Here is a 72,089-nt window from a genome sequence, read left to right as displayed (position 1 = left end):
TGATGTCTCACAGGGAACAAAAGGCATGGATGGGAAAACCCATGCCAAGGAATAGGTGGCAACACAAAATTAACTCAATGGGTACTTATTAATGTTTCTGTTTTTTATTTCCTATTCTAGAAAATTTATTTATTCACCTGTTCATTTATTTCACATGTCTGTATTTTTTGTAAATTGAGAGAAAGAGAAAGGTGTGTTTTGGATGGCTAGGAAGTCGGTTAAAATCTAGAAGGAGTGGCTATATAAAACCATGATAAGAATATAGTGCATGACAAAAATCTATTTTCAACAAATACAAATTTAGAAAATGAAATCATGATATCTTCCTTGAAGTGTTGGTGCTCACCATTATCAGATTTTTCATAATTTATCTTAGTAATTATTTACTTAGATATCATGGTTCCCAAGTTTATCTTTACTTCTCATTATGGATAATGTATCTTTGTTACATGATACATTGTAGTCAAAGTTTTTCCACTCTCTTCTTCTTGTTGTTCATCCTGGGAATTTTAGTTATTGAACTACCAATAAATCAAGCATAAACAAGAATCATCAATCAATGGTCATTGATATCCCTCTATGTCACCTGCCTCAACTTGCCTATAAAAAGACACAGACTAGCAGAATGGATATGAAGACAGAAACCATCCTTCTGCTGCATACAAGAAACACATCTCAACATCAAAGACAGACTCAGAGTAAATGGTTGGGAAAAGATTTTCCAATCAAACGGACCCAAGAAACAAGCGGGTGTAGCAATCCTAATATCTAACAAACTAGAATTCAAATTAAAATCAATCAAAAGAGATGAAGAAGGACATTTCATATTAATCAAAGAAAAAGTCCATCAAGATGAAGTCTCAGTTTTAAACATCTACGCCCCAAATACAAAGGCACCTACATTTGTGAAAGAAACATTACTAAAGCTCAAAATGCACATAAAATGTCACACACTAATAGTAGGAGACTTCAACACTCCACTCTCACCGCTAGACAGGACCTCCAAACAGAAACTTAGCAAAGAAACAAAAGAACTAATAGAAGTTATGACCCAACTGGGTTTAACAGGCATCTATAGAACATTCCACCCAAACACAAAGGGATATACCTTCTTCTCGGCGCCACATGGAACCTTCTCTAAAATTGACCACATAATAGGAAACATAGCAAATCTCCATAGATATAAAAAATTGGAATAACCCCCTGCATCTTATCAGACTACCATGCATTAAAATTAGAATTCAATAATAACATAAATCACAAAAACTCTACAAACTCATGGAAATTGAACAATGCACAATTGCACCATCCCTGGGTAAAGGAAGAAATAAAAAAAGAAATCAAAGACGTCCTGGAATTCAATGAGAATGAAGACACAACATACGCAAACCTATGGGACACTTTGAAAGCAGTGCTGAGAGGAAAGTTCATAGCACTAAGTGCCCACATGAAAAAACTGGAGAACAGTCATACTGGAGAAAATAGAACAGCTGAACGTTCTAGAACAAACAGAAGCAAACTCTCCCAGGAGGAGTAGGTTCCAGGAAATAATCAAATTGAGGGCTGAAATCAATCAAGTAGAAACCAGGACAACATTGAGAAGAATTAATGAAACAAAGAGTTGGCTCTTTGAGAAAAATCAACAAAATAGACAAATCTCTGTCCAAATTAACCAAAAGACAGAGAGAGAGAGCATGCTAATTAATAAAATTAGCAATGAAAAAGGGGACATAACAACGGACTCTGAGGAAATCCAGAGAATCATCAGGGCATACTTTGAAAATCTGTACTCCACAAAATTTGAAAATTTAAAGGAAATGGACAATTTCCTGGATAGATATCACTTGCCAAAACTAAATCAAGAGCAGATAAACAATCTAAACAGACCTATAACCCTTAATGAAATAGAAGCAGTCATCAAAAGTCTCCCAAACAAAAAGCCCAGGCCCAGATGGCTTCAGTGCAGAATTCTACCAGAAGAGTTAATTCCAATACTCCTCAAAGTATTCCACACAATAGGAGCAGGTGGCTCACTGCCAAACTGTTCTTTCGAGGCTACAATTATCTTGCTACCCAAGTCACACAAAGACACAACTAAGAAAGAGAACTATAGACCAATTTCCCTCATGAACATCGATGCAAAAGTACTCAATTAAATACTAGCAGACCTGATTCAAGTATACATCAGAAAAATCATCCACCATGGTCAAGTAGGCGTCATCCCAGGAATGCAGGGATGGTTTAACATTAGAAAATCTATCAATGTAATCCACCATATAAACAAACTGAGGAAGAAAAATCACATGATCATCTCACTAGATGCTGAGAAAGCCTTTGACAAAATCCAGCACCCCTTCATGATAAAGGTCCTAGAGAGATCAGGGATAACAGGAACATACCTGACTATAATTAAAGCAATGTATATTAAACCAACAATTAACATCAAACTAAATGGAGAGAAACTCAAAGCAATTCCACTAAAATCAGTAACACGACAAGGCTGTCCACTATATACATATCTCTTCAATATTGTACTTGAAGTTCTAGCTACAGCAATAAGACAAGAAAAGGAGATCAAGGGGATACAAATAGGAAAAGAAGAAGTCAAGCTTTCACTACTTGCAGATGATATGATATTTTTATGTGACCCAAAAAACTCCGCAAGGGAACTCCTAGAGCTGATAAACACCTTCAGCAAAGTGGCAGGATACAAGGTAAACTCAAAAAAATCAGTGGCCCTATTATATACAATGAAGTGATTGAGAAAGAAATCAGAGAAACATCACCCTTTACAATAGCCAACAACAGCATCAAATATCTGGGGATAATGTTAACCAAGGAAATGAAAGACCTGCATATCAAGAACTTTGAGTCTTTAATGAAAGAAATCAAAGAGGATACCACAAAATGGAAAGATCTCCCATGCTCTTGGTTTGGCAGGATCAACATAATAAAAATGGCAATCTTGCCAAAAGCAGTCTACAGATTCAATACAATCCCTATCAACATTCTGGCACCATCCTTCACAGACCTGGAAAGAACATTAATCAACTTTATATGGAAAAACAAAAGGCCCAGGATAGCCAAAATAACCTTATACAATGAAGGAACTTCAGGAGGCATCACCATACCTGACTTCAAGCTCTATTATAGAGCTATTGTCATGAAAACAGCTTGGTATTGGCACAAAAATAGGCAGGTAGACCAGTGGAACCTAATTGAAAACCCTTATTTTAACCCACACACCTATGAACACTTGATTTTTGACAAAGAAGCTAAAACTCTACAATGGAAAAAAGAAAGCATCTTCAACAAATGGTGCTGGCATAACTGGGTACTGGTATGCAGAAGACTGCAGATAGATTCATGTTTATCGCCTTGTACAAGACTTAAGTCCAAATGGATCAAAGATCTCAACATAAATCAAGCCACACTGAAACTTTTAGAAGAGAAAGTGGGAGATACTCTTCAATGAGTTGGTATAGGAGACCACTTCCTGAACATAACACCAGTGGCACAGACACTGAGATCGACAATTAACAAATAGGACCTCATGAAACTAAAAAGCTTCTGTAAGGCAAAGGACACAGTCAACAAGACAAAAAGGAAGTCAACAGAATGGGAAAAAAATATTCACTAACCCCACATCTGACAGAGGGCTAATCTCCAAAATTTACAAAGAACTCAAGAAGCAAGTCTCCAAGACACCAAAGGATCCAATTAAAATGTGGGGTACAGAACTAAATAGAGAATTCTCAATACAGGAGTTCAAAATGGCCAAGAGACACTTAAGAAAGTGCTCAATATCCTTAGCCATCAGGGGAATGCAAATCAAAACAACTCTGAGATACCATCTTACACCTGTCAGAATGGCTAAAATCAAAAATACCGAAGACAATTTATGCTGGAGTGGATGTGGAGAGAGGGGAACACTCCTCCACTGCTGGTGGGAGTGCCAACTTGTACAGCCACTTTGGAAAGCAGTATGGAGATTCCTCCGGACAATGGGAATAAACCTACCATAAGACCCAGCAACTCCACTTTTAGGCATATATCCAAATGAGGCAAATTCATACAACAAGGGCATCTGCTCTACTATGTTCATAGCTGCATTATTTGTAATAGGCAGAACCTGGAAGCAACCTAGATGCCCCTCAACTGAACAGTGGATAGAGAAAATGTGGTACATTTTACACATTGGAGTATTACTCAGCAGAAAAACGCAATGGAATCCTGAGATTTGCAGGCAAATGGATGACACTAGAAGAAACCATCCTGAGTGAGGTAACCCAGTCACAAAATGACAAACATGGTATGTACTCACTCATATATGGATTGTAGACATGGATCAGGAGAGTGCCAGTCTGCACTTCCACTGACAGAGAGTCTGGGAAACAGGAAAGAACCTAAAAGCTATGAATGGTACCCAAGAGAAGAGAAATGAAGCAAGATCCTCTGAACAGATGGGGAACACAGCGAGGCGTGGGGGGAGGGGGAAATAGAGAGGGGGAGAAGAGGAAGAGAGAGTACGTTGTGGGGGAACAGGAAGTTTGACTGGGGGGTTAGGATAGGAGGAAGAGGGAATCATAGGTTACAAGACAGATCAGGCACCATTGTGACCTCTAGTGATCTAAAGGGATGACACCAATTGGCAAGCTAAGCAATAGTGTAGAGACCACCTCAAATGCCCATTCCTGATAATAACTTGATGTCTGTAACCATCCTGGAGCCTTCATCCAGTGACTGATGGAAGCAGAGGCAAACATCCACAGTTAAACACTGAACAGAACCCAAGGAACCCAGCGACAGAGAGAGAGGTGCAATGAGCAAATTGGCAAAGAATGGGCTAGCAAAACCAGCAGAGACAGCTGATCTGAACAGAGGAGAGCTTTTGGACCCCAGACCGACAGCTGGGAAGCCAGCATGGGACCGATCCAGACCCCCTGAATGTGAGAGTCAGTGCGGAGGCCTGGGCTACCTATGGGGTCCTGAGCAGTGGATCAGTGTTTATCCCTTGAATACTAACAGACATCGTGTGTCCATAACACAAAGAGGGTTGCTCTCTCTGCCTGGTCTCTTAGGGGAGTGCCTGGACCCTACCGTGAGTGAAATGACAGACTCTAGATATCCCCTATGCAGAAGGAATTGGCAATAGGGTGGGAGGATGGGGTGGATGGGGGGGTGTGGGAGGAGGGAGGGAGAGGGAACTGGGATTGACATGTAAAACAAGCTATTTAAAATTAAAATCGTAAAAAATATTTAAAAAAAAGAATTTAGAAAATCCTCCCAGAAGGAAAGTTCTGCCTGCTGCTCTGATTGCACTCATTGTCCAGACATTGAGATTTCTAATCAGAGAGGTAAGTGTCACACACATTGGCGAATTTCACACTTCTCAACAATATTCAGCAGTGTCTAAGTAGATGAAAAAGTTCTGTGAAGGGACAGTGGAGATAAGTCCTGTTGTCTTTTCAGTTATAAGTAAAAATGTTTTGGTTCATGTTATCACCATTTAATTGAAGCTGGCCATTGATGCTCATATTTGATTTATGTTGTTTATCCTCACCAGCCATTGTTCCTATCATAGAATGATTTTACATCTTACAGAATACTCTGAATTATTTCACCATGGCATGTAATACACACACACACACACAAACACACACACACACAGAGAGAGAGAGAAAGAGAGAGAGAGAGAGAGAGAGAGGCACATACAGCACACATTATAAATTACTGACTTCTTGTATTTCAATGAATATTTATTTCATAATCATTATACAATTAAGGGTTAGTTCCTTACAACACTTAGTTGCATAATTTTAGTCATGGTTCTAGATTCATCAGTGTTATCAGAATGGTTTCATTTTATTTGCACATGGAAATATTTTATTTTATATTTTGTATTTTTTTCTGTATTTGCCTGCCTGCACATATTTACCCTTTACTTACTTGTTGCATATCAAAGTTAGAAGAAGGCATCAGATCTCCTAGAAGACAAGCCGCAGATAGGCACCCCATGTCTTTGCTCAAAACTGAACCCATGTAATCCTTAAAGGTAAGAGTTTCACTGAACCACAGGAACATTTGTCTACCTTCATCTTTTTGATGTCCAGCAGTAATAACATTCAACATTACCTTAGTGAGTGTGTTTCCTTCGTTATTTTCCTCCACATTTACATGAGTACCAGAAACATCAAAGCTATGGAACTTCCAAGAAGAGGGATACCCTTAAATCACATAGGTTTGAAAGATCAAAAACATCAAAACATTATTTTTAATCTTACAGTGAACACAAATACTTTTTGTAAATCAATAGTTGCTATAGATCATGAATTTGAATCTAGATTTGTATCTCTTCTGATGTAATTTGATTAACTTAAGCCAAATAATGTGATAAATGCATGTTAACTCATTATATACAACTGAATATTTTCTATTACAAATTGATGGAAACATTATTAATCATAGAAGAGTTAAATTATGGAATAGTCTCCTGTTACAACTAGGTGAAATGGCACATAACCAGTACTATTAGAGATAGTGTCAATACTCCAGGCACATATGCACACCTTGTTCTCAGAACAAGGCAGGATACTGGAATGGGATCCTCTTCAGACAAAGGTAGGCACAGGAACATTATGTAGTTGGTTGATTTCTACTCTTTGCCTCTTTGCGTACCCACAACAAAGTTTCCAAATAATTATTGGGAGGCTTATTCCTACTCAAAAATGCCTAGCCTTAGCTTGGCTTGTTTCTAGTCAGTTTCTCTTACCTTATATAATCTCATGTCTACCTTATGCCTCTGGGCTTTATATTTCTCCATTCTATATATCTTTCTTTACTTCTTATTCCATGTCTTGCTGTGTAGGTTCATGGCTGGCCAGTGACTTCCTCTTCTCCTTCTCCTTCATTTGCTTCTCAATTCTCTTCTCCAAGATTACTCCTCCTACTTATACTCTCTACCTGCCTGTCCCACCTATCCCTTCTCCTAAATATTTATTAGACATTAAGCTCTTTATTAGATGAATACGTGTTTTAGACAAGCAAAGAAACATAGTATCACAGTTAAACAAATGCAACATAAAAGAATGCTACCCATATCTGCATCATGAAACAAACTTTCCACAGCAAAACAAATGTAACACACCATCACCTAATATTCCAGAACAAACTTATGTAAAATATTCCAAGGAACAGGAACTAGGCATTAGTCAATAGGAAAGAGTGAATGGGAGAAGAACACACAGACACATTGTTGAATGTAGAGAGAAAATCAAAGAGGATTCCTCAGTCTTAATATTAATAGCTAAAGATATTCATATATTAATTTTAATTTTAATAACATAATGGTTTTTCTGAACACTCCTATGATTTAACAGTATTCCATTAGGAACTAAACCTTTCAATTTACTAATTCAAAACATTCACATTGAGACTGACTATACAGATGATCAAAGATTTAAAGTATATAGAAGCTTTGGGTACATTGCATCCATGTTAAGTTCATGTTAAAATATATTCATTGGGGGAAACTAGAATCATTAATATCAAACCCTGCATGGGAGCAGTTTAAGAAGACATTTCAAAATATGTTTAGTAAGCAATAAGAAACTGAAACATAAATGATATCAAGACTCTAATGCCATACTTCAAAACCTGTAATGAGGTGTAAATATCTATGAAAAAATCATTTAAATGTCTAAACATATTAGCAATTTCTAATGTGCTCTGGGTTTTTACTAATGAAGATAAAGGGTTGTGCTTATGGACCATTCATTCTCAGTTAGAACCCAATAGAAATAAACACACAGGGTATGGGAAAGACAGTGTCTTGAGGTTGTGAGGGTAGCATGAAGGCACAGGTGGAAAAAATAGCAAATAAAATGGAGTAAAAGATAAAGTAGGCAATAACAAAACTGGTGAATTCAATAGATTTTTTAATACAAATTTTCAACAAAAAACAAATTAAAACATCCACTTGGCTTTGCCAGCCCATTCTTTGCCAATTTGCTCATCACTCCTCTCTCTCTGTCACTGGGTTCCTTGGGTTCAGTTCTGTGGAGAGCTGTGCCACACCGCACCTTAAAGATGGTGCCGGCTTCCGCATTCCACCATCCCGATGGTGAGTGTGCTCGGTAATAAACAACTCCTTATTTGGCCTGCTCCCATCCCGCCGGGGTCACGCCATCATCATCAGATTGCTTATGCATTCTGGTGAGCCCATGGCTTGCGCACACGTGGCTGTTCAGGGTTGACTGGCCTCGACTATTTAGGGAGTAGGAGGGGTTTCTCCCGCGGCTGCCTTTTCGACTGTTCATCAAGGTCCTGAATAAACTGTCTGCAAGAAGGGTTCCTGAGTCGCGTCTTCCTTGCTGGTCGAGGTGGTCATGACAGCTGGTGGCCCATACGGGGACGCTCGTACAGAACTCAGAACTTGCAGCGGTCAGGGGGTTCACCGGTAAGTCCCCAGGTAAGACGGGGACCCGCGTTAAGAGCGGGATTTTATTGTTCTCGCCTATAGATAGGGGAAGAACGGACAGTAGAGCCGCGTCAAAGCGGATGGGACAAAAAGGAAAGTAGTAGAGACGCGTCACAGTGGGCGGGATAAAAAGGAAAGTAGTAGAGCCGCATCAAAGGGACGGAGTAAAAGTGAAACAGAGGGTATTATTTTTTCTTGGCCCTTTGGGTGGTATTCAATTTTATTTTTTGGGTTTTCTTTTTCACTGTTTGTTGCAAGGATTGTACTAGGGCAGGTCAGTCCGGGAATCGACCTTGCTAAAAATATGGGTAATTCAACATCCCACCCAATTTTTTTGGCGCTCAATTAGTTGTTGCATTCAAAAAACGTTGAACTTAAGAAAAGTACTTTGGAAAGATTCCTGACGGAGTGTGACGCTGTGGCACCCTGGTTTGCCATATCTGGCAGCTTGACACTCTCGTCATGGAAGAAATTAGGCAAAGATTTAGATGTTGCTGCGGAGCATGGTGTCCTTGCTCCCAGGGTTCGGCCCATTTGGACGTTAGTTCGCGGGTGCCTTACTGATCAAAAATGCATTAAAGCCATAAGGAACGGTCAGGTGGCCCTAGAACTTTTACAGGAGGAGAGGTCAGAGTCGGCTGCCTCAGTTGAGGCTGCCTCTCCCATAGGTCATACCCCGGATCTAAAAATAAAACTAAAACAGAAGAAAGAAGGGAATAGATTATACCCTGGCCTGTCAGACATGGAGGATATTAATAGTTCTGCCGCCCCTACCTCCACCAAAGAGCCTGAGTCGGAAGAGGAGCGGGAGGCCCCCCATAAAGCACCTTTACAGTCCACCCGAAGATTGCTTGCTAAATTACAGCTAGGAAGAAAGTTAGCTGACTTTACCCAAGGACTGACATAGTCCCTTCGGCTCCCCCTCCCTATCAGGAGGCTGCAGCTAATTCAGGAGGAGCTTGCTTCAACTTAGAAGTTTGGAGACAGGTTAGAACAGAGATGCCTCTGGCCTATCCGATCTTCCAGGACCCACAAGGGAACAAGTTTCATGAAATGCTGGATTTTAAAATCGTAAAATCCTTGGCCGAGTCCGTCAGAACCTACGGGGTCACAGCATCCTTTACAGTTGCTCAGTTAGAGACCCTACATAGATTTGCCATGACACCGGCTGATTGGTGGAATCTTGCAAAGGCATGCTTGTCACCCGGTCAATATCTAGATTGGAAGGCCTATCTCAATGAATTTGCAATTACTCAGAGCATGGCTAATGCCGCGGCCGGAGGGCCCCAGGCTGTTTGGGATGCGGAAATGCTCCTAGGCATGGGTCAATACGCCACTCAACAAAATGCTTATCCACCATTGGTGTATGGCCAGATCAATCAGATCGCCATTAGGGCATGGAAGGCTCTCCCCAATAAAGGGGAAATGGCTGGCAATTTGACAAAAATCTTACAAGGGCTATCTGAACCTTTTTCTGATTTTGTGGCCAGGTTGGTGGAGGCGGCAGAAAAAATCTTCGGCGATACTGATATTGCCATGCCGCTAATAAAGCAACTTGTGTTTGAGCAATGTACCAAAGAATGCAGGGTGGCTATCACTCCACTTAGGCATAGGAGACTTGAGGAATGGATGAGGGCCTGCAGGGAAATAGGCGGCCCCCTGACTTATGAGGGGCTTGCGGCCGCCGTCATCAAATTAAGCAGGGGAGGCGGCCACCCCAGAACTTGCTTCCATTGTGGTAAAGCGGGGCATATGAAGCATAATTGCCCACAGAGAAACCAGCCAAGGAATAAGGATGCTTTAAACTTTAAAGGTGCTCAACGCACCATGCCAGGAATATGCCCAAAATGTAAAAAAGGGAGGCACTGGGCGAATGAATGCAGGTCTGTTAGGGACATTAATGGTCATGTCATCCCATATATTTCAATGCCAAAAAACAGGAGACTGGGCCCCAAGTCTCAGGGCCCACAAATATATGGGGCCATGGAGAACTCAACAACAGACAATCCCAATCTGAGGGAGACGAGCCTAGAACAGTGGCCAACCTTCCGGCACCCCAAAAAACGTGCAGGGCCACTGCAGGTGTGGCAGAACTGGACCTCTGTTCTGCCTCCGGACTCGTACTGACCCCTCAAATGGGGGTACAATTAATAGAATCAGACCTCCAAGGACCCTTTAACCCAGGCACGGTGGGTCTCCTCCTGGGAAGATCATCCACTATTTTAAAGGGTCTTAAGGTACATCCTGGGGTAATCGACCCTGACTATAATGGTACAATAAAGATAATGGTAGAGTCACCTAGAGGGGTAGTAGCTATCTCCCCGGGAGACAGGATTGCCCAGCTTCTGCTTCTGTCCAGCCAACATGAGCTGTTTCCAGCACGGTCTAATGAAAGAGGAAAGGAATGTTGTGGCTCTACAGGAACAGATCTGACCTTTTTGTCCTTGGAATTAAATCAAAGACCAGTCCTAACACTTAATGTGGATGGAAAAAGGATTCTTGGCCTGCTAGACATGGGGACAGACAAAAGCATTATAGCAAAAAAGGACTGGCCATCGGGTTGGCCTATACAGGCCTCCTCTCAAACCTTATGGGGGCTAGGGTATGCTAAGGCTCCGGATGTGAGTGCTAGACACCTACAGTGGAAAGATGAGGAGGGTCATTCCGGAACTATGCAGCCCTATGTCCTGGATCTTCCTGTCTCCTTGTGGGGGAGGGACTTGCTCAATGATATGGGCTTTAAGCTAAGCAATACATTTTCAGCCGCCTCTCAACAAATGATGAGAGACATGGGATGCCATCCAAGTTTCAGGCTAGGAAAACATTTACAAGGAAATAGGGGGCCAGTTCAAGCACACCAGAGACACCTGAGGCAAGGATTGGGTTTTTCCTAGGGGCCGCTGAGGGAGGTATTCCCATTACATGGAAGACGGAGGAGCCTATATGGGTTCCTCAGTGGCCACTTTCCTCTGAGAAATTGAGTGCAGCAAAAACCCTAGTCGCTGAACAGCTTGCCTTGGGACACATAAGGCCATCCCTGTCACCATGGAATACGCCCATCTTTGTCATTAAAAAAATCAGGAAAATGGCGCCTCTTACAGGACTTGCGAGCCATAAATAGCCAAATGCAAGCAATGGGCCCTGTACAGTGAGGGCTGCCGTTACTTTCTGCCTTACTGGTGTCTTGGCATGTTATTGCAATAGATATAAAAGATTGTTTTTTCTCTATCCCTCTCCATACGGAGGATTGTAAATGGTTTGCCTTTACTGTCCCATCTTTAAATCATGAAGAGCCCGATCAGAGATCTGAATGGGTTGTGTTGCCCCAGGGAATGGCCAATAGCCCCACTATGTGTCAGCTCTATGTAGGACAGACCATTGAGCCATTAAGAAGGGAATTCCCCATCCTAAGATGTTTTCATTATATGGATGATGTGCTGTTAGCTGCCAAGGAAGAAAAATTTTTAGAAAAGGCATTTATTAGATTAATGTTTTTATTGGAGAATAAGGGATTGTTTGTGGCTCCCGAAAAGATTCAAAAAGGAAAAATGGTGAATTATTTGGGCACAAAGATTATCGGAGATCATATTATTCCACAAAAATTAGAGTTAAGAAAAGATAATTTAAAAACCTTAAATGATTTTCAAAAGTTGCTAGGAGAAATAAAATGGATTAGGTGTTTTATTACATTCCCTAATTATGATTTAAAGCCCTTGAATGATCTCTTAAATGGAGATCCAGCCTTGGATTCCCCCAGACAGTTAACCCCTGAAGCAAGGCTCGCCCTACGTAGGGTGGAAGAGAGACTACAAGATGCCTTCCTACAAAGATGCAAGGAGGGACAACCCACCTTTGTATGTATACTTCCCACATATTATCAGCCTACGGGCCTGCTTTGGCAGGATGGACCTTTATTGTGGATTTATCCAAGCATATCCCCTGCTAAATCTATTGAGTATTATCCCACCGTGGTGGCAAGATTGGTTCAAAATGGCATCCAACAATGCTTACAACATTTTGGCATAGCCCCAAAAGTGATCACTGTGCCCTACACCAATGATCAAATTCATGTCCTTTGCGCCACTATTGATGATTGGGCCATTTTAAGGTGTGGGTTTAAAGGGGATATAGATAATCATTATCCAAAACATCCATTAATAGGATTTTTTAAGGAGCACCCGGTAGTCTTTCCAAAAATAACGTCTAATGCTCCAATCCCAGGTGCCCCCAATGTATTCACAGATGGCTCAAAAACAGGATGTGGTACCTATATGGTGGGCTCTTCGGAACCCGTTCAGATACAGTTTCAACCCGGCTCTCCCCAATTAGTAGAACTAGAGATTGTTGTTAAGGTTTTTGAAAATTGTTCTTTTGCCTTTAATCTTCTTTCAGATTCTGCCTATGTGGTTAATGCTATAAAGGTACTGGAAGCTGCCAGCCCTATTAGGTCCAGCAGTCCTGTCTGCACCCTGTTTCAAAGGCTTCAAATTTTGATCTGGCATCGAAAGTGTTGTTTTTTCATACAGCATGTCAGAGCACATACGGGCCTCCCGGGCCCCATAAGTGAGGGCAATAATAAAGTTGATCAATGGACCAGAATGGAGTATATATTCCTTTGTTCCACCCTGGATAGAGCCAGAGATTTTCATAAAAATTTTCATGTAAATGCCAAAACCTTACAACAGAAGTTTCATCTCTCCCGGGCTGATGCACGACAAGTCATCTTGGATTGCACTCAATGTGCTGTCCATCATTATCTGCCCTGTCTCGGAGTCAATCCTAGAGGATTGCTCCCCTTAAAGGTTTGGCAAATGGATGTTACTCATGTTGCCAAATTTGGCAGTCTAAAATATGTCCATGTATCTGTTGATACCTGCTCTGGAATTATCCATGCCACCCCTCTATCAGGCAAAAAGGCTCTCAATGTTGTCACCCATTGCCTGGAGGCTTGGGCGGCCTGGGGAAAACCCAGGCAGCTGAAAACTGATAATAGGCCGGCTTATATGGCTCAGTCCTTTGCCTCCTTTTGCAAACAAATGGAGGTTCAACTGCTTCATGGGTTGCCATATAACCCACAAGGTCAGGGCATAGTAGAACGTGCCCATCACACTCTAAAAGAATGTCTAAATAAACAAAAAGGGGGAATAGGCTATGGCCGCACCCCAAAAGAGAGGCTTTCTCTCGCCCTCTTTACTATAAATTTTTAAAATTTGGATGCTCAAGGTCGCTCTGCAGCTGACAGGCATCAAGACCCCCATGGTCCAAGCAAAGGCTTGGTAAAATGGAAGGACATTTTGACTGGCACATGGCATGGGCCTGATCCCGTGCTGACTTGGGCACGAGGTTCTGTTTGTGTTTTTCCACAGGACCAACAAGACCCCGTGTGGGTTCCAGAATGACTGGTGAGGAAGGCACAGACGCCGCTGGATCTGAATGATGCAAATGCCACTCAGGCCACTCACCCCATGCCTTCCAATGATGATGATGATAATGACAATGGCGGTGGCAGAGCCATGCTGGGGGATTCTATCGGCCTTTCCAGTGCCGATGCCGGTCCACCATAATGCGCAAGTTTTCCCTTGGTTGTTTACTACCTCAAGCAAGCTTAACCTGCCCTCCCTTCCTTTAGATACCCAGGCATCCCCTATAGGGGAAAACTGGACTTTTCCTGAAAAGGGAAGTTTGTGTTTTACATTTTTGACCAACAGCTCCTGTATTAAGTTAGCCCTCCATACTGTAGGATGGTTTTTTGATAAAGATAAATATCAATCCGGACAGAGTCAAAGTTGTAATTCCACCACCTGCCAGATGCATCTTATCACAAATTACTCTACCAATGCGGCCTGGATTAATGGTTCATGGCCAGTAGTAGCAAAGAGGAGTAATGATACCCCGCCTACTCAACCAAGGTGGGCACTCCGATGCTGGGGCCACTTTGAGGGGGAGGCCTGGCCCTGGACAGGATGCCAGGCTGCACAAGTGAATTGGACAAATGAAGATAAACTATTCATCTTTTCCCCAGATATGGTAGGGAAGAATAAAGGTCCTTTAAATATCCCGGTCTTTGTGTTACCAGCGTACAGTTTGAAAATTATATGCGTGCTGCTAATTTGTCTAAACTTTCCAGTTATCTTTTAGGTAATTGGTCAGGGGAATTTGAAAAGGAACTCGACCAACTGCGCGCAGCCATAGTGACAGTGAACTCCACCCGCGTCGATTCCAGCATCGCAGAAGGATTGTCCTCCTGGATCAGGGCCACCATGGATCACTTAAAGGAGTGGGCGGGGATAGGGTCCCTACTTGGCCTGATGGCCATAGCCTCTCTGGTATGCCTGTGGTGCTTCTGTAATGTTCAGTCTAATCAGCGCCGTAATGCAATGATGGTCATGCAGGCATTCGCAGCCATTGAAGAAGGACAGTCCCCTTCAGCCTGGCTGGCCACCATTAAACGTTAATTTCCTTGGTTGGGGTGCAAGGCTAAGCACTGCACAAGGGTTTGCTTGTGAGCAGTTAAGCTACCCTCGGAAGACAGCCCGATTGCATGAAGGTTGTACCCGAGATCCTTCCCCTGGGAAAATAGGTACGGGATGGGTCTGGGTCACCACAGGCATAGAGTCTGTAGGTGTCACCTGTACATTATCCCAGCTTTGCACACCAGGGATCAGGCCTCTATCTTCACCCACCTTTGTTATATAAAAACAAAAAGGGGGAACTGTGGAGAGCTGCGCCACACCGCGCCTTAAAGATGGCGCCGGCTTCCACATTCCACCATCCCGATGGTGAGTGTGCTCGGTAATAAACAACTCCTTATTTGGCCTGCTCCCATCCCGCCGGGTCACGCCATCATCATCAGATTGCTTATGCATTCTGGTGAGCCTATGGCTTGAGCACACGTGGCTGTTCAGGGTTGGCTGGCCTCGACTATTTAGGGAGTAGGAGGGGTTTCTCCCGCGGCTGCCTTTTTGACGGTTCATCAAGGTCCTGAATAAACTGTCTGCAAGAAGGGTTCCTGAGTCGCGTCTTCCTTGCTGGTAGAGGTGGTCGTGACACAGTTCAGTGCTTAATTGTGTGTATGCCTCTGCTTCCATCAGTCACTGGATGAAGGCTCCAGGATGGTTATAGACATCAAGTTCATTATCAGGAATGGGCATTCGAGGTGGTCTCTTCACTATTGCTTAGCTTGCCAATTAGTGTCATCCCTTTAGGTCACTAGAGGTCACTCTGGTGCCTGATCTGTCTTCTAACCTATGATTCACTCTTCCCCCTATTCTACCCCCACCCACTCAACTTCCTGTTCCCCCATGACCTACTCTCTCTTCCTCTTCTCCCCCTCTCTTCTTCCCAGCTCCCACTCCCCCCCACCCCTTGCCGTGTTCCCCATCCATTCAGAGGATCTTCTCTCTTCCTCTTCTCTTGGGTACTATACATATATGCATGTCTTTTAGGTTCTTTCCTGTTTCCCAGACTCTCTATCAGTGGAAGTGCAGACTGGCACTATCCTGATCCATGTGTAAAATGCATATATGAGTGAGTACATATCATGTTTGTCTTTTTGCAACTGGGTTACCTCACTCAGGATGTTTTCTTCCAGTGCTATCCATTTACCTGCGAATTTCAAGATTCCATTGTTTTTCTCTGCTGAGTAATACTCCAATGTGTAAAATGTACCACATTTTCTCTATCCACTGTTCAGTTGAGGAGCATCTAGGTTGCTTCCAGGTTCTGGCTATTACAAATAATGCTGCTATGAACATAGTGGAGCAGATGCCCTTGTTGTATGAATTTACCTCATTTGGATATATGCCTAAGAGTGGAATTGCTGGGTCTTGTGCTATATTAATTCCCATTTTCCTGAGGAATCTCCATACTGATTTCCAAAGAGGCTGTACGAGTTGGCACTCCTACCAGCAGTGGAGTAGTGTTCCCCTCTCTCCACATCCTCTCCAGCATAAATTGTCTTCGGTGTTTTTGATTTTAGCCATTCTGACAGGAGTAAGATGGTATCTCAGGGTTGGAGACAGCTGATCTAAACAGGGGAGAGCTCCTGGACCCCAGACCGACAGCGGGGAGGCCAGCATGGGACTGATCTGGACCCCCCAAATGTGAGTGTCAGTTAGAAGGCCTGGTCAACCTATGGAGCCCTGAGCAGTGAATCAGTGTCTATCCCTGAAATACAAACAGTCATCGTGTGCCCATAGCACAAAGAGGGATGCTCTCTCAGCCTGGACTCTTAGGGGAGTGCCTGGACCCTACCCGGAATGAAATGACAGACTCTAGATATCCCCTATGGAAGGAATTGGCAATAGGGTGGGAGGCTGGGGGGGAAGGGGAGTGTGGGAGGAGGGGAGGGAGAGGGAACTGGGATTGACATGTAAAACAAGCTATTTAAAATTAAAATAAAAAATGATAAAAGAAAAAAAATCCACTTGGCAAAAATATAGAACACTTTAATAGAAATCTAATAAATACATTAGTAATTTATCTTTTGAATCAAGATGAAACTTACAAATTATAAGTGATAAAGTATCACAATATTACTCCATGACCAACTAAGACTAAAACAAGAGTTTTATATCTACCTGTTAAATGGATTCTTTCTCCATGGAATTGATTACATAGTTTCACACAGAGTTCATCACCTTTCAAAACTCTAATAATTCTCATTCCCACAAGCACTGTCAGAGAATGAACACAGGGTAGAAAATATTCAATAAAAATTATTGAAATAAGTAAATTTGAGTGTGGTAACTGAGAACATTAGAAAAAAATTACAAAGTACATACTACATGTACTAAACTCACAGGACAAAGTCACACAAGGTATTTCAAAAGGAGGTGATCATATGAACAAGTTAGGTTTATGTAATTTAATACAATAATTTATGAGTATATAAACGAATTCAAATTTTTGCTTAATTGAAAATATATTTCTGATTACTAATAAAAAATATAGAATTGTTCACTTTATGTGCATTAAAAAAGATCAATCTGCAATGATTAAGTAAATATTATTTGGGAATTTTCACTACTGAGCACTGATTTACTTGAGTCTGAAACAAACAAGAAAATGTTATCAAATGCTAGAGACCTGGTGCTGGGAAGAGGTTTGTGATAATAGAAAAACCAGAGCAGAATCTGATAAGAACTCTATTTCCTGAGCAAATATGAATCATTGTGAGGTTTTCAGAAAGTAAATATGCAAACCACTGCCTCCAGAAAGTTGTGACCTTTCTGGGCTAAGAAGACAATTTGGGGATGGCATTCACCTCCTTGTCCCTGGGCTTCTCTGTACTCACAGCTGTTGTCCTTGGTGTCTTTGTGAAGTACCACCACACTCCCATTGTCAAGGCAAACAATCGGAGTCTCACTTACATCCTGCTCATCACTCTGACTTTCTGCTTTCTCAGTCTCTTGCTCTTCATTGCCCATCATAACATAGCCACTTGTATCCTGCAGTAAAGAACATTTACAATTCTTTTCTGGTTGAATCTCTCTATAGTCTTTGCCAAAAATTTGCTGTGATTCTGTCTTTCAAGATCACAGTTCCAGAGATACTGATGAGGCAGATAATTATATCAAAGGCTCCTAACTTCATCCTTCCTATCTGGACACTTATCCAAGTTGTGTTCTGTGGAATTTGGCTGAGCACCACTCTTCCCTTTGTTGACTCAGATGCTTACTCAGAACATGAACACATGATTATTATATGCAGCAACTGCTCAACCATTGCCTTCTACTCTGTCCTGGGATAGCTCTGCATACCTGTCCAGGAACTTACCTGAAATATTCACTGAAGTCAAGGTTGTATCCTTCAGCATGCAAGATTTCTTTAGTGTGCAGGTCACATTCCTTCATGTCTATCACAGAATCATGGAGAAAATCACATTTGCCATGGAAATCTTCTCCATCCCATCCTTCAGTTCAGTACTATGAGTTTGTATCTTTGTCCTCAAGTGCTATATTATTTTGTTCAGACCACATAGGAATGTGTTTAATTATCAGACACAAAGCACATTCTAGAGGAAAAGTTTATTATAATGCTTAGCCCATATTTTCTAAATTATATAGATGCATTCAAGTTTGTTTAGGGCCTGTACAATTGACAGACAGAAATAATATAACACTTTAAGATTTATATTTATAGAATTCATTTATTAATAAATCCATCTTTATTTTATCATCTGTACATATTTCTCTAGTTAGAATGCTGATTTCCATAAATATTCATTCTATCTCTCAAATAATACTAAAAAAAAGATAAATGAGATATGTATCTATTCTTCATCTGTTTAACATTGCATAATTTTGCCTTTATAGCACCAAAAGTTTTTATATTATCACTGTGTTTTTTTGGGGGGGTTACAAAAGCCCTTTTATAAAGCCATTTAAAACAAAACAAACCAAAAGTTTTACAAAAGAAAAGAAAAGGTACAGAAAAGAATAACTTGTTTCATATGCCCCCAAAAAGAGAAAAAAAAATAAGGGGGACAATGCCAACATGCTCAACAATAAGGGGTTTTTTCTTTACTTTTTTATATACAAAATACAAGCAAAGGATACACATACTTAAAACAAAGTTCAGAAGACAGCAGTCCTGGAAAATCCTCCAATCAGAGCAAAGCAGGAGTTTCTTTTGTTTATGTAGATACATACAACTGGGATATGTAAAAATGAAGTATCACATTAGACCTTCACAAGATTCTACCAATGCATGTTGCATCTAAAATTCACAAACATGGTCAACAAAATCATGTTCACTTCAACTTGGTTTCATTTAAAGAAGAAACTTTAAATAAAGTGGTTACATTCAAACTTTTAACTTCCTTAGTACCATGCTGTATGTTTCAGCACTGCTAAGGTATTGCAAGAATGCCCAACCCTCTGATGCCCGATCATGTGTCTAGCCACACTGCAAAATGAAAAAAAGGGTGCCTGGATCTCAGCCCATAGCCTAAGATACAGTTAGGTTAGCTCTCTGACCTCTCCTGCTCAGAATATGAAAGATTAAGGACTAAACTTGAGGAAGACTGGAGCTTATAGAACTGGCAAATGAAGACTAAAAGATTAATCAAGGCCAACAATTATTGAGATTGTGGCTGCTGCCGCGTAACCTGGCAAGTCATGCCTCGCAGGAATTAAGCATGTAAGGTTTGCTGCAACATGTTCATGGTAAACGGACCATGTAGAGCTCTTACTTACAAATCTTGTAACAAATACTTCCACAAGAAAAAGGAAAAAAATCACTAACTTCCAGAAGACAAAGTTTTAATTGTCAGACATTTACAAACATGCACTCACACATATCCACACCCACACTCTTCAGGTTTTATACATGATATTTTTAGGGCGTGACTGAATACTATGCTCCCCAACTCACCAAGAAAAAATGAAAAAAAACCCAATTTACCCTCCCCCAAAATCTAGAAAACCCCCCCTCACCTGATATACAAAGTGTCTTGTCTGCACAACTGTGGTGCTTTACAGCCATATAGAGCATGCTCAAAGAGATGTTACCGTTTCAGTTACTCATTGGCATGGCAACAGGCAGGAATATGGGGACACCATCTGCCCAATAGTGGTTATTACAGTCAGCACCACTGTGAATTAGGCTTTAAACAAAACTACAATTCATGGATTTGATATTCAGAATCATATATTTTGTTCTCTAAAGAAAAATTAGGTTGAAATAGGAACATAGCTATTGACAGCTTGACATCTCAATACTCAAAAACAATAAACTGTAAACTCCCCATCTTCAAGTAACTCAGCAGCTTCCCCCAGAGAGAAAATGACAATACCTCACCCTTAAGAGCAACCAGTGGCTTTCACTTCCTCTTTGGCAGGAAGTATGCACTGCTTGTCTGTGACCTCCATCTACATACCATGAAGAGCCCACCTTGAACTTTTTACCCATTCCCAGGAAGGAATGTTTAGTAGCCTCCAGTGCTACAGGTAAAGAGAACTGTTTTGACAGGCACTCATTCCACAACAACAAGGCTTTCTGTTGCTTCTAAATTCTGCTCTTGCAACCCCCCTAAACCTGAGTTCGTTTACACTACTCCCCTCCTAAAGGCCACTTGTCACCTGCATGTTCATGGTCATAAAAATAAAAAAACCTATCTTCAGAAAGTGTCACCTGCCATGGTGATATAATTCCCAGCAGTGTTAAGAGTGAAGGGGGAAGGGGGATTCTCAGCCAGGCTACATAGTAAAACCATGTTAAAAAGAAAGTCAAGTTCAGATGACTATCCATCAAAAATCATACTAGATTAGAACTTCAAATTTCATTGCTGATTTGCTATCTGGAAGAAAATGCTATTTGAACTAATACCAAACAAAAATATTTAAGAATGAAATAAAAGTTGTTAAAAAAACAAAACAAAAAACAAGCAGGGGTTTAATTGAGGCAGCTCGGGGTACACAAAAAGTGTGTTGTTTTTTTAAAGAAAAGGCTTTTGTGGGGGAATTCTCTTACCACTCTAGAAGAAACATCTATCAGTTTTTTCTTTGTAGGGTTAATTCTGAGTGGGAGGTATTTAAAATATATCCTTTGGGTTTCCTCTCCAAACCCCATTTGGGGTGGAGGGTTAAAAGCAGCAGTAAGTTACCACTGGGTGAGACAGAGGCTACCATTTCTGGCTGGGGGACAGAAAGGTTTTAAAAGAGCCTCAAGAACTAGAATGTAGTGTTAGTCAGCAGAGCTGCTGCACTCTGACAGAGGTAACCCTAGCAGAGATTAGATAACAGACAAGCACCTTCAAAAGAACATCCCATTTCCTGAGCACTGCAAAGCAAGACAGTGAAAACATTGCCACCTTACTATAGGCACACAGGGGAAAAAGTAAGAGGACGGACAGTAAGCCACGGAGGTGCCAAGGGCCAGTCATTATGAGCTGTGACCTAACTGCTAAGCATCTGTTTCCAGTTGAGTCACATTAAATGTCTTCCTATTTGCATGCATGATTTTAAGGAAGGCCAGTGTTATAAACAACTAAAAAAAACATGAAAGCAAAGGACATTTGGAGCCTATGTGCTCACTTAAGACACCAATCAACCTAAGCAGCCTGTAATTAAAAAATAGACTTTTCAACCTAATGAGTCAGTTTTAAAGGGGCCTCTAAACAAGAAGCCCACCCAGACACAAGCAACCTACAAGACAGTAATATTTCTCTACTATAGCTAGATAAAATAAGAGATATTAGTGCAGATTAATAAAGAAACTTAAAAATAAAAAAAGGCTAAAATTGAAAGTATTAAATAAGAAAGCCCAGCCGGGTGTTGGTGGCGCACGCCTTTAATTCCAGCACTCAGGAGGCAGAGGCAGGCAGATCTCTGTGAGTTCTAGGCCAGCCTGGTCTACAGAGTGAGTTCCAGGACAGCCTCCAAAACAATACAGAGAAACCCTGTCTTGAAAAACCAGAAAAAAAAGAAAGCCCACATTTCCAGACAAGCTCCACGATTCCTTCCACACTCAAGGGATAATGTGAGTACTGAGTTAAGAACCCAGAATTCATGTTCACCTCCCAACTGCCTCATCAGTGTTAAGTTTAGAGTCATGATTCTTTTTGACATTTACACTTTAGACATATAAGCTCATGTTAAATAACAACTGGTCTGTCAAAAGCCCAGGAAAAGAAAAATAATTTTTAACTAAAACCTTTCTAGTTTTTTTGATTACTGTTAAAGTTGCTATTCTTTAGCAAAAAGCAAAATTTCCATAGAGTCCATCTCAAATCTTATTGCTTTACAGCCGAGGGATTCCTAACTTCCATTAAAAATACGAAGGCGAAGCAGTCAACCCAGTGATTAATTGACATGGCTTTCATCAGGAGGAGGAAGAGGGGTTGGCAAAGAAACAAGACCATTAGACAAAATGGCAACTTAACCCTTTCAACATACAATGGTTTTGAGAGTGAGAGATAGAGATAGATGGAAACATTATTTCAGACAAATGAAATAGCACTGAAAGCCCATGAGTCAAGCCACAGCCCAAACCGTGTCCTACATAGGTTTCCTTTTTGTTTTTTGTTTTGTTTTTTAATAAAATCTCTCCCCACACATCACTTTTAATCTTCCCCAGATGGAGCTTCATCTTCAGACCCTTCATCTCCAGACTTCTCCAGTGGGGGGCTTGCAGAGGTCTTCTTTTCTGGAGGGCTTTCTGCTTCCTCATCCTCTTCTTTGGGAGAAGGAGCTTTTTCCTTAGATGCCTTTGAAGCTGTAAGACGACCCACTTTTCCTTTGCCTTTCACTGGACTTGGCGTCACTGTAGCCTTTAGTCTGGGTTTGGGCATTTTCTTTTCTTTTCTCTCAGGTTTGGACTTCTTAACAATCTTTTTGTTTTTCTTTTTTGAACTGCCATAATCACTATCATCATCGTCTTCCATTAGGAAATCTTCATCGCTGCCAGAATCTTTCTCTTGGAATGGTGACTCATCATCTTCTTCTGGCTCTTCCTCACTGCCAACATCTTCTAAGGGGATCTCTCTCTGTTTAGAAGCTACTTTAGATGCTGCCTGTCGTTGCTGACATACATTATTATGATCATCTTTTTCGTCTTCACTGTCATCTGCTGAGTGAGAATCATCCTTTTAGTCTTTAGATCTTTTTCTTCTGAGTCTTCACTGTCTTCTTGTGAATTCTTTCCAGATCGCCTCTTATTTTTAGCTTCTCGAGGAGATGACCGAATTTTCTTAGCAGGAGGGTCTGAATCTCTTCCATAGTCTTCATCTGCATCATCTGATTCCTGAAACTGTGAGTAATCAACGACCTTCCTATTTCTGACAGGCTGAGACATGTTCGCTGTCGAGGCACGACCGAGTCCAGGAGCCGAGGACCAGGACCCCACTCCCTGCACGCGCTCGGCGCCCCCCACTCCCACACCCCCCCACCCCCGCTCCAGCCGGCGGGCCACTGCTGCCGAGCCCGGAGCTGCTGGCTTCTTAAGAGTTCACGGCTGCTTGTTTCGGGCCCTTGGATCTGACGAGACCCCCGCTCCCCTGATCACCGTGTTTTTGATGACATTGACATGTTTCCTTGATCCCTTGTGCATACACTTCATGTATGTTTGCTATGAAGGAAAGCACATTATTAAAATGAATATGAATTTGACATAAAGGAATTTTTTTTAATTTTATTTTCCAGTTTAAATTTAGATAAGAAACAAGGTTGCTTCACAAGTCAGTTCCAGGTCCCTCTCCCATTCCCTCCCTTCCTCCCGTGCCCTCCCCCCCCCTTATCCCCTCATTTCTCCAGGGAGGGTGAGGCCCTCCATGGGGGTGTGCATAGTGTGTCATTTCATATAGGGCAGGGCCTAGACCCTTCCCCAAGAGTTCAGGGTGAGAGTGCACCTCACATTGTTCTATGGGAGTCCAAAGTCCGTGTGTATACTTGGGATGGGTACTGATCTGCTGCCCAAGGCTCAATAGATTCCCTAGGCCTCTTCACTGACACCCAGATTCAGGGGGTCTTGATCAGTCCCATGCTGGCTTCTCAGGCTAATGCCTGGGATTCAAGAGTTAACCTTTGTCTGGTCAGCTGTTTCTGGGGGTTAAACCAGCCCAGTCTTAATCCCTTTGATCATCAGTCCTTCCTCTCTGTTACTGGCTTTCTTGAGTTCAGCTCAGTACTTAACCAAGGGAGTCTGCCTCTTCTTCGATCAGCCACTAAATAAAGTTTCTGTTTCCCAGACTCTCTGGCCATAGGATTGTAGGCTGGCACTCCCCAGATCTATGTCTAAAATCCATATATGAGAGAGTACATGCCATGTTTCTCTTTTTGTGACTGGGTTGCCTCACTCAGGATGGTTTCTTCTAGTGTCATCCATTTGCCTGCGAATCTCATGATTCCATTATTTTTTTCTGCTGAATAGTACTCCATTGTGTAGATGTACCACATTTTCTCTATCCACTCTTCAGGTGAGGGACATCTAGGTTGCTTCCATGTTCTGGCAATTACAAATAAAGCTGCTATGAACATAGTGGAACAGACATCTTTGTTGTATGAATGGGCATCTTTTGGATATATGCCTAAGAGTGGAGTTGCTGGGTCTTGTGGTAGGTTTATTCCCATTTTTCTGAGGAATCTCCACACTGATTTCCAAAGTGGCTGAACCAGTTGGCACTCCCACCAGCAATGGAGGAGTGTCCCCCCATAAAGGAATTTTTTAACAAATGACTACATAATGACCTACATACTAGAGTAGAATGAAGACAAACTTATTTCATAATAATAACACAGTCAGATATGAATAATTAAATACTTACTCAACAGACAATGACATGAAGCTTCTTTAATTCTGTGAAGAATGTGAAATGTATTGACTTTAACCAGTTTTTTAGAACTTGTGCTATTGTCTATTATGACTATAGATAGCTAAACATTTTGAATCCTTACTCATTTAGAATTCAATTTTAATAAATTACTCTCCATTCTTTCAACAGAAACTATATATTATAACTCATAAACATTTATGAGTACCCATTTCTCCATATTATATCAACATTTCACAAAAGATATGTAATTCTTTGGGAACAACAATTCTAAATCTTCTTAATTCTTATGAAATACACCAATGAACATTTCCATAAATATCTAAACTCTGCCTCTGTTTCCATCAGTCATTGGTTGAAGGTTCTATATCCCAGACTCTCTGGCAGTGTGATTATAGGCTAGCACTCCCCTGATCGCTGTCTAAAATCCATGTTTATGCTTTTGTGATTGGGTTACCTCATTCAGGATGGTTTCTTCTAGTGTGGTCCATTTGCTTACAAATTTCAATTCCATTATTTTTTTCTGCTGAACAATACTCCATTGTGTAAATGTACCACATTTTCTGTATTCACTCTTCAGCTGAGAGGCATCTCAGCTAGGTTGCTTCCAGGTTCAAGCTATTATGAATAATGCTGCTAAGAATACAGTGGAACAGACATCCTTGTTATATGAATGTACATCTTTTGGATTCACTTTATTTTATATTTTCAAATATTGCATGTACTCAATTTTCTTCTTCTCTGAAGTTATTGAATATAAGTTTTTCCACATATTTTGGCATGAATTTATTCTCTGGATTTCTTTGTCTTCTATACTTTAATCTCTTGCTATTTATACGGTCTTTTAGCTCATTGCTTTTTCTTTTATTCTTTTAAGATTATTTTCTCATTTTTTCAGTTTTCATAACAATTTTTCTTAAAAGGTGAAACTGAATTTTGTAATAGATCTGTTGCCTTTATTATGATTAATTTTTAATTTTATTATATTTAAATGTTGCATCATTTTCTTTCCAGTCTTTACTCTCTTTCCCCCAAATCACTCATATGCTGCTATCTCTCAAATTAACTTCTCATTTAATTATATATATATTTGTGTGTGTGTGTGTTTACTTTATTTACCTGTGTTATCACAGGAAACAATTTCAAATTAGAATATCATTTGAGTATAGGCTATGAATATTGACACATAAGACTAATAACCACATAACTTTCCAAAAGCAATCAAATACTAATATTTTATAAAAAAGGATTCCTTTAAGTTACTTAAAGTAACTTAAAATGCTCTATTTTATGACAGAAGTGTAATAAAACAATACTGGAAATAACAAATAACCTATTACATGAAATATATATATGCACATATATATACATATATATATATATATGTGTGTGTGTGTGTGTGTGTGTGTGTGTGTGAATAGAAGGAGATTGCATATCTCTACCCTGCCTGAAAATCTATTCAAATCATTTTAACACTGCCATTACATTATAAAGTTCCTGACTCTAGGAAGAGGAGCTTACAGAAAACACTTCTGAATATAGATATCGGTAACAATTTTTATAGAATTATAAGAACATGAGAATCAAGGCCCAATATAAGAAAGACACAGGCTAACAGAATGGATAGGGAAACAGAATCCATTCTTCTGCTGCACAGAAGAAACACACCTCAACTTCAAAGACAGATATTACCTCAGAGTAAAGGGTTGAGAAAAGCCCTCTGAGGGGTGTGGGGTTAGGGCATACCTTTGCCTATTCTGTGGGATGTTTTATCTTGTCGACTGTGATATTTGCCTTTTAGAAACTTCTCAGTTTCAGGAGGTCCCATGTATTAATTGTCGATATCAGTGTCTGCGCTACTGGTGTTATGTTCAGGAAGCAGTCTCCTCTGCCAATTTTTTTTGGTTTTTATGAGACAGGGTTTCTCTGTATTGTTTTTGAGGCTGTAGGTCCAGCCTGACCTCGAACTCACAGAGATCCGCCTGCCAATGCCTCCCGAGTGCTGGGATTAAAGGCATGTGCCACCACCGCCCGGCTCCTCTGACAATTTGATAAAGGGTACTTCCCACCTTCTCTTCAAGAGTTTCAGTGTTTCTGGGTTGATGTTAAGGTGTTTGATCCATTTGGATTTAAGTTTTATGTATGGTGATAGATATGGATGTATCTGCTGTCTTTTACATGCCAGCATCCAGTTACTCCAGCACCATTTGTGGAAGATGCTTCCTTTTTTCCTTTGTATAGTTTTAGATTCTTTGTCAAAGATTAGGGGTTCAAAGGTGTGTGGGTTGATATCAGGGATTTTGATTTGATTCCAATGGTCTACCTGTCTGTTTTTTGTGCCAATACCAGGCTCTAAAATCTACAAAGAACTCAAGAAGCCAGTCTCCAAAACACCAAACGATCCTACTAAAAGATGGGGGTACAGAACTAAATAGAGAATACTCAATAGAGGAGTCTAAAATGGCTGAGAGACACTTGAGAAAATGCTCAACATTCTTAGCCATCAGGGAAATGCTGATCAAAACAACTCTGAGATACCATCTCACTCCCATCAGAATGGCTAAAATCAAAATCACTAATGACAATTTATGCTGGAGTAGATGTGGAGAAAGGAGAACACTCTTTCACTGCTGGGGGGAATGCTGACATGTGCAGCCACTGTGGAGATTGATATGGATATTCCTCAGAAAATGGGAATCAGTTTACCACAAGAATCCAGCAATTACACTCTTAGGCATATACCCAAAAGATGTACACTCATACAATAAGGATATCTGCTCAACTCTGTTCATAGCAGCATTATTTGTAATACCCAGAACCTGGAAGCAACCTAGCTGCCCCACAACTGAAGAGTGGATAGAGAAAATGTTGTAATCTACACATTGGAGTATCACTCAGCAAAAAAATAAAATGGAATCTTGAAATTTGCATGCAAATTGAAGGCACTAGAAGAAACCACCCTGAGTGAGGTAACCCAGTCACAAAAAGACAAACATGGTATGTACTCACTCATATATGGATTTTAGACATGGAGCAGGGGATTTCCAGCCTACAATCAGAGCATCTGGGAAGCAGGGAGGACCCTAAGAATGATATGCATGGTAACCTGGAGAAAGGTTATAGGAGTTTCCTAATTGGATTGGGAGCAGGAGGGGTAGGAGAGAGGGAGATGGGAGAAAGAGAGGGGTGAAAGATGGGGTGACGGGGATACTGAAGAGCAGGAAGGGAGGAGAGAAGGATGAGAGATACCATAATACAGGGAGCCATTATAAGGTGGAGGAGAGATCTGGCACTAGTGAGATCTTCACAGGTCTACAAGAGTGACACCAACTGGCATTAAGTAAAGCTTTGGGATAAGGTTTTCCAATCAAATGGATCCAAGAAACAAGTTGGTGTAGCTATTCTAGTATAGAACATTGAGAATTCAAACTAAAATCAATCAAAAGAGATGAAGAAGGTTATTTCATATTCATCACAAGAAAACTCCATCAGGATGAAGTTTCACTTCTGAACATTTATGCTCCAAATACAAGGGCACCCACATTTGTAATGGAAACATTACTAAAACTCAAATTACATATAAGACCTCACATAGTTATAGTGGGAGATTTCAACACCCCACTCTCACCACTAGACAGGGCCACCAGACAGAAACTTAACAAAGAAACAAAGAACGAACAGAAGTTATGACCCAATTGTGTTTAACAGACATCTATAGAACATTTCATCCAAACACAAAAGAATATACCTTATACTCAGTGCAATATGGGACATTCTCTAAAATTGACCACATACTTGGCAACACAGCAAACCTCAACAGGTAGAAAAAAGTAGACTAATCCCCTGTATCCTATCATAACACCATGATTTAAAGTTAGAATTCAAAAATAACACAAATTGCAGAAACACTACAAACTCATGGAAATTGAACAACTTGCAGTCGAACCATTTCTGGGTCAAGGGAGTATTAAAGAAAGAAATTAAAGACTTCCTAAAATTCAATGAAAATAAAGACACAATATACCCAAACTTTTGAGACACTTTGAAGGCAGTACTAAGAGGAAAGTTCATAGCACTAAGTGCTCATATGAAGAACAGTCACACAAGAGAATTAACAGCACAATTGAAAGCTCTAGAACAAAAAGAAGCAAACTCACCAAGGAGGAGTAGATGCCAGGAAATAATGAAATTGAGGGATGAAATCAATAAAGTGAAAACAAATTAAGCAATACAAAGAACCAATGCAACATAGAGTTGATTCTTTGAGAAAATCAACAAGATAGACAAACACCTATCCAAGCTAACAGGCAGAGAGGGAACATGCAAATTAACAGAATCTTGAATGAAAAGGGGGACATAACAATGGACACCGAGGAAATCCAGAGAATTTTTACTTTATAATTTGAAAGCCTGTATTCCACAAAATTCAAAAATTTAAAGGAAATGAACAATTTTCTGGATAGATATCACTTACCAAATTAAATCAAGAGCAGATAAGCAATCTAAACAGGTATATAACCCCTAATGAAATAGAAGAAATCATCAAAACACTCCCAACCAAATAAAGCCCAGGCTTAGATGGCATCAGTGTGGAATTCTACCAGAAATAGAAAGAAGAGCTAATTCCAATACTCCTCCAAGTGTTCCACACAATAGAAGCAGGAGGTTCACTGCCACAGTCTTTATATGAGGCTACTATTACCTTGGTACCAAAGCTACATAAAGATACAACTAAGAAAAGAACTAGAGACCAATCTCCCTCATGAACATTAATGAAAAATACTCAGTAAAATATTAGCAAATCGAATACAAGAACACATCAGAAAAATCATCCACCATGATCAAGTAGGCGTCATCCCAGTGATGCAGGGATGGTTCGACATACTAAAATCTATCAATGTAATTCACCATATAAACAAACTGCAAAAGGAAAACCACATGGTAATCTCACTTGATGTGGAAAAAGCCTTTGACAAAATCCAGCACCCCTTCATGATAAAGGTCCTGGAGAGATCAGGGATTACAGGAACATACCTGAACATAATAAAAGCAATATACAGTAAACCAACAACTAACATCAAACTAAATGAAGAGAAACTCAATGCAGTTTCTCTAAAATCAGGAACAAGACAAGGCTGTCCACTCTCCCCATATGTCTTTAATATTGTACTTGAAGTTCTAGCTAGAGCAATAAGATACAAAAATGAGATCAAGGGATACAAATTAGAAAGGAAGAAGTCAAAACTCTACAAGGGAACCCCTACAGCTGAAAAACATCTTCAGTAAAGTGGCAGGATACAAGGTTAACTCAAAAATCAGTAGACCTATTATATACAGAAAATAAATGGGCTGAGAAAGAAATCAGAGAAACAACATCCTTTTAAAATAGCCCCATACAACATAAAATATTCGGGGATAATGCTAACTAAACAAGTGAAAACCTATACAGCAAGAGCTTTTAGTCTTTAAAGAATGAAATTAAAGAAGATACCAGAAAATGCAATGATCTCCCATGTTCTTGGATTAGTAGGATCCACATAGTAAAAATGGCTCCATATCTAAAATCCATATATGAGTGAGTACATACCATGTTTGTCATTTTTTGACTGGGTTCACTCACTCAGGATGGTTTCTTCTAGTTCCATCCACGTACCTGCAATTTCAAACCCTAACACTAGCCCTAGAGAAGCATACATTGTCCCCCAGAGAAGGGGAAAGGGACAAGATCTCCTGAGCTAATTGGAGCATGGGGGAGGGTAGAAATAGTTAGGAGAAAGAGAAGAGGAGCAGAGGAGGGGTGTGGAGGTCATAAGGGAACAGGAAGACTGTGTCAGGGAAAGAGTAGAGGAGAGCAAGAAAAGAGATACCATAATAAAGGGAGCCATTCTAGGATTTAAAAATAATCTGGCACTAGGGAAATATCCAGAGGTCTACAAGGATGACACAAACTAACAATATAACTAATATTGGAAGAGGCTACCTTAAATGCCCTTCTCTGATAATGAGATTGATGACTACCTTATATGCCATCCTAGACCCTTCATTAAGTAGCTGATGGAAGCAGAGGCAAACATCCATAGCTAAATACTGAGCTGAACTCCTGGAATCAGCTGCAGAGAGGAAAGAGTGATGAGAAAAAGGGTTAAGGCCAGGCTGGTGAAACCCACAGAAACAGCTGATCTGAACTAGAGGGAGCTCATGGATCCCAGACTGAAAGCTGAGTAACCAGCATGGGACTTACATAGACACCCTGAATGTGGGGGTCAGTTAGTTGGCCTGGGCAATCTATGGAGCCTCTGGTAGTGGATCAGTTTAAATTCCTAGTATACAAATCAAATTTGGGAGCCTATTCCACACAGAAGAATACTATTTCAGTCTAGACATGAGGAGGAGGGCCTAGGACCTGCTCCGAATGATATGACAGACTGTGAAGATTCCCTTTTGATGACCTTACCCTTCATGGGGAGCAGAAAGAGAATAGGATAGCGGACCATTGTGGGTCAGAGGAGGAAAGGTGGGAGAGGGAATTGGGATTGACAGGTAAAATGCATGTTTCTAATTTAAACTAAAAATATAATCCTAAAAACACAGATCAGATATAAAATAAAAAGAGCTTTATGGGCTTATGGAGAAACTTGGTGCTCCAGTAACTCCCAAGAATCCACAAGAAATACCAGCTAAGTCTCCTAGAAATAGGAGAAATGATGCCTGAACTGGTCTACACCTGTAATCAGATGGATGAATACTCCAACTATCATCATACAGCCCTCATCCAATAATTGATGGAACTAGATAGAGAGATCTGCAACCAAGAGCCAGGCCAAGCTCCAGGAATCCAATTGAAGGAAGTAAGGAGGAAGCATATGAGCAAAGTATATCAAGATCCTGATGGAGAAATATACAGAGAGAACTGACCAAAGTTCCTGGAAACTCATGAACTCTAGACACACACCTGTGGAGACTGCAGGGGACCTACCTAGGCCCTTTATTTATGGGAAACAGTTGAGAAGCTTGGATTATCAAAAGGGACTCCTGGCAGTAGGACCATAATACAAACCTGGCACATGAACTAGCTTGTTGATCCCATTCTCTATGGTGGGATGTCGTGTTCAGTCTTAATGCATGGGGAAGGAGACTGGCTCTGTCCCATCCTATTGGGCTGTACTATGCTGATTCCCCATGGGTGACTTTACCCATGTGAGAAGTAGATGGGGGTGGGCTAGTGTGAAGGTGAGGGGGTGTGGGAGGAAGCAAGGGTGGTGAGTGTTGGGGTGGAAGAGAGAACTGTGTTTGTCATGTGAGATAAAATAAAAAATTAAAACATGGAAAAATGTGTAAGCTAATTTAAAAAATAATGTTATGTCAGAAGCAGACTAAGTCAAAATCTTTGTGCTGCAGCTTAATTACTAAAGTCTCTCTCATCTCAATGTTCATTTTCTTGCAATTTCCACATTTCTTTCCACACCATAATAAAAATTAAAGTTGCCTCAATTTCTATATATTGACATATGATCAGTAAGTTTAAAATAATTGTGGCAGATCACAGGAAGGAAGATTAACTCTTTGTGCTTATATGAGCTTTCAAGTATCAGACACTAGGACAACAAATGCAAATAAAATATGTCAAATTGTATGGCCCAATTTGAGTTACCTAGGAGACATTTTGCTGGAAAAGCTTTGCACCAGCACAGCCATCAATATACAAAGTGTCCTGTTCTGGCATTGCTACAATATGAAACCAAAACTGAGAGTTTTAAAGATGAGAAATATATTCTCGCAAAATTCTAGAACAGACAAATTCAAACTGAAGTTTTCTCTGTACTTGCTTATACTCTGTACCTCAGAATAAAAGTGACCAGCTTTTTTTTCTGAGAGTCAGATCATGAAAACTATAAGTGCTGGCTTCCATAATTTCGGTCATGGTGATAATTTTTTTCCAACTTTATAAGGTCTAAAAATGAAGACCTTATCCATGCTTACCAACTCATAAGTTAACCTATTTTCAATTAGAGTCGCAGGTATCAGAGCTTACTGGCTTAATAGAAACATCTAGAAGACATAAGCCCCTCCGACAGTAATAAGTGGAACTGTTGTATTCAGAGATTTCTCTTTTACACACATTGCATGTATATTGGACATGTGTGCCAGTGCTGAGGTAAGAAGCTGCTTGATATACTCAAATTTGCAACATAGGATAGGTTAACTAGAAGAATAGAATATATGTGAAACTATGGCTGAGATTTAGTTATTTGTTCAGACTTCACATTTACTATCATGGCACTTCCTATTCTTCATATGAACTTCATTTAAAGAATTCTGAATGAACATTTTTTGGAGGGAAAAAAAGTTTTATTTGGCTTAGAGTTTCCTGACACAATCCTTCACTAAGTGAAGTTAAGGTGGGAATTCAAGTGGGAACTAGAAGTAGAAGTGAGGTAGAGACCATGGAAGGACACTGATCTCTGGTGAGTTTGTTAGGCATCTCAAATACCTTTCTTCTATACCCCATACCCACCTGATTAGAGAAGGATCACCCACAGTGGAATAGACATTCCACATCAGTCACCAGTCAAGATAATTTTAAACAGATACACTCACAGGATGATCTAATGGAGGTAATGGATCTAGTGGAGGGAATTCTCTCCACTTATGTATGCCTAGATTTGTGTTAAGTTCAAAAAAGTAACCAATAACTAATTATTTGTTAATAATGTACATGGAAGGGGTCAAAATTATGTACATTGTTTATCTCTACCCTTTTCAAGCAGCATTGGCTCCCACACTATTTCTATGTCTCCTTTGAATTGAGTATTCTGAGTTTAGAACTATGGAACTAGTTCAGTGAGACCAAAGTTTTAAAAATCTAGTTGCTCAAATATTGTTTACAATTCCAAAAGCAGTGATTAACATATTTTCAACACACAGAGACAAATGCAGACTAAAACAATACCGTAAAATATATTAATACTACTTAGGCTTAAAATGGGCGAGAACGTGGTCAAAAGTCTGAAAGGAGTTGGGCATGCGTAACAAATATGATCAAAATATATTGTATATGATATTCAAAACCTGGATAAAAATCATTATTTTAAAGACACATTTTGGTTTTGTATTTGCCCTACTCTTTTTATAGATAACTCTTTGTAGTTTATAATGCGGGAAAAACTTCAAAGCATCTTTTAAAAGTGAATGAGGCAAATCAAAATATGGCAAGTGACTAAATCCAAATTCCAGACAATCGTCTCCTTTTACATCAGTGAGAGAACATTGGTGAGGCAAAATTATCCCTTGCTGTCTGTTTCTTAATTGTATGACAGCCCCCCTTATACTCCTTACATAAGTCCAGCTTAAATTCAGGGATCTCTGTGAGCTTGTGATATTCATCAATCCTCTTGGCACAGGTGTACAGTTACTACAACTTGTGAACACATTTTCCCCCTAAATTCAGGCTTTGATAAATGCATGCATATGATATATATATATGAAGAAATGGTTAATTTGTGTGATTAAAATGTCACTATAACTGTACCACGGGATAGTAAGAATAGTCACATAAAATCAAAATCCTATTTATATGTGAATGAACATTTTTATGTGGTGGGTGCAGTATATAAACTCTTATTTATTTTGACTGAGGAAAATGGAGAGGGAGTCTGTAATACATACATTAGAAGAAAACGATAAATACTTCCTACAATATCATTGTTTGGATATAGGTGGGATCTTGATTTTATATTTAATACATGAATTAAGATTGAAAAGTACATACAATAACCAAATAAGTCGAGTTCAAAAAGCAAACAGAATCCCTCATCATCTACTGAGCCATTGATTTGAAATTCAAGAATTATCCTGTCAGTCTCCAAGAAAAGAGAAGAAAAATATTTGGACTATAGAGAAACAGGTAAGAAGTATTGGTATGCACACATGCAAGATTTGTACACAAAGTGTTTTCAGAATCCTCCAGGCCATTGACAAGTTAGAATGGCATAGGCAATAATCACATTTAAAGAGCATGTTTTCCCACTGATTTTCACGGGGTCAGTCTGGTTGAACTATTTCAGGATGTTTTCGCTCTCATGTCCCTTGGCATCCTCTCTTGCAAGTTCGTTGCATCATGCTGATTCAAGGTTTCCAGTAACTGTTGTGGTAGATAGGTTTGGGCAGATCAATTCAAGAGAAGTTGTCCCTGGGGTCTTGTCTTCTGTCCTCTTAGATGAAATTATGGGTCTTGTGGTTCAAGAAGATCCCAATTGTCTTTTGAAGCTTGTTTTTTTATCTTTAATGCAGGGTCTCAGATGGTACTTCTCTGGGAGGAAAGTTTTCCAAAATTCTCCATGGAGTACAGATTAGGATTGCCAAAAGTGTGTGTGATCAATGTGATGATTTCAGTCACAAATATTACAACCCTTATGTTCACAAGCAAATGAGCTCTCTCTATATATATATCTGCTAAACACATGGAGATATATGTCCTCAATACTACAACAATACTGTGGTAGATAATTCTTTTTATGATGTTCTCTTGGATTTTTCTTATTTGGGTCCTGCAGAATCATGTTGCTTTTTACTCCTTTGATTCTTTGCAATGTAATTCAAATGAACCAAAACTTTTACATTTTGATGGCAATGTGATGATTGCTATATTTGTTCCACTTTTTAGGTATAGTCGTGTGCGGACAATTGATTTGGCAGGTGAAATAAGTACTTCCATCCAGTAAGTGCTTTTAAATTTTATTCCTTTTCACTAGTCACATTTCATTTTTCTCAAGTAAGTTTTGATTGACATGAATTTAATTAATTCCCATCATGGCATTCCTTCTCTTGTAATTACAAACCTCTTTTTCAGGTGTGTCTTCTCATTCCCTTTGTTTTTCACTCAAATAAAAAGATTTTGTTTAGCTCATGTTTACTTACACATTTGGTATTCTGAATTTCTCTGTGTTCCTCTGGATGAAGTGATAAGTCCTCAGGACAGGTAATGTAGAGTAGGAGAAATGATCAGTGAGGAAAACTTGACACATGCAACTATCTTTTGGAAACTCAGTCTGAAACAGGCTCAGCTGATATGGTAACAGATCCATTTACAGGAATGTGCCTATGTGACTACATTTGGAAAATGGGTTTTATATTATGGGGTGAGCTCTTACTTGATTTTCCTCACATTTTGATGGATTAAAATATGCATGGTCTTTCTGATAATCATTTCAAAAAGGACATGGACTATTTGGGCAGCAATATATTCCATTCTAATATTTTATCTTAATCTCTAAACTTGACATTCTTGAGATCATAATTTAAAACATGGTAAGTAAGTATAATTTATTTAAACCTACACATTGTTATATATATAATTTATGTATGTATATTGTTAGATACATGTATAATTGTTATAAACATATTAATATGTATTACAATGTATACATATGTCTATGAAAAAGGTAACACGTCAGATTAAATTTGGTTTGCACATATTATTAGAATGTCTCATTTCCAGGTCTGGTTTATTTTCAAGTCATTTTGTGAGTGGATGTTAATATCTCCTGCAAGAGATTATAAACACAAGCACACAATCTGGCTATACATATCTGGGCACCAGTTTTTCACATTTACTTGAAGGTACAATTGATATGACAAACCCAAGTGCCATTTTATCCATACAATTACAAGAATACCTCTTGTGTTCAGGACTTGATAACAAGGATGATTCCTTCTACCTCCTTGGTTCCTCTTTGTTACTTAGTCAATGTCTGTGGATTACAGTATGGTTAGACTTAATGGCTAATATCCACCTAAAAGTTAGTTCACAGTGTGTATTATTTCTGGTTCCAGGTGCCCTCACACAGCATGAACTTTACTAGTTCTATCCACTTGCCAGTACAGATGCTTCTGTTTTTTACAGCCAAGTAACAATACGTTGTGTGAAAGTACATTATTTTCTCTTTCCATTCTTCAGTTGAAGGCCATCTATGTTGCTACTATGAATAAAGCTTATATTAATTTAGATTTATACTTGTCCTTGTATGGTGGAGTGTCCTTTGGTATATTTCAAGGTATAGTTGGATCTTGAGGTAGATCTATTCCTAAGTTTCTGAGAAAGAATCATAATGATTTCCAAAACTGTTGTGCAAGATTAAATTCTCACAGCAGTGAAGGAGTGTTCCCCTGCTCCATATCCTCACCTGCCTGAGCTTTGACTCAAGTTTCTGGTCTTAGCCATTCTGACAGTTTAGAATGGAATACCAATATTGTTTGATTTGTGTTTCCCTGATGGTTAAGAATGCTGATAATTTCTACAAGAGATATCCAGCCTTTTAGATACTTCTGTTGAGAGTTTCTGTTAAGGTCTCTACCCCATTTTTATGTGGATTGCTTGGGGCTGTTTGATATACAGTTTCCTAGGACTTTATGCAATTTGGATATAAGTCCTCTGTAGGAACTGGAGGTAGTGAAGAGTCTTTCTCACTCTGTAGACTACTGTTTTTTTCATGGTGTCGTTTGCCTTACAGCAGTGTTTCAGTTTCATGGATAATTTACTTCTTAAGAATTTTGACTTCAGCATATATTCAATTATATTCTATCTTAAAAATAAGCCCAATTATGTTAAAGGACATAGCATATACTATGTGGTTATTCTAAAAATTCTTACAATGTTATGTTCATTTAAAAATATTTCTTTTTGTGAAAATAAAAATTTGAAGATTCATCAAAAATTTTCAATCTTTTCTTGATTATTCATTTTTCTCATGTATACCAATGGTCTAATTATAGACATAAGCACATCAGTTCTTCTACATATTTATCTTCATTAATTAAAGGTATTCCATGTGATTTGAATGTCCCTGAAATAGCAGTGATTTAGCAACTTTAATTTTTCCAGTATTTCATATTCCCCTGGTAACTGCATTTCTGCCATATTATATTTCATTTGGTTTTTAAAAGAAATGATGTGAAACAGTAAACAATCACAAACACATCCAGAGTGGATATTTCTGTTCTTCATCTCTTTTAACTGATGTACCTATGCATCCTGAAATATTGCCACTCCACTCAAAAACCTGGAAACAGTCCATATCTAATTTTTGATTTACATTTGCATTTGACTGCTGATCAGTGTTCAGGCTTTTTGTGTTTTCCTTTGTACAGGATTTGTGTATGTCATTGACACAGTTGTTTAAAGGCTTTATTTATTTCATTTACAATTTCTTCAGTTAATTAAATACTTTTGACATTATTCCAGCATCTAAAGAACAAATGGAAATTGTTTTCTCCCCTTTATGATGCTTTGATGATAGTTTCCTTTTCTTTATAGACTATTTCTCATTTTTGTAGTTGAATCTTCATTTTTTTTGTAGTTCCATCTTTTGATATCTGATGCTAATTCGTTTGACATTGGTGTTCTCTTCAATAAATTCTTGCTTACACCCATATCTTAACAAATACTAGATATATGTTCTTCTATCACTCTCAATGGACTGTGACCCATTTTGAATTGATTCATGGATAAGGTGGAGAACAATGGTCTAATTTCACTTACTGCATGTGGGTACCCTGATTATCATTGCATTCGTTGAATAAGCCATCTCTCCTCAACTTCTTTTTTGCCTCTTTGGTAAAAAACAAAAAATCATGCCAACTTGTGAGCTGCCGTGTGGGTGCTGGGAATGGAAACCAGGTCCTCTGGAAGAGCAGCCAGACAGAGAGTCTGGGAAACAGGAAAGAACCTTCATGGTACCCCAGGGAAGAGGAATGAGGCAAGATCTTCTGAACAGATGGGGAACACGAGGAGGGGTCAGGAGGAGTGGGAGCTGGGAAGAAGAGAGGGGGAGAAGAGGATAGAGAGTAGGTCATGGGGGACAGGAAGTTTGAATGGGGGGTCGAATAGGGGGAGGAGTGAATCATAGGTTAGAAGACAGATCAGGCACCAGTGTGACTTCTAGTGATCTAAAGGGATGACACCAACTGGCAAGCTAAGCAATAATGGAGAGACCACCTCGAATGCCCATTTCTGATAATGAACTTGATGTCTATCACCATCCTGGAACCTTCATCCAGTGACAAATGTAAGCAGAGGCAAACACCCACAGTTAAACACTGAACTGAACCCAAGGAACCTAGTGACACAGAGAGAGGAGCGATGAGCAAATCGGCAAAGAATGGGCTGGCAAAACCAGCAGAGAAGCTGATCTGAACAGGAGAGAGCTCTTGGACCCCAGACCGACAGCTGGGAGGCCAGCATGGGACTGATCCAGACCCCCTGACTGTGAGAGTCAGTGAGGAGGTCTGGGCAACCTATGGGACCCTGGGCAGTGGATCAGTGTTTATCCCTGGCATACAAGCAGACATCCTGTGTCCATAACACAAAGAGGGATGCTCTCTCAGCCTGGACTCTTAGGGGAGTGCCTCGACCCTGCCCTGAGTGAAATGACAGACTCTAGATATCCCCTATGTGGAAGGAAATGGATATAGGGTAGAAGGTTTGGGGAGGGGATCATAGAGGGGTGCAGGAGGAGAGGAGGGAGAGGGAACTGGGATTGACATGTAAAACAAGCTATTTAAAATTAAAATAAAAAACAGTAGGCTGTTCCTTTTCTGTTTTTTAAAGAAAACAACAATGTATATTTAGCAGCATACCTCATTATAATGGTTATCATCACGATACTAACCATAAGTATTTGAATGCCTATTGTTGGCAAGGTGAAATACTTATTTTCTGCATGGTGGGCAGGAAAAAGTATAGAAATGTTGTGGACAACATTTTTCAGGCTTAAAAACCTTTTAAAACAGAAATAAAATGCCTTATAAACCATTTATCGCATTTCTAGCCTAATTTCCAGAAAACTCTACATCCTGTTTTGGACATATTTCTACCACTGTAAGGTTCATATCATATTTTTGTTCCTTGTTGTAGCTGTATTGTCTTTTAAAACTTTTTTTTCAGATTTACTTTTCTCAGTATTATTTATATTTATTTAAATGTATTTACATAACTAGGCACATAAATCTCCCCAAATTAGCCATTTCTTCATGATGAGAAAATTCTATTTAATTTTCTAGCTCTTCAAATGTGTGTGTGAGTGAGTCATGCTTTTCTTTTCTTTTTTCTACTAGAGTTCTTCCCTCTCAGGGAAGGGCTTTTATTTATAGTTATGCTAATTATTTTGTACAGTCCAGTATTGAAAAGCCTTTGCATGTTACAGTAATATTCTTTTTTCTTTATAAAAAATCGGGTTTTTTCAAGAAACTATCAGGCCAAGTATGTCTGCCACACAAACCTACAGCCTCAACAATGAGGAAACTGATAGACCAACAGTTTTTCAGTCCACAAGGTTGGGTACCTCAACTGTCCTAGCCTGAAATAAATCCTGGAGAACCGCTGCTCCTCTTGGGAGTCCAGAAAATCTGGTTTTAGTATCAGCAAAGGAATTAGTAGCTGCAACAGGAATGGTTGAGTGAGGAGATACCAAATATCTTCCTTCTCCTGTGTTCTTTTTAAATCTGGGCTGCTACTAGGGAGATTCCAACCACAAGGTGGCTTGGTCTTCCCAGATCAATTAAGATAATCAAAGTCCTCCATGAACACTCCCATAGGCCAACCTGATGGAGGCAATTCCTCAACTGAGACTCCTCACTCGGGTGATTCTGTTTTGTGGCATGTTGACATTTAAAACCAACCATCATGATAGCTCATTTCTTCCCACTATGTAATATTACATTGTATGGATGTAGCACATTTGTTTACTCTATTGAAGGACAGTGGGTAGTAAAAACTTGGAGTGTCCCCAGTTTTTTTGGTTATTCATAAAGCTTATGTAAACTTCATGTACAAGATTTTGTATAGAGGCATATCCATTCATTGTTGAAAAATTAAAAAATGCAATTGCTTAAAAAAATCGGGTTTTTTCACTCTTTTTTATTTTAATTTTAAATAGCTTGTTTTACATGTCAATCCCAGTTCCCTCTCCCTCCCCTCCTCCCGCAGCCCCCACTCCCTCCATTCTCCCACCCTATTGCCAATTCCTTCCACATAGGGGATATCTAGAGTGTATCATTTCACTCTGGATAGGGGCCAGGCACTCCCCTAAGAGTCCAGGCAGAGAGAGCAACCCTCTTTGTGTTATGGACACACGATGTCTGTTAGTATTCGAGGGATAAACACTGATCCACTGCTCAGGACCCCATAGGTAGCCCAGGCCTCTGCACTGACTCTCACATTCAGGGGGTCTGGATCGGTCCCATGCTGGCCTCCCAGCTGTCGTTCTGGGGTCCAAGAGCTCTCCCCTGTTCAGATCAGCTGTCTCTGCTGGTTTTGCCAGCCCATTATTTGCCAATTTGCTCATCACTCCTCTCTCTCTGTCGCTGGGTTCCTTGGGTTCTGTTCAGTATTTAACTGTGGGTGTTTGCCTCTGCTTCCATCAGTCACGGATGAAGGCTCCTGATAGTGAACTTGATGTCTATGCTTTGCTTTTAAATTTTGTGAAAATAGTCTTTTAATCATTAAAATATTTATTTCTGTATATGCATTTATTCACATGAATATATATCACATTTAAAATCACAACTATATCTTTAGTGTATATAAAGTGATGTCAATTTTCCAATATGAGCAACATATCCTGCTTTAGAAGCAAAAGTATCTCAAAGATAATTGATAACTTTAAGAGAGAGGAAATACATTGCAGAACCACAGCTGGGATAAGCAGCAAGGTAATATTATGAACAAAATTTTATATGTAAATCCTCATGTTAATTGTTACAAGAACTACTCAGGAACATAGTCATTTTATTTATTTTAGCTATGTGACCATGTTGATTAATATTAGTTTTTAATTTTAGTATTACTATGAATAAAATTAACTAGGCCCAACTAAACTTTTTATGTTATATGAACTTCTACTTATAATCAATTTAGTTTTAAGTACATGATGTGAACATCACAACATAATAAATATGGACAGTCTATACAGAATTAGTGCAAAAGGAAATTCTAACAGTTCAAGTTTTTATGATTTTGTGATTTATGAATTTATGATTCATGATTTTGCGATTAGATTATATTGAGTGAAAATAACTCAATATTAAAGTTCACTCATGCAAAATAGTTTTCATTTTTCCTAGTAGTACGAGGAACTCTTCAATGGTACCTTGATAGGAAAAAGAAAATTATGAAATCCAACTTGTAGTAAAAAACATTTGGGGTAAGGACATAAAGTACTAAGACAATTGCTGTTTCAATTATCAGCAATAATAACCCACTTAATGAATAGAGATGCTCTCTTCTCTTCATTGTGTAATTAGTTTTCATAGAAAGTGAACCAGAGGACAAAATACATGATTTTTAAACTGTATTATTCTCTATGGTCCAGTCTGTTTATCATTACTGAGAATTTGACTCTGCTCTTTAAGTGCTTTCAGAAACTCTTTGGTTAAATTCTACAAAAAATGTTACATCTGACATAAAGCAGGTTGTAAGGTTATTAGTATGTTTACAAAGGTAAAATCACATAAAAATAATCTCTTATTGACAAAGTGTAAAAAATTATTTTTTCACTATGTAAAGTATAGATAAATTGTTCCACACTGTTAATAGTATGTTCCAATAACACATTACTTGTGATCTATAAAATGATGCTCCTTGAGCAGGGCATTGGTGGCACATGTCTTTGATCCCAGCACTCAGAAGGCAGATGCAGGCAGATCTCTGTGAGCTCGAGGCCAACCTGATTTACAAAGCGAGTTCCAGAACAGCCTCCAAAACAATACAGAGAAACCCTGTCTCAAAAAACCAAAAAAATAGATGCTCTTTTCAAAATTTTGTAAAACTACTCCATAAAATTGCCTAAATTTACTTCTTAAAAGCCTATAAAGATTATCTTTAAGGATTTTATATGGCTTGTATGAAAAGGACTATAAAATAGGAGTTGGATATAATTTCTTAATTATTATTACTCAATATTTAAAAGGTAAAGAAGTGCCAATATGTAGGATAGGAGGTTTATAAAATACTAGAAGAAAATATTGAGAGAAACTGTTATTAACAAAGAAATGCCAAAGCTAAAATTCCTAATTAATGACACTGAGATTTCAGGCCTGTTAGATACTAAAGTTGATGTACCTATCTATATTGTCTCAGAAATCTTACAATCCCAAATTACTTCTAAATGTAGTCTTCATTTGTATAATAGGCATTGGCTTTCAACCCTTGCACTGTTTGTATTGTTTCTTGCAATTTTTGCAAACCTTGGGGTAATGCTAACCAAACAAGTGAAAGACCTATATCTCAAGAACTTTGAGTCTTGGTACATTGATGGGGCATGGGACTTTGATGAGGCTACGATTATGACTCAGCACCTATGCTGGAGTGGAATATCTTTCTGATATCACTACTTCTGAGCCTCTCACACTCCTCTAAGAATCCTCTCATTCCTGCTCCGTAAGTGACCTTAATAAAATCATTGGCTCATGAAGCTGAACTTATATGAAACTGTTTCTTTGGTCAGTTGGTGCCAGTCTGAAGAGAATTGATATTACTTTAAGTCTCTCCAAGGAAAGTCTTGTAACAAATATTAACTGCACAAAGACATACACAATAAAGCCAAAGGAGAGTCTAAATGATCATACATATAGCCCTTTACATGCATAAAGAGACATGCAACTGAAGTTGAGGTGTCTGTCCAGTGTTTAGTCTGGGAGTGCGATCTGCATCTCCAGGGGAATCACTGAAGTATTGTGAAATACATTGCCATCCCCAAAGGCAGCCTGTATGGGGCATTGTTTTAAGATGGCTATGGTTGTTTGTACTGGTAGAGTATTTAATAAAGCAACAGATTGTAGCTAGATGATAGGGAAATTGGGATAACAGAGGCATTAGTTAGAATCTAGATCACTGTGCTGGATAAGACTACATTCACAATAGAATTAAGAAAGAAGTTAATCAGTGACCTCATGACTTACACAGTTCTAGTCAAATTTACAAAGTCACATGATTCTACAAGATTTTTACCAGGCAAGAGAGCTCTGTACAATCGGAGTGATTTATTTATAGCATTATGTAAATAATATATGTAATAACCTAAGGCAATTCAGAGGGGATGAGAAAAATGAAGGCCATGAAAGTTTGAATGACATGTTCCCTAAAAGTCTCGGGCATTTGCAACTCCATAATTGTCAGCTATGTTTGGGTAATCTTACAAGGTGTGGCCTTGATGGAAGACATGTTGTTAAGAGTAGGATTTGAGGGTCAAAAGTCTTGTGCCATTTCCAGTGGCTCTGGCTCTCTCTGCCTCCTGTTTGTGGTTCAGAATGTAAATTGTCACTTGCTATTCTAGCTGTCTGCTACCTGCTATCTATGTCCCACATCATTGATTTTATCCTTCAGGAACCACAAGCTAGATAAAACATTTTATTCTATAAATAAGAGCCGCTATACCATATGAGTCCCTTTCGCAATATTGATAATACTTCTCTGCAGTTACAGGCTGGGGAGTTACCAGTATTTTTTGGCCTTCATATTTGCCATGGAGGAAATCAACAGAAACACTCATATATTACCGAACACATCTCTAGGATTTGAACTCTACAATGTCAACAGTAATCAATGGGATACTCTGGAGGCACCTATTATGTGTCTCACAGGAATGGGAATAATGGTTCCCAATTACACATGTAGAAGGCAGAAGAAGGCTGCTGCTTTGCTTACAGGAGCATCATGGGCAACATCTGCATATATTGCGAGACTGCTGAATCTCTACAAATATCCACAGGTGAGGAATAAGCCTGTGAGGGAACAAGAAACCTATATAAAACTGCAGATATTTCAGGTATATTAAAATGTACACATGTGAGAGTATGTCATTATCAATAACAGAGAATAAATAAGACATTTGTTTATAAAGCCTCAGCTACTTTGCTGGAGACAGATAATATGAAGAGTTTGTGCCTATATTGGGTCTTTAAAAGTGTTGTGTTGCCAGGCATTGGTGGCACATGCCTTTAATCCCAGTACTCGGGAGGCAGAGGCAGGCAGATCTCTGTGAGTTCAAGGCCAGCCTGGTCTACAGAGCGAGTTCCAGGACAGCCTCCAAAACAGTACAGAGAAGCCCTGTCTTGAAAAACCAAAAAAAGAGAATGTCTTGTGAGGTATTATCTATAAATATCTTTGAACCAAGATAGGAGTATAAACATGATGAGCAGAAGTTAGTCTCTACAAATTGAATGTGCTGCCTTAAGTTTAGGATTGTATTGTATTTAAATGTCTTTCCTCCTGTTTTCTATTTGAAATTTACTTCAGGTTTCTTTTGGGCCATTTGACACTATCCTGAGTGACAGAGGCCAGTACATTTCTCTCTACCAGACAGCACCCAAAGACACATCTCTGTCACGTGGCATTGTGCTTTTGCTGCTCCATTTCAGCTGGACATGGGTGGGACTGGTTCTCCTAGATGACCACAACGGGGTTGAGATTCTCTCAGACTTGGGAGGAGAGATGAACAGAAACCAAGTATGTATAGCTTTTGTAGAAATGATTCCAGACAGCATACATTCCTTTTACTTAAGTTCTATTATGACCATGCAGAAGATCATGAAATCAACTGCAAATGTGGTTATCATTTATGGTGACACAGAATCTTTAAGTGGTATTTTCAGACATATGGTGGACTTTTTGATGATTTGGAAAGTGTGGGTCATGAAGTCACAACGGGATCCAAGTATTTCTGGTTCTTATTTTTTGATTGATTCACTACATGGGTGTCTTTGTTTTGCACATCACCATGCTGAGATTCCTGAAATTAGGAAGTTTATCCAGAAAAACAACCCTGCTAAATACCCTGCAGACCATTATTTTGATTATTTTTGGGATAGACACTTCAATTGTTATTTTTCTGGAACTGATTGCAAAATATTGGGTAACTGCAAACCCAATATTTCATTGGAAATATTGTCTAGAGATATTTTGGACATGGACATGACTGAAGAGAGTTACAATGTATATAATTCTGTATATGCTGTGGCTCACAGTCTCCATGAGATGACTATCAACCAAATACAAAATTATCCCTATGGAAAGGGAGAGGCAAATACTTACCCTTGGGAGGTAATATTTTATTTTATATATTTTATAAATTGTACAGTGATATTATAGAATTTTATGACAGAACTCAGTACATGAATGTACACTACAATAATTTTGCCAAAATGAACATGGGAGAGTATATAATTTGTCATATAGAATATGCTGCAGACATATATGTCATTGATCCTAATGAATGGATGGCAATAAAAGGTTAAATGTGTACATGTGATTTTATACTTTGTGCTAACCACACAATCTTCTCATTATAAAATTAATTTGGAAACCCATTATCTTTAAGTATATTTCATAGCAGAAAAAGGGGTTGTAGATATTAAGTGCTCAAATTTATTAAATCTTTAATGTTTAAATTCTGAAATTATACCTGTTACCTAAGTGAGTATCAGACCATTTACATACAGTTTACACCTTAAATACTCCTATACACAAGTTAAAATATGGAGAAGTGGCTAGCATTTCAAGAAGTTTGACATTTGACTGAATCAACAATCATTAATTAGGACTTTTTCGACATATGGTGTGTGTGTGTGTGTGTGTGTGTGTGTGTGTGTGTGTATGTGTGTGTGTATAATTTCTTCTGAAACTGATTGTCAGTCTAGAAATATTATGGTATGTTTTTTTTTGGTCCTCTTACATTAAAATATTCATGTGTTGATACAGTTTGCAATTAGTGTCAAGGGTTTGGTACAATGAGACCCATTCCTTTATTACTTGTGTTTAAATATTCTGAGAATGAATTCATCATCAGATTCTGCATCTCTTTAGCTTCACCATTTTCTCAAGAATATACATTTCAAAAATAGTGCTGGAAACATTGTAGATTTGGATTCACAAAGGAAATTAGATGCAGAATATGATATTCTCAACTTCTGGAATTTTCCACAAGATCTCAAACAAAAGATGAAAGTTGGCACATTTTCTCCAAAAGCCCCACATGACCAACAACTGTTCTTGTCTGACCATATGATACAGTGGGCCACAGGATTTAGAGAGGTGTGTTGTCTCTTATCTCATTGCTTTCATCTCTATCAATAAGCACTCATTTTGGTGTGTAATAGTTGTAATGGTTATTTGCTGCCTACTCAGTGCCAATCTGTAATATATAAAACTACTGCCACTTGAGGAATTTTTTCTTCCCTATTCTGAGTAATAGAATTTTTCCATCCTTTTCTTATGGGAACATTTTCCAGGTATAAAAGCAGTGGCTATTAATATATTAAGATTATTAAGATATCACCCATATATATTCAAACCAACTGAGAAGCTAATAATTTGACTCCCAGATTAGGAAATATTAGTGTATGGTCAATTGGATTTTGGGTACCTGGCAGTAGTATTGAGGGCACATGAATGTATGTATATTACACCCCTCCCTGCTGAAAAGAGACAAATTTGTAAAAAAAATAAAAACACAGGCAGAAATAACTCTCTTACATAGAATTTTATGGCCACATAATTATTCTAGCAACCAGGTAGGCAACATGATGTATGAGTCATGATGTATTTTTCAGTCAGGTAGTAGGTACTGATGAACTCTGCTCTACATAACCCCTTTGATTTTTTTCACCCCATAACAAATGAAAAGAAGAGGTTCTTTCTTATAGAATATGTCTTCTCACTTCATATACCATATTGTACAACATTTTTAACAGACAGTCACAAAGTACAGTTTATTTGTCAATACAGGATCTTTCAAACTGAAAAATGTACACTAAACATCACCACTGGGAAGCAAAGTGGTTCACTGTAAAGAAGTACACAGTAGGATTAGTATGGCATTACGCTGCTCTTTTAGACATGTACTCAGTGACCTAACTGTTTCTTATTTTGCCCTACCCGTAACATTTCCACAATTATTAATATTTCTATTGTCTCTTGATCCATTATTAAATGCATTGAACTTTATATCATATACTACATTGAAATAGAAGCTATGTATCAAAGCAAGGATCTACAATTGATAAATATAACAACATGTCACCTTACTGTTCTATATTGCAAAATTGCATTTTACTTGTTTTACAACTGTCCATTCCTGATTATTTTCACCATGTATTTGATTTTCAGCCTCCTAGCTCTGTGTGCAGTGAGAGCTGTCTTCCTGGACTCAGAAAATCTGCACAGGAAGGGAGGCCTGCCTGTTGCTATGATTGCACTCGATGTCCAGATAATGAGATTTCCAATGTCACAGGTAAATTTCATACTCATTGTGCAATTCCCTACATCTCCACAGTTTTCAGTAATATCTAAGCAGATGAAATGTTTCTGTGAAGGAAAAAAAGCGTTCTTTTATGTAGAAGCGAAACTATATTGGTTCATTTTATCATCATTTAATTAATTCTTTGTCCATTGAAATTCATACTTTATTTATGTTGTTGATCCACTATAGCTATTGGTCCTTTCATAGAACAATTTACATATCAGAAAATATTCTGTTTTATTTCTCCCTGGCATTTTGTATACACACACACACAGAGAGAGAGAGAGAGAGAGAGAGAGAGAGAGAGAGAGAGAGAGAGAGAGAGAGAGAGAGAGAGAGAAATTAAGAGAGAATTACTGACTTGTATTTCATAGCATATTTAGTTCATAGTAAGCACTCATTTATAGGTTGGATCTTTATGACTCTTAGTAGTATATTTTTAGTCATGTTTCTAACTTTATCAGAGGTGATCTGAAAGGTTGTATTTTATTTACTCATGGACATGTTTTTAAAATGTTTCATTTTACATTTTTATCAATTTGTTATATCTGTGAGTGTTTTGCATGTCTGTAGATAGGTACCCTTTAATTACATTGTGCATATAAAAGTCAGATTAGAGCAACAGATCTCCTGAAGGTTTATGACAGACATCATTGTTGACCATGCAGGGGTTGCAACTTAACCCAGGTAATCCTGACGTATAACAGGTTCCCTATTTTCCTCCATCTTTACATGAGTACCAGAAATATCATAGCTATGTAACTTCCAAGGAGAGGGATATCCTTAGATCACATAGGTATGAGAAAGAAATCTGAGAAATATCACCCTTTACAACTGCCACAATCAACATAAAATACCTTGGGGTGACACTAACCAAACAATTGAAAGACCTGTATTGTGAGGACTTTAAGTCTTTAAACAAAGAAATTAAAGAAGACAGGAGAAAATGGAAAGACCTCCCATGCTCTTGGATAGGTAGGTCAACATAGTAAAACTGGCAGTCTTGTCACAATCAATCTACAGATCCAATGCAATCCCTATTAAAATTCCAGCACAATTCTTCACAGATCTTGAAAGAACAATTCTCAACTTTATATGAAAAAAAAGAATCCAAATAACCAAAACTACCCTGTTCAACAAAGCGATGTTCAGAGGCATCTCCATCCCTGACTTCAAACTCTATTATAGAGCCACTTTGGAAACAAGTATGGAGATTCCTCAGGAAAATGGGAATCAGTCTACCACAAGATCCAGAAATTCTACTTTTAGGCATATACACATAAGATGCACATTCAGACAACAGAACATCTGTTCCACTATATACATATCAGCATTATTTGTAATAGTCAGAACCTGGAAGTAACCTAGATGCCACTCAAGTGAAGAGTGGATAGAGAAAGTTGTACATTTACACAATGGTGTACTATTCAGTGGAAAAGAACAATGGAACCTAGAAATTTGCAGGCAAATGGACAGCATTAGAAGAAACTATCCTGAATGAGGTAACACAGTCACAAAAAGATAAACATGGTATGTACTCATGTATATATGAATTTGAGATATGAATCAGGGGAGTTCCAGCCTACTCTCCAACTGCCAAAGCATCTGGAAAAGAGAACCTTCATCCAGTCACTGATGGAAGCAGAGGCAGACACCCATAGCTAAACATTCAACTGAGCTCCTGGAACCCAGTGACAGAGAGAAAGGACTGATGAGCAAAGGGGTCAACACTGGGCTGGCTTAACCCACAGAAACAGATGACCTGAATAAGGAGGACCTCTTGGACCCCAGACTAGGAGGTCAACATGGGACTAATCCAGATCTCCTGAATATGGGTGTAAGTTAGGAGGCCTACGGAATCTATGGGTCCTTGGGTAGTAAGCAGATCAGTATTTATCCCTGGCATACAAATGAAAATTCGGTACCCACCCAAAATAAGGGATGCTCTCTCTTGGGTAATGACCTAGGCCCTGCCCTGAATGAACTGACAGACTCTGGAGATCCCACATGGAGGCCCTCACCCTCCCTGGGGAATGGAGTGTGGATTGGGTGGGGGGCTGGTGGGAGGGCATGGGAGGAGTGGTGGGATTGACATGAGAATCAAGCTTGTTACTAATTTAAATTAAAAAAACTTTAATTATAAAAAGATCTAAAACCTGTTTAGACCCAGAAAACATCCAATATGGTGGTCCATCAAAAAGCTATTATGGGAGTATTCCATTGAACACAAATAGTTATTTTTATTTTAATAATATCTTTTCTTAAATTTTATTTCTGAATTTAAATTTAAATTAGAAACAAGGTTGCTTCACATGTCAATCCCAGGTCTCACTCTCTTTCCCTCCCCTCCTCCCACGCTCTCCCACCAATCACCCACATAACCCTTCCTTTACCCAGGGAGGGTAAGGCCCTCCATGGGGGTGTCCATAGTCTGTCATTTCATCCAGAGCAGAACCTAGACCCTCTTCCAAGAATCCAGGGTGAGAGTGCATCTCTCATTGTGGGATGGGCACCCAAAGTTCATTTGTATGCCAGGAATTAATAACGATCTACTACCCAAGGCCCAATAGATTGCCTAGGCCTTCTCACTGACACCCACATTCAGGGGGTCTCAATTAGCCCTGTGCTAGATTCCAAGCCATCAGTCTGGGATTCAAGAGATAACCCTTGTCAGGTCAGCTGTTTGTGGGGGTTAAAACAGCCCAGTATTAACCCATTTGCTCATCAGCCCTCCCTCTCTATCACTAGGTTCCTTGAGTTTAGTTCAGTGTTTAGCTGTGGGAGTCTGCTTCTGCTTCCATCAGTCATTGGATGAAGGTTCTGTTTCCCAGACTCTCTGGCCATGGGATTGTAGACTGGCACTCCCCAAATCTATGTCTAAAATCCAAAAACGAGAGAGTACATACCATGCTTCTCTTTTTGTGACTGAGTTACCTCACTCAAGATTGTTTCTTCTAGTACCATCCATTTGCCTGCCAATCTCAGGATTCCATTGTTTTTTTGTGCTGAATAGTACTCCATTGTGTTAATGTACCACATTTTCTCTATTCACTCATCAGTTGAGGGAAATCTAGGTTGCTTCCAAGTTCTGCCTATTGCAAATAATGCTTCTATGAACATAGTAGAACTGACATCCTTGTTGTGTGAATGTGCATCTTTTGTGTATATGCCTAAGAGTGGAATTGCTGGGTCTTGTGGTAGGCTGTTTCCCATTTTTCTGAGGAATCTCCTTCCATACTGATTTCCAAAGTGGCTGAAATATTTTAAACTCAATGATTGCTATATATAATAAATTTGAATCTAGATTTGTATCTCTTCTGAGTTAGTTTGATTAATCTAAGCCAAATAGTGATAAATAGTCCTTAACTCATTGTGTTCAATGAATTTATTCTCTAAAATTAGATAATGGAAGCATTATTATACATGGAAGGGGTAAATTATGGAATAATTTTGTGATAAATATGTGAAAAGTGCACAACACTTACATTAATGACAGTGTTGTAAATGTGCCAGGCATAAGAAAACCCTTTGTTCCCCATCCTTGTTTTACTCCTTAGATATTGTCTCCAAGTTTTCTCATTCTAAATATTCTTTCTATCTGCCAGTCCTGCTAAAGCATTCTCCTTTCTAAGTATTGGACATTCAACACATGATTAGACCAATCAGGTATTTTAGACAGGAAAAGAAACACAACTATAACATAAAAGAATACTACATATCTTTGAGTCATGTAAAACATGGATCCACAGTGTAAACAAATGTAACTTACCTTCATCTAATATTTCAGAGCATTCTCATGTCAATATATATCCAAGGAATGGAAAGTAGGCCTGACACATTGAAAACAGTAAAACATTGAGTACACTTAGACATAATGTCGAATATGGAGAGAAAACCAGAGTATTCCCCAGTCTTAATGTTACTGTGTTATGAGATTCTTCATATATAATTGGAATGTTTTGAATAATGTAATGGCTTCACTGAATACTCAGATGTGTTAACATTACTTCATAAGAAGAGAAAGCTTCAAAGTTTTGGTGACATTACCTTTCCTAATTTTAAAACGTGCATATTGACACTTACTATACAATCAAAGACTTAATGTGCATATAGAGAATTTGAGTACATTGGAGCCATGACACGTTCATGTATATGTTAAATATATTCACTAGAATAGAATAGATTGATCAACATTGATCAACATTAAAGCCTGCATGGTTGAAGCATATTTTGAAAGGAGACATTTCAAAATATGTTTAGTAAGAAAAATATTAAAATATAAATACTAAGTAATTGAAAACAATGAATCCCATACTTCAAAACCTGTAGAATGACATGTGACTAGCTTTATATTACTTTCAGTTTCAAAACAACATGACTTACAAAGCCTATGCTTTTACTAAGAAATTTAAAGATTGTGATTCTGAAGCATTTATGCTTACTTTTAATCATCAGAAGTGAACATACAGAAAATAGTAGACAGTGCTGTGAGAGTGAGATGGTATTATGAAGGCATAACTGCAAGTACTAACAAATAAAATGCTGATGATGGTAATAAGAACACACAGGCAGAAGCAAAATGATAAGTTCTTTTTTCCAATGTATAATTAATGAAAATTTTAAAGAAAAATCAAATTAGAAAGTCTACTTTGCAAAATAATTGAATATTTTAATTGAATGAAAAATACAAATACATTGTTATTTATATCTTTTGAATTGAAGATGAAACTCAATAACTAAAAGTGATAATGTATCTCACAAGTATTCCATGGCTAACTACAACCAAATTAAGTGTATTATAGCTCTCTGTTGAATTGATCATTTCTCCCTGGAAATGACAAATCAATTTCACAAAGGAAGGTTTTAAAACTTACAAGACTGTAATATTTTCCACTTACACAAGCACCATTACAGAAGAAACAAACTGGTAGATTCATTCAATAAAACTATGCAAATTTGTAGATTTGGGAGTGATAATTGAGAACATTACAAGAAAAAACTGCACATTACATACCCATTGTACTGAACTCACAGGAAAAATAACAAAGTGAATCAAGAAAGAGGCGATATTATCATATTAGGATTATGTAATTTAATTCAGTAATTTATAAGTAAATAAATAGAAACAAAGTATTTCCTATTAAAATTATATTTAAGTACATTGATAAAAATAGCCTGGTTCATTTTATATCCTATAAAAAGACCAATCTGGAATGATTAATTGGAGAGCATTTGGGAATATTCTCAATTGAGCATTGTTTTACTCGAGTCTGAAACAACAAAGGAAATGTGGGAAAATGGGAGAGAGTTGGTGCTGGGAGTAGCTTTGGATAAAAGTGTAACCAGATCAGAGATTCACAATATGTTTAATTCCTGACTAGATATGGATCATTGTGTGAGGTGTCCAGAAAGTCACTATGCAAACACAGAGCAGAGCCGCTGCCTCCAGAAAACAGTGAGATTTCTGGCCTATGAAGACCCTTTGGGGATGGCACTTACCTCGTTGGCCCTGGGATTCTCTGCACTAACCCTTGTCGTTCTTGGTGCCTTTGTGAAGCACCACCACACTCCCATTGTCAAGGCAAACAATAGGAGTCTCACATACATCCTGCTCATCACTCTGACTTTCTGTTTTCTCTGTCCATTGCTCTTCATTGGCCATCCCAACACAGTCACCTGTATCCTGCAGCAGAGCACATTTGCAGTTCTGTTCACTGTGGCTCTCTCCACAATCCTGACCAAAACGGTCACTGTGGTTCTGGCTTTCAAGATCACAGTTCCAGGGAGAACGGTGAGGTGGATAATGACATCAAGGGCTCCTAACTTCATCATTCCCATCTGTACCCTTATCCAACTTGTGCTCTCTGGAATGTGGCTGAGCACCTCTCCTCCCTTTGTTGACTCAGATGCTCACACTGAACATGGATACATAATTATTATATGCAACAAGGGATCCAATATTGCTTTCCATTCTGTCCTGGGATACCTCTGCTCCATGGCACTTGGGAGCTACACTATGGCCTACATGTCCCGGAACCTGCCTGACACATTCAATGAAGCCAAGTTCATTGTTTTCAGCATGTTGGTTTTCTTCAGTGTGTGGGTCACATTCCTTCCTGTCTACCATAGCACTAAGGGGAAAACCTCAGTTGCTATGGAAATCTTCTCTATCATCTCATCCAGTGCAGGTCTCCTAGGTTGCATCTTTGTCCCCAAGTGCTATATTATTTTGTTCAGATCTCATAGGAATGTGCTTAATTATGTCAGGAAGAAAGCACATTCTAGGAAAAAACTCAATTATACAGCTCAGTCAATGATTTTCTAAATTATATAGACACATTTAAGCCTGCTTAGGACCTACACAACTGACAGAGATAAAATAGTAACTTATGTTTTTATATTTATTGGATTCATTTATTAACTAACCCATCTGTATTTCCCCATCTTTACATATTTCTTTAACTGGAAAGCTGACTTCCATAAATATTCATTGCATGTCTCAATGTTAAAGAAAATATGAAATAATGTTAAAGAAAATATGAATAAGATATGTATTCATTCTTTACCTCTTCAACATTGCATTTATAAGAACAAACATTTTCATATTTATCCATGTGTTTTTGATGACACTGATGTTTCCTGGATTACTTGTGTTAGCATTTCATGTAAGATTGCTATGAAGAAAAAAACATTTTTAAATGAATATGAATTTGACATAAAGGAATTACTATGTCAAATGATTACCTAATGAACTACATACTAGAACAGAGTGAATCACAATTTATTTCATAATAATAACACAAAGTCGGATTTCAGTAATCAAGTACTCACCCAAAAATACAATCCTATGAGGCTTCCTTTAAGTCTGTGAAGAATGTAAAATGTCCAGCTGTAAGAAGTTCTGTAGAATTTGTACTCATGTTTATCTTTGGCTATAGATATCTAATTTTTTTGTGCACTCACTCATTCACAATTCAATTTTAATAAATTGCTCTACATTCTTTCAATAGAACCTCTGTATTTTGTGACTCCTGAACATTTATTAGTACCCATTTCTGCATACTTTACATACATTTTATAAAAGATATGTAACTCTTTGGGAACTACAATTCTAAGGCTTCTTATTTCATATGTAAAATACATTTGCATAAATGCCTATTATTATTAAATTTTTTATTGGAAAGACTTTTAACTACTTTTCTCTGAGGTAATGTCTAGAAGTTGAGGTGTGATTTTTTTGTATGGAGTAGATGTATGAATAATGTTTCCATATGCCTTCCCTTAGCCTGTGTCTTATAATCAGCAAGTTGACACATTTGATGCAGTGGCTATTAATAACCAGTGATTGTTAATATTTGTTATTTTGAGTGGCAGTGTATGTATGTCTCACCTTAAGGATTTTATGGTGTGGGATTATCTATTTCCTGTGCTGTTGTTTGTACAGCTAACTTCCTTGTGTTGGAGTTTTTCTTCTAGTGCTTTCTGTATGACAGGATTGGTGAATACCTCAACTATCATTATATAGCATTCATGTAGTAACTGTTGGAACCAGATTCAAGATCCAGAACAAAGCACCAGGCTCTGCTCTATGAATCTAGACAAAGAGATGGAGGATGTAGTGTATAAGAAAGGAGGTTAAGCTCATGATGTAAAAATCAACAGAGACAGCTGATTCAAGGTCTTGAAAACTTATGATCAATAGTCAAACTGCTATGAAGAATCCATGAGACCAAACTAGGCCCTGTGTATGTGGATGACAGTTTTAAATATTGGATTATCTGAGAGGCCTCTGGTAGTAGGCACAGAATCTATTCCTGGTGAATGAGCTAGCTTATTAGAGCACATTCCCAATGGTGGAATGCCAAGTTCAGCCTAATGCAGGGAGCAGGGTATTGTCCTTCCCCAACTTAATGTACCAGACTTTGTTGACTCCTGATGGATGCCTTTACCCATTGGGAAGAGTTTATAGGGGGACAGAGATTGGAAGAGAGGAGTAGGAGGATAGTAGGAGTGGTAGGAGGGAGAACTGTACGTGGAATATAAAATTAAATTAGAATAAATTTAAAAACACATTTCTTGTAGAATATGTTGTGATCATTGTTTGTCATTGTTTGTCCTCCCTTAACCTCCTTAAATACCCACCCATGAAACCTCACAAGTTCTGTTTCTCTCTCTTTAGAAAAGAAGCAGAAAAAACCACCCACCCAAAACAAAACTAAACAAAAAAATCAAACAAAAATAAGGGAAAGGATATAGAATACTTGAAAACACACACACACACACACACACACACACATACACACACATTTACAAACATAGGATTTCAGCCTGTCACAAAATCTAATTTAATAATGGCGTAAAACTTTGAGGAGCAGCCAAGGATTATAGGATTTGAATTCATGTGTACTCCAGGAAATGGAAAATATGCTTTCAGTTTTGTGTGTCTAAATACCTGATGTTTAGCTGCCAAAGGGCCTGGGATAAAATACAATGCTACAGTTTTATTAAAGGAATAACATTTAAAAATGACACTTAGTAACATTCTGGAAGATATTATTGCCTTCTTCACCATTGAAGCTTTCTCCTGATTCAGATAAGGGCAAGTACAGAGACCCACACCCAGACATTATACTAAGAATGAAAGATCCTGGAGTTCTCACTCTAAGTGGCATGTCTCATTCAAATCCCTCCCCTCAGGCCACAGAAAGCACTGTGGGAGATGAGGCAAAATGTGTGTTGGAGGCACAGTGGAGAAAAGACAAGAGATTAAGGCCTGTAAGTCAACAGGTTAGATGCAGATATGAGCTCTCAGAGTCTGAGGAAACATGCACAGGGCTTAAAGAGGTCTATAGCAGATAGGGTTGTAGAGCTGAAAGGGGAAGTGTAAAAATTCCTCTATTCATACTAAGTAGCTATTTACCATTACTAGCCAATAAATGAATGTCTAGTTTTCTCTAATATACTCTCACTAGGAAAACACAAATATTTTAAGTATAGCCTAGAAGACTACCATTAGATTGACAACTGAAAACAAGTATAATGATGTCTTTTGAGTTTCTTTCTTGTATCATAATGTCCTTTCATGGCTTTTTTTTTTCTTCTCTTAGGTTTTACTGTATATTTTGTGTATTTATTATGGCTTCTTGTTTAGAAGTTTTATGAGATTCCTGAGTGTGAATAGGTAGCTCTCTATGCCTAAATCTGTTTCTTTTGTGCCTTTTGTCAAGTTTCTCTTGTGTGGTAATTTTGTACTACTATGATGTGTTAGTTTTGTTTCATATATTACTATATATTACTTATGAGAGACAGAATGATATTTGACCCGGGCATAAATTCAATGAAGATGAACTAGGAAAGGAAGACACTGAGGAAACTGTAATTAAATGCAAGAAAAAGATAGTATCCGTAAATAAAAAGAAAATATAAAAAAATATATGAAGCATAATTACAATACATGGTATCTAAAAAAATTATGAGCAAGCAAAATTATTCAAAAACTAAGAATTATGAGCCCCCAAACTTATAAGATATTATGACTGCATTTTTAATTTTTTCTTATTTATTGCAAATATATACTTTATGCTCTATATTCTTTATTTTGTTCTTTGGTTTTTCCAGACAGCGATTCTCTGTATTGTTTGGGAGGTTGTCCTGTAACTCACTCTACATACAAGGCTGGCCTCAAACTCACAGAAATCTGCTTGTCTCCGACTCCTTAGTGCTGGGATTAAAGGTGTGCACTACTAACACCTGTATTTCACTATATTCTTATAATGAATTTTGTTCCCTACTCCTCAAAATTTTCACTACCTTCTTGAGCACCCAAAAATCCACTCTTTTACCTTTCTTTCATGTTAGAAGCACACATACATGGAAAATAAATTAATGAATTTGTAAATAGATGAATAAACACATGAATAAAATAATTTATAGTTGGAAACAAACAAATAGAAAAATATAAATTCCCATTGATTCATATTGTGTTACCATGTACTGCTGGACATGGGGCCAGCCCATCAGTGTCTTTGTGTTCACTGTGAGACCTCACTGGAAAAACATCCTTTTTCCTCTCATTTCCTAAGCAGGCCTATGGTTTTGCAGTGATTAATAGAAGAGTTTTGTATTGTCTTCTTAATCATCTGAAGCAATAAAAAATTGGTCAAAAGGAAAGTGGAAATTGTCTTTAAATAAGATCATTCTCCTTTTTGAAATGTAATAATTACTTGGACATACAAAATAAATGAAGATATATTATGTCACTAAGAATAACTTTTGATTCTAGATAAAAAAATCTCATGAGAATGATCAACATCCATATTTATTGTACTAACAAGTACAACTGTTGTGGAGAGAGATATAAGCTACAAAAACCACATTTACACTCTCAGACATCATACTTTTAGCTAATGCACTTCATAGTGTACATTTCTCAGGTTCAAGTATTACAATAGCCTAAAAGAATCCAACATACACAACAGCTCACATAGACAATGACTATATAGACTTATTAACAAATAATTGTTCATCATTTTTATTGTTTTTTTCTCTCTTCCTTGTGTAAACAAATGGAGCAGAATGAAATGGAAGATACTCTTGCTATGATTCCTGGTACTTAAGAGATTTCATAATTATTAAAAGGAAAGTCATGGTAGGATTCAGGTGAGCTGCAGGTGGTGAGATTTGTCTATATGTACTCTTCATAGCAGAGGACAAGAATCCCGACACTAAAGGCTATAGCCTAAGGCATGTAGAACCTTCAAATGTCTGTGAATAATAACCTACTTTTCCCACATATGCTCAAACATTTCAAAATCCTACAGTCTCCTCATATTATGATAAACTCAGTGTCACAAAAGACTAAATAGCACACAGAACAGCAGTCATCAATAAAATACACCAAATTTCAGACCCACAATAGATATCTAACTGCAATATTGATATGATCTGGCCATCCTGCAAAAGCCTGCAACATCAGGTCGGCTTACTTTAACATACATTCCCTCCATGGGTGTTCAGCTCCACTTCAGGCATACGACTTTTCTCAGCAAAAGATTCTGGCTCTTCTCCCTTATAATACTCTGGAGTGGACTTAGAACATTGTCAGTTAATTAAAAAAACTTGATGAAAAGTTCATTTGCACCCCATATTTGCAACACTTTTTACTTCCTGTATCACAGAAGCTTTATTAAAAATGCTATTTTGTCCTTTCATGAACTTAAACTTGACCCTGATGTCTTTAGTCATATTTGCATTAGTCTCTTTCTGATGACCTTTGGGAATATATTTGTATTTAAACAGTTTCTAGCAGAAATACATTTAACCAGCACATTCAGTCAAATACATTCTAAAGCATGTGACATATTCTCATTTTCAGTTTTCTATGGGTGTTTTTTCAACTGAAAGGAACATAAATATGTTAAATGTGCACAACATAATTTTTCTGTTTAGTGATAGTTTTCTCTGTGCCAATTCTAAGTGCTTTGTTACAAAGTGACTACAACTTTAACTCACCGGTATTGACCCAAGATCAAGGAATTGCTCATTTCTATTTCGTAGTTCTTTGTGTTCAGTATGTATTTTAGATTTTCCACTTCTTTCGGCCATATTAGTTCTAACACCTATCTGTATCCCGTGAACATTTTGCCATTGTTTGCAAGCAGGAAAAGTAAAATGAGTCCATACATAATTTTGCATTGCATTCAACTGGAATAAAGTTGAGTTTCCTAGAGTATAACTCTTGAAGAATATTCTCACTATTTCTCTCCATGCATGTGTCAAATTCCCAAAACTCAAAAGCTGATGGTGTGTGCTGGTACCTACATCCTATCTCAATGCAGGGATTTGGTTCCCCTGTGTGCTTGAACTAGGTGTGAGCATGTTGTCACACTTAATTTGAATTCATTATCTCAACTGAGTGTTGTGTGCTGAGGAAAAAGTTTTCTAGGAATTATCAAACATGTCTGTCCCTTACATTCTTTATGCCCCTTCACAGTGATTCAGGAGCCTTTTGAGGGGGGAATATGATATACACATTCCAAAGGGCAGACAATTATCTACTTATTCAATTGCCAACTGTTTGTCTCAGTGTTAGTCACCATCTACTCCAAATAAAAGCATCTTTTGTGTTAGTTAAAATTGGAATCACTATTCTCAAACATTGTGTTATAAAACCTATTTAATTGGAAAATAAGTACTTGATTTTGCTTTCTAGCAAAATGTAAAAGATATTTGTAAATCATCAGCCTAAGACAATGGGTAATAACATAGAACTCACATTCATACTTTTAAGAAAATGACCATAAAAAAACATGAAGTCTCAGGTTGAGATGAAAAGTTTGGGCAGAATTTTTGGAGTACAATATGAGTAGAAAACTTGGGGTAACAAAAGAGAGAGCTCATTCCTTGGATTTCAAGAAAGAAAAGGGACTGGGATCCAGAAATAGGTATCAGAACCCATATAAACAAACAAAAACCTGAAAAGCAATATAGTATTCTGAATGAAACTGTTCACACCTCCAATAATAGAATAGAGGATAGATACAGGTTAAGGCTTCTGGGCAAAGAACCCTCTTTCTGAAAGTTTCACATTCCATTTCAAAGAGAGACATAAGGTGCTAGTATGCATTAAACTTATGGAGCAAATTTCTGTGACAGTTTTTCTTTCATCCTGTGACTAAATTCCTGCAGTTTCATGCCACAAAGACTCCATTGTCATTGATTTCTGCTGTCCTTCAGTGCAAATTTGGATTGTGATTTCTCTAGTATGTGGTATGATAGATAACTTACAAACTCCTATTGTTATTGCAGCCATCAAGAGCTCCTTCTGTATAAGCAATTATTGTTTATTACTGGGTGCCACCTTGCTGATGCTGATGAAAATAACTTGATGAGTCCTGTCCATAATCTAGCACATAGCACATAGCTATATCATAGAATGGTGAGGACAGAAGACACTATTAGACAAGACATATACCACCAAAAAACCCAGACCCTCTTAGTAGATTCCAGTATATGTAGTGACAACACACTTCTTTGGTTGTTGATGTTTTTTATTTTTTATTTATTTTTTCTATTACTTTAATTTTAAACAGCTTGCTTCACATGTCAATCCCAGTTCCCTCTCCCTCCCCTCCTCTCATACCTCTATCATCCCCCCCCCAGCATCCCACCCTATCCCTACTTCCTTCCACATACAGGATATCTAGAGTATGTCATTTTCCTCAGGGCAGGGTCCAGGCACCCCCCTAAGAGTCCAGGTTGAGAGAGCATCCCTCTTTGTGTTATGGACATAGAAGTTAATTTGTATGCCCAGGGCCCCATAGGTTGCCTAGGCCTCCTCACTGACTCACACTCAGGGGATCTGGATCAGTCACATGCTGGCCTCCTAGCTGTCGGTCTGGGGTCCAAGAGCTCCCCCTTGCTCAGATCAGCTGTCTCTGCTGGTTTTGCCAGCCCTTTCTTTGCCAATTTGCTCATTGCTCCTCTCTCTCTGTGTCATTGGGTTTCCTGGGTTCAGTTCAGTGTTTAACTGTGGGTGTTTGTCTCTGCTTCCATCAGTCACTGGATGAAGGTTCTAGGATGGCATATAGGGTAGATGTCAAGTTCATTATCAGGAATGGGCATTCAAGATGGTCTCTCCACTATTGCTTAGCTTGCTAGTTGTTGTCATCCCTTTAGATCACTAGAGGTCTCAAGATTCCATTGTTTTTTTCTGCTGAGTAGTCCTCCAATGTGTAAACGTACCACATTTTCTCTATCCACTCTTCAGTTGAGGGGCATCTAGGTTGCTGCCAGGTTCTGGCTATTACAAATAATGCTGCTATGAACATAGTGGAGCAGATGTCCTTGTTGTATGAATTTGCATCTTTTGGATGTATGCCTAAGAGTGTAATTGCTGGGTTTTGTGGTAGATTGATTCCCATTTTCCTGAGGAATCTCCATACTGCTTTCCAGAGTGGGTGTATGAGTTGGCACTCCCACCAGCAGTAGAGGAGTCTACCCCTCTCTCCACAACCTCTCCAGCATAAATTGTCTTCAGTGTTTTCGATTTTAGACATTCTCACAGGAGTAAGACGCTATCTCAAAGTTGTTTTAATTCGCATTTCACAGATGGCTAAGGATGTTCAGCACTTTCTCAAGTGTCTCTCAGCCATTTTATATTCCCCTGTTGATAATTTTCTATTTAGTCCTGTGCCCCAATTTTTGATTGGATCCTTTGGTGTTTTGCAGACTTGCTTCTTGAGTTCTTTGTAAATTTTGGAGATCAGCTCTCTGTCAGATGTGGGGTTAGTGAATATCTTTTCCCATTCTGTGGACTGCCTTTTTGTCTTATTGACTGTGTCCTTTGCCTTACAGAAGCTTCTTAGTTTCAGGAGGTCCCATTTGTTAATAGTCGTTTGTGCTACTGGTGTTATGTTCAGGAAGCGGTCTCCTATACCAATTCGTTCCACAAAACATAAGTCCAAATGGATCAAAGACCTCAACATAAATCCAGCCACACTGAACCTCTTAGAAGAGAATGTGGGAGGTACCCTTTAACATAATTTTGAAAGCATAAGAACCAAGGCACCAAATTGACAATGCCAATACATGAGGTTACACAACTTTTCCATCTGATGAGCTTCTTTCTCCTGATTTCATTAACAGTCCTTCTACCAAGAGCAATTCTACTCCTTCTTCAGGTATGTATTCTAATGGAAAGGACAACAAGAAAGTTAAAGGAGACAGACCTTCCAATGTTCTCCATCTTTACAAAATTCCAAGTGATGACACCAAAACAGAGGTCATATGATTAGGTCTGTGATTTGGCAAAGTAATTAATCTTGTGAAGTTGAAAAGAAAGATCCAGGCCTTTTTAGAAACAGCTTATGAAGAAGCTGCTGTTGCTATTGTAAAATATTAGACTCCTGTTACTCCACATACATGAAATCAGCCTGTTTATATTCATTAATCCAATTACCGAAAACTTAAACCTTACAATCTGCCTAATCAGGATAGAGCCCAAGTTGGACTACAGCTTGTCAGTACTGTGCATTCAAAAAAGTGTCCCATCCTGTAGCGAAGGCCCAGTGCTACCAGGGCAGAGTCCTGTGCTCTGGATAATTATTGAAAACCTGTTCTAGCCTTTCACCCTGGATGTTCTTCACCAGATATTTCTAAATTTGACATGGTCTTTAAAATGATCACCTTTACAAAGAATAATCAGTTTCAAGCCTTGATTCAATATGCTGGCCCACTGAATACACAGTATGCTAATATGGTTTTGGATGGTCAGAATATTTATAATGTGTGCTGCACATCTGTATGTTGACTTCTCCAAGCTCACCAGCCTTAATGTGAAATATAATAATGACAAAAGTAGAATCTTTCCTCGTTTTACCCTTCCTACTAATTATGGTCAGCCATCTCTTGAAACTCCTATGGCAGTTGTTTTTGTGCAACAACGATGCAGGGGTTTCTTGGTTTGCCCCTGCCAATGGATTTCCTCAAGGTACAGGTCTATCTCTCCCAGCTGGCTCTGAAGCCCTTGGCAGTCTCACACTGCCATTCCTGAGGCAAGTGATATACCAGGGAATTATGTTCTGCTTGTTTAAGAACCTCAGTCCTGATTTTATCATACCACATGTTCTTTTTATGCTATATGGAGTGTGTGGTTATGTACATCGAGTGAAGATCATACTTAACAAGAAAGAATGTGACTTGGTGCTGATGGCAGATACAAGTCAAGCTCACCTAGCAATGAACCATCTAAGTGGTCAGAGACTTTATGGAAAAGTACTTCATACTACACTGTCCAAACATCAAGCTGTTCAGATCCCTAGAGAAGGACAAGAAGTTAAATGTTTCACTAAGGACTTCAACAATATTCACTTACCTTGCATTCAAAAGCCTGGCTCAAAGACCTTCCAGGGTATCTTCCCACCTTCATCCACTCTGCATCTTTCCAACATCCTCCCTTCCGTTACAATGGGTGAAGAACATTTTTACAGAAGCTGGATGCTCAGTGAAGTCTTTTAAAATCTTTCAGACAGATCATATGATGGTGCTCATTCATTTGGGGTCTGTGAAAGAAGCAATCCCGACAGGCATAATTATTATTCACTTGGGTGTTTTCCCAATTAAGATTTCAGATATATTTACACGTGAATACTCAATAAAGCATGGGAAATTGGAATAGTCTCCCCAAAATTTGCTTTCTTCTTTTCACCCAGACACTATATTAATTTTCAGGGATATTTTAAATTACATTGTTTCCTTTATTTTGAGTTGGGAGCTGCTATGTAGTTTATTACTTCATGACACACAACATCTGGCATATGTGTAGCTAAAGTTATTGATAAATAAGGAAAATCATAAGTGTTAAATGTAATTCTGAAGTACAGATGACGTTTAAATATGAAAGACTATTGAAATAATTTTCAGGAATTTGTGTAGCTGTGTCAGTGTGTATGTATAAATAAGTGTACGAATATACACATACTTTTTTAATGTTATATATACATATGCACATTACATACTTTTTATTTATTGACAAAATTAAAAAATAAAATTAGGTAACTTATGATATACATTAAAAGAGCATGTTTGAAGTCATTAGGCTGTGTCTAAAATTAGCTGTAGCATATGGATACTGTCCATATTGAGTTCTTTAAGGTTTGAATTATACAGGTCTTAAGTATTTGTGTTGGCATACTTCTAAATATGGGGCTGGTAGAAAATTTGAGTTTTTTAGTTTTACTTTGGCATGTACTTATTCAGTATCTTTTAACCAGAGGTTTATCTTTGCTGTTGATCTTTGAGAATACCTTGCTAAGCTAATTTACTTTATTTTGAGGAGTGTTTCACATCACTCTTCAAGGTATCCTCACTTATACAATGCATATAGAAATTCAGGACTTAGGGAAATAGTAGTACACATTAATAATAGTGCTGTATAGCAAGGTGTTTTACTATGCGGTTTGGATAACTCATATACTGGTATATTATGTTTCGTGACATGGAAAACTAGATAAATCATGCAATCTCTCAATTGACAATTTCCTACAGTTTCCAGTTTCCCATTTCCCCATAAAATGTCATGAGATCTTCTGGAATAAATACTAGAAGCTGTTCTTTGTAGCAGTGTTTGAACTGAATGTTATAGACTCACACTGCCTGTCTTCTTAATTCCTTCTTTTGATTTTATCTGCTGTGGTGTTTAAGGGTCCTGTTGAAATTTAGGGATTAGCCCTTATGAACCAGTCATGGTAACACAAGTATAATTGCAGCATTGAAGGAGACTGCAGGTTTTGATATTAAACCAAGCTTGGATTGCAGAACAAGTTCCATGCCAGCCTATCGAAACCTTACCTTGTGTCCTCATTTCTCCAAATTAAAAAAAAACTCTGAAGAACTGACAAAATGTCAATTTTTAAAGTCTTCATTTCATCAGGCAGAACATTTGTGTTTGAATATATTGCAATGTTCTTTCTCTTCTAGTTTCATTGAAGATTCCTGGACACAAAATGGCAAACTCAGAAATAATTATCTTTTATGCCACAGTGAATCCACTTATAAAGCCCCAACTTGTCTCTTAGAAAACCCAGTGTGTACTGCTATTTTTAAAAGCAAAAAATCATGCCTGTGATCAGAGCATTTTTCTTAGATTTTCCTGTGCCTTGATCTATTACCAATGAGAATAACACTGCCAGACGTAAATTATTCACTGTTGCACTAAAACAAACACAATTTAGATTGCACATAACTTAAAATTTAACATGCCTCTTTTTAAAAGGGTTTTTGAAGGTAGAAGACTGTTTGAAGTCTTTTTCAGAGCAAATCTAACAGGTACTTGTGATTTGTTTAAAAAAATAGAGAATTGAGCGAGTCCAGCTTCAGGTGAAATTGGGTCTCCAGCAGGGACCGCCCGCCCATCACCCATCCCCCTCGAGCTTCAGGGCCACTCCCGGCACCCAGAAGACCTGCCCACACAGGAAGGACATCAGCCCCTCCAAGACCCCAACCCCAGCTAGTACAGCTTCAGGAAAATCATCAGCCCCTCCAAGACCCCAAACCCAGCGAGTCCAGCTTCAGGAAAGACATCAGCCCCTCCAAGACCCCAACCCCAGCAAGTCTAGCTTCAGCTGCAGGAAGGAAGGAGACCAGTGGAGATGGAAAGACCCCACCAGCACCCACTGGAAGAAGAGATGGGAAGAAGACAGAATAAGAGATCACTCAGCAATAGAAACACCAACATGACCCCACCAGAATCCAGGGATCCAACACCAGCAAGACCCGAAAAGCACTACATAGACGAAGAAGAGGAGACAGACCTTAAAAATTATTTCATGAAGATGATGGAGACTCTCAAAGAAGAAACGAGGAAATCCCTTAAAGAAATAGAAGAATAAACAAACAAAAAAATCCATGAAATGGGGGAAAAATTCAAGAAATAAACAAATCTCTCAAAGAATCAAAAGAGCACCAAGAAAAAACAACCAAAAAAATTAAGGAAATAGCTCAAACAGTTGAAGGATTGAAAGCTGAAATAGAAACGATAAAGAAAACACAGAATGAAGGGATGCTGGAAATAGAAAAGCTCGGTAAACGATCAGGAACTACAGATGCAAGTATCACCAATAGAATACAAGAGATAGAAGAGAGAATCTCAGGTGTTGAAGACTCATTAGAGGATATAGAGTCGTCAACCAAAGAAAATCTCAAAACCAACAAATCCTTAACACAAAATATCCAGGAAATATGGGACACCGTGAAGAAGCCAAACCTGAGAATAATAGGTATAGAAGAAGGTGAAGAAATTCAACTTAAAGGTACAGAAAACATATTCAACAAAATCATAGAAGAAAACTTCCCTAACCTAAAGAAAGATATGCCTATGAAAATACAAGAATCCTACAGAACACCAAATAGGCTTGACCAGAAAAAGAAGTCACCTCGCCATATAATAATCAAAACATCAAACCTATAGAGTAAAGAGAAAATATTAAGAGCAGCTAAAGAAAAAGGCCAAGTAACATATAAAGGCAGACCTATCCGAATTACACCTGACTTCTCAATGGAAACGATGAAAGCCAGAAGATCCTGGTCAGATGTCCTACAAACGCTAAGGGAACAAGGATACCAGCCCAGACTACTATATCCAGCAAAGCTCTCAACTACCATAGATGGAGAAAACAAAATATTCCATGACAAAGCCAGATTTAAACAATACGTATCCATGAATCCAGCCCTACAGAAAATGCTAGAAGGAAAACCTAGAGCCAAGGAAGTTAACTACATTCACAAAGACACAGGCAATATATAATCATACTTTACAAAACACCAAAAGAAAAAGGGAGGAGAAACTACACAAAATACCTTCACTAACAATAAATCAAGTGCAAACAAGGATCACCAATCAATGGTCATTAATATCCCTCAATGTCAATGGCCTCAACTTGCCTATAAAAAGACACAGACTAGCGGAATGGATACGAAGACAGAACCCTTCCTTCTGCTGCATACAAGAAACACATCTCAACATTAAAGACAGACGTTATCTCAGAGTAAAGGGCTGGGAAAAGATCTTCCAATCAAACGGCCCCAAGAAACAAGCAGGCATAGCAATCCTAATATCTAACAAATTAGACTTCAAATTAAAATCAATCAAAAGAGATGAGGAAGGGCACGTCATATTCATCAAAGGAAAAATACATCAAGACGAAGTCTCAATTTTAAACATCTACGCCCCAAATACAAAGGCACCTACATTCGTGAAAGAAACATTACTAAAACTCAAAATGCACATAAAATCTCACACACCAATAGTAGGAGACTTCAACACTCTGCTCTCACTGCTAGACAGGACCTCCAGACAGAAACTTAACAAAGAAACAAAAGAATTAATAGAAGTTATGACCCAACTGGGTTTAACAGACATCTATAGAACATTCCACCCAAATACAAAGGGATATACTTTCTTCTCGGCACCACATGGAACCTTCTCTAAATTTGACCACATAATAGGAAACATAGCAAATCTCCCCAGATACAAAAAAATTGGAATAACCCCCTGCATCTTATCAGACCACCATGCATTAACATTAGAATTCAACAATAACACAAATCACAGAAATCCTACAAATTCATGGAGATTGAACAATGCACAATTGCACCATCCCTGGGTAAAGGAACAAATAAAAAAAGAAATTAAAGACTTCCTCAATTTCAATGAGAATGAAGACACAACATACACAAACTTATGGGACACTTTGAAAGCAGTGCTGAGAGGAAAGCTTATAGCACTAAGTGCCCACATGAAAAAACTGGAGAACAGTCATACTAGAGAATTAATAGCACAGCTGAATGTTCTAGAACAAAAATAAGCAAACTCCCCCAGGAGGAGCAGACACCAGGAAATAATCAAATTGAGGACTGAAATCAACCACGTAGAAACCAGGAAAACACTGAGAAGAATCAATGAAACAAAGAGTTGGTTCTTTGAGAAAATCAACAAAATAGACAAACCTCTGTCCAAACTAACCAAAAGACAGAGGGAGAGCATGCTAATTAACAAAATCAGGGATGAAAAAGGGGACATAACAACGGACTCTGAGGAAATCAAGAGAATCATCAGGGCATACTTTGAAAATCTGTACTCCACAAAATTTGAAAATTTAAAGGAAATGGACAATTTCCTGGATAGATATCACTTGCCAAAACTAAATCAAGAGCAGATAAACAATCTAAACAGACCTATAACCCCTAATGACATAGAAGTAGTCATCAAAAGCCTCCCAAACAAAAAAAGCCCAAGCCCAGATGGCTTCAGTGCAGAATTCTACCAGAAATTCAAAGAAGAGCTAATTCCAATACTCCTCAAAGTATTCCACACAATAGAAGCAGGAGGTTTACTGCCAAACTCTTTCTACGAGGCTACAATTACCTTGATACCCAAGCCACACAAAGACACAACTAAGAAAGAGAACTATAGACCAATTTCCCTCATGAGCATTGATGCAAAAATACTCAATAAAATACTCACAAACCGGATTCAAGAACACATCAGAAAAATCATCCACCATGATCAAGTAGGCTTCATTCCAGGAATGCAGGGATGGTTCAACATTAGAAAATCTATCAATGTAATCCACCATATTAACAATCTGCGAAAGAAAAACCACATGATCATCTCACTAGATGCTGAAAAAGCCTATGACAAAATCCAGCACCCCTTCATGATAAAGGTCCTAGAGAGATCAGGGATAACAGGAACGTACCTGAATATAATAAAAGCAATATACAGTAAACCAACAGCTAACATCAAACTAAATGGAGAGAAACTCAAAGCAATTCCTCTAAAATCAGGAACAAGACAAGGCTGTCCACTCTCTCCATATCTCTTCAATATTGTACTGGAAGTTCTAGCTACAGCAATAAGACAACAAAAGGAGATAAAGGGGATACAAATAGGAAAAGAAGAAGTCAAACTTTCACTATTTGCAGATGATATGATAGTTTACTTAAGTGACCCAAAAAACTCCGCAAGGTTACTCCTAGAGCTGATAAACACCTTCAGCAAAGTGGCAGGATACAAGGTAAACTCAAAAAAATCAGTGGCCCTATTATATACAGATGATGAAGTGACTGAGAAAGAAATCAGAGAAACATCACCTTTTACAATAGCCAAAAACAGCATCAAATATCTGGGGATAATGTTAACCAAGGAAGTGAAAGACCTGTATATCAAGAACTTTGAGTCTTTAAAGAAAGAAATCAAAGAAGATACAAGAAAATGGAAAGATCTCCCATGCTGTTGGATTGGTAGGATCAACATAATAAAAATGGCAATCTTGCCAAAAAGCAGTCTATAGATTCAATGCAATCCCTATCAAAATTCCATCACAATTCTTCAAGGACCTGGAAAAAACATTAATCAACTTTATATGGAAAAACAAAAGGCCCAGGATAGCCAAAACATCCCTATACAATAAAGGAACTTCAGGAGGCATCACCATACCTGACTTCAAGCTCTATTATAGAGCTATAGTCCTGAAAACAGCTTGGTATTGGCAAAAAAATAGGCAGGTAGACCAATGGAACCGAATTGAAAGCCCTAATGTTAACCCACACACCTATGAGCACTTGATTTTTGACAAAGAAGCTAAAACTGTACAATGGAAAAAAGAAAGCATCTTCAACAAATGGTGCTGGCATAACTGGGTACTGGTATGCAGAAGACTGCAGATAGATCCAGGTTTATCGCCTTGTACAAAATTTAAGTCCAAATGGATCAAAGATCTCAACATAAATCCAGCCACACTGAAACTTTTAGAAGAGAAAGTGGGAGATACTCTTCAACGAGTTGGTACAGGAGACCACTTCCTAAACATAACACCAGTGGCACAGGCACTGAGATCGACAATTAACAAATGGGACCTTCTGAAACTAAAAAGCTTCTGTAAGGCAAAGGACACAGTCAAAAAGACAAAAAGGCAGGCCACAGAATGGGAAAAGATATTCACTAACCCTACATCTGACAGAGGGCTAATCTCCAAAATTTACAAAGAACTCAAGAAACAAGTCTCCAAAACACCTAAGGATCCACTTGAAAGGTGGGGTACAGAGCTAAATAGAGAATTCTCAGTAGAGGAGGCTAAAATGGCCAAGAGACACTTAAGAAAGTGCTCAACATCCTTAGCAATCAGGGAAATGCAAATCAAAACAACTCTGAGATACCATCTTACTCCTGTCAGAATGGCTAGAATCAAAAACACCAAAGACAATTTATGCTGGAGAGGATGTGAAGAGAGAGGAACACTCCTCCACTGCTGGTGGGAGTGCCAACTCATACAGCCTCTTTGGAAATCAGTATGGAGATTCCTCAGGAATATGGGAATTAATCTACCACTAGACCCAGCAATTCCACTCTTAGGTATTTATCCAAATGAGGCAGGTTCATACAACAAGGGCATCTGCTCCACTATGTTCATAGCAGCATTGTTTGTAATAGCCAGAACCTGGAAGCAACCTAGATGCCCCTCAACTGAAGAGTGGATAGAGAAAATGTGGCACATTTATACAAGGGAGTATTACTCAGCAGAAAAAAACAATGGAATCTTGAAATTCGCAGGGAAATGGATAGCACTGGAAGGAAACATCCTGAGTGAGGTAACCCAGTTGCAAAAAGACAAACATGGTATGTACTCACTCATATATGGATTTTAGACATGGATCAGGATAGTGCCAGTCTACACTTCCACTGATAGAGAGTCTGGGAAACAGGAAAGAACCTAAAAGATATGCAGATATGCATACACCCAAGAGAAGAAGATGGAGACAAGATCCTCTGAATGGATGGGGAACACGGCGAGGGGTGGGGGGGAGTGGGACCTGGGAAGAAGTGAGGGGGTGAAGAGGAAGGGAGTTGGTCATGGGGGAACAGGAAGTTGAGGGGGTGGGGGTAGAATAGGGGGAAGAGGGAATCATAGGATCGAATACAGATCAGGCACCAGAGTGACCTCGAGTGATATAAAGGGACAACACCAATTGGCAAGCTAAGCAATAGTGGAGGGACCACCTCGAATGCCCATCCCTGATAATGAACTTGATGTCTATAACCATCCGGGAGCCTTCATCCTGTGACTGATGGAAGCAGAGGCAAACACACAAGTAATCACTGAACTGAACCCAAGGAACCCAGTGACAGAGAGAGAGGAGTGATGAGCAAATTGACAAAGAATGGGCTGGCAAAACCAGCAGAGACAGCTGATCTGAACAGGGAAGAGCTCTTGGGCCCCAGACCGACAGTGGGGATGCCAGCATGGGACTGATCTGGACCCCCCAAATGTGAGTGTCAGCGAGAAGGCCTGGGCAACCTATGGGTCCCTGAGCTGTGGATCAGTGTCTATCCCTGGTATACAAACTGTCTTTGTGTGCCTATAGCACAAAGAGAGATGCTCTCTCAGCCTGGACTCTTAGGGGAGTGCCTGGACCCTACCAAGAGTAAAATGACAGACTCTGGATATCCCCTATGGGGAAGGATTTGGCAATAGGGTGGGAGGGAGGGGAG

The 72,089-nt window shown here is 38.6% G+C and overlaps 2 protein-coding genes and 1 pseudogene across 2 annotated transcripts; 2 read left to right on the top strand and 1 right to left on the bottom strand.

Moving 5' to 3' along the window:
• Nucleotides 1-22,506: 22,506 nt before the first annotated feature.
• LOC121141811 (nuclear ubiquitous casein and cyclin-dependent kinase substrate 1-like) lies at nt 22,507-23,316 on the bottom strand. The gene is given in 2 exon segments (XM_040750335.1): nt 22,507-23,071; nt 23,074-23,316. Coding segments are annotated over 2 exon segments (729 nt in total). The 5' UTR covers nt 23,276-23,316; the 3' UTR covers nt 22,507-22,544.
• On the top strand, nt 23,274-54,365 carry LOC101823668 (vomeronasal type-2 receptor 116-like). The gene is made up of 7 exons (XM_040751450.1): nt 23,274-23,539; nt 35,413-35,466; nt 44,221-44,512; nt 45,040-45,843; nt 46,606-46,833; nt 47,908-48,031; nt 53,422-54,365. The coding sequence occupies exons 1-7, from the start codon at nt 23,274-23,276 to the stop codon at nt 54,363-54,365; spliced, it is 2,712 nt and encodes a 903-aa protein (XP_040607384.1).
• Nucleotides 54,366-56,769: 2,404 nt separating this feature from the next.
• Nucleotides 56,770-64,217, top strand: LOC101823929 (annotated as a pseudogene).
• Nucleotides 64,218-72,089: the final 7,872 nt, after the last annotated feature.

Source organism: Mesocricetus auratus, unplaced genomic scaffold (assembly GCF_017639785.1).
Source record: "Mesocricetus auratus isolate SY011 unplaced genomic scaffold, BCM_Maur_2.0 Super-Scaffold_100008, whole genome shotgun sequence".
In the NCBI taxonomy this organism is placed as follows: domain Eukaryota; kingdom Metazoa; phylum Chordata; class Mammalia; order Rodentia; family Cricetidae; genus Mesocricetus; species Mesocricetus auratus.
This window is presented reverse-complemented; position numbering and strand designations above follow the sequence as displayed.

Excerpts from the sequence above, each read along its gene's own strand:
- LOC101823668 (XM_040751450.1), top strand. The coding sequence starts at position 23,274 with ATGTTCGCTGTCGAGGCACGACCGAGTCCAGGAGCCGAGGACCAGGAC. Across the intron at positions 45,844-46,605 it reads CAAATACTTACCCTTGGGAG|CTTCACCATTTTCTCAAGAA; the intron begins GTAATATTTTAT and ends GCATCTCTTTAG. Across the intron at positions 46,834-47,907 it reads GGGCCACAGGATTTAGAGAG|CCTCCTAGCTCTGTGTGCAG; the intron begins GTGTGTTGTCTC and ends TTTGATTTTCAG.